At 42.2% G+C, this 72,089-nt stretch overlaps 2 long non-coding RNA genes across 2 annotated transcripts in view; both read left to right on the top strand.

Annotated features, from left to right (window-relative positions):
* Nucleotides 1–8,311, top strand: part of LOC123578336 — a 24,444-nt gene extending 16,133 nt beyond the window's left edge. Inside the window, exon 3 of the long non-coding RNA XR_006702323.1 lies at nucleotides 7,656–8,311. This is a non-coding gene — a long non-coding RNA (uncharacterized LOC123578336). The remainder of the gene's footprint in view (nucleotides 1–7,655) is intronic.
* A 40,571-nt stretch (nucleotides 8,312–48,882) lies between these two features.
* LOC123578335 lies at nucleotides 48,883–71,586 on the top strand. The gene is made up of 4 exons (XR_006702322.1): nucleotides 48,883–49,246; nucleotides 68,103–68,157; nucleotides 69,476–69,611; nucleotides 70,923–71,586. It is a non-coding gene; the product is annotated as an uncharacterized LOC123578335 (long non-coding RNA).
* Nucleotides 71,587–72,089: the final 503 nt, after the last annotated feature.

Below are 72,089 nucleotides of genomic sequence, written 5' to 3'. Positions count from 1 at the left end.
TTCATTAAACTCCCTTGGATGATGCTAACTCGAATGTATCTTTTGTTTCATGCTGCAACCAGGAAATACCCCAGGAAAGAGAGCTGGGGGCAGAGTATGGTGTGTGCCCAGGAAAGACAGACAGGACTTGGCATTTGGTGCCCTGGCATTTTCTCTGTCATCCTCTTCCAGCAGTGTTCCTTTTGTCTGGAGAAGCAAACACTAGTTAGATGTCACGATGGTTTTCTGAACCTCTTCTTCATATTTTACACTATAATTATACACGAAATTTTTATAGTGCTTTATTTTCTTATTTTCATTCAGCTCAAAATATAATTGTATTTCCCTTGAGACTTCCTCTTTGACCCATGGATTATTTAGAACTGCACTGTTTAGTTTCCACATGTTTGGAGTTTTTCCCATTATCCTTCTGTTACTGATTTCAATTTCGATTCCACATGGTCAGAGGATTCCTGTTGTGTGATTTCAAACCTTTTGAATTTCTTGAGGTTTGTTTTGTGGCCCTGGATGCTCTGTCTTGGTGATTGTGCCCTGGGTACTTGAAAAGCATCTGGATTCTGCTGTTGTTGGATAGAGTGTTCTAAGCTAACTAGACCCTGTCAGTTGACGGTACTGGGTTCTTCTGTATCCTCTGCTGATTTTCTCACTGTTCTATCAATTGTTAAAGACAGAGATGTTGAAATCTCCAACTACAATTGTGGATTTGTCTATTTCTCCTTTTAGTTTTATCAAGTTTTGTTTTCCATGTTTTGTGGCGCTGTTGTTAAATGCATACATATTTAAGATTACTACATCTTCTTTGTAGATTAACCCTTTTACATTATGCAAGGTCTCTCTCTGTCCTTGGTAATTTTCTTTGCTCTGAAGCCCCTTTGATCTGATGTTAAGATAGCCACTCCTGCTCTGGTTTGTTTTGATTACTGACATACCATTTTCTTATTTTCATCCTTTACTTTTCCTGTCTGTAGTGTTGCATTTGAAGTAGGTTCTTATGGGTGGCATGCAGTTGTATCATGTTTTTTTCTTTTTTACCCACTATCGATCTCTGGATTTTCTAATTAATGCATTTAGACGATGAAATTCAATGCATTTAGTGATATGTTAGGGCTTAAGTTCTGCCATTTAATTTTTTGTTTTCTATTTGTTCCTTCTGTTTTTCATTTCTGTTTCCTTTTTCCTGCCTTCACCTGGGTTACCTGAACATTTTTTTTCTTTTTTATTTATTTAAATTCAAGTTAGTTAACATATACTGTAGTATTGATTTCAGGAGTAGAATTTAGTGATTCATCACTTACATACAATACCTAGTGCTCATCACAAGTTCCTTCCTTAATGCCCCTTGCCCATTTAGCCCACCACCCCCCCATCTCCCCTCCAGCAACCCTCACTTTGCTCTCTGTATTTAGAGTCTCTTGTAGTTTGTCTCCTTCTGTTTTTATTTTATTTTATTTTTGCTTCTTTCCCCTATGTTCATCTGTTCTATTTCTTAAATTCCACATGAGTGAAACCACGTATTTGTCTTTCTCTGACTTATTCCTCTTAGCATAATACATTCTAATTCCAACCACCTTGTTGCAAATGGCAAGATTTCATTCTTTTTTGATCGTTAAGTAATATTTCATTGTGTGTGTGTGTCTGTGTGTGTACACACCACATCTTCTTTATCCATTCATCAGTCGATGGACATTTGGGATCTTTCTATAACTTGGCTATTGTTGATAGAAATGGAAGGAAAACTTCGAAAGTCATTCTATGAGGCCAGCGTTACCTTGATTCCCAAACCAGACAAAAACTCCACTAAAAAGGAGAATTACAGACCAATTTCCCTGATGAACATGAATGCAAAAAGCCTCAACAAGATACTAGCAAATTGAATACAATAATGCATTAAAAAAACTATTCACCATGATCAAGTGGGATTTATTCCTGGGCTGCAGGGGTGGTTCAATACCCACAAATCAATCAACATGATACAACACATTAATAAAAGAAAGGATAAGAACCATATGTTCTTCGCAATAGATGCAGCAAAAGCATTTGACAAAATACAGCATCCTTTCTTAATAAAAACCCTCAAGAAAGTAGGGATAGAAGGAACATACCTCAACATCATAAAGGCCATATATGAAAGACCCACAGCTATTATCATCTTCAATGGGGAAAAACTGAGAGCTTTCCCCCGAAAGTCAGGAACACAACAGGGATATCTACTCTCAACACTGGTTCAACAGAGTCCCGGAAGTCCCAGCCTCAGCAATCAGACAACAAAAAGAAATAAAAGGCATAAAAACTGGCAAGGAAGAAGTCAAACTTTCACTCTTCGCAGACAACATGATGCTCTACAGGGAAAACCTGAAGGACTCCACCAAAAAACTTCTAGAACTGATACATGAATTCAGCAAAGGCACAGGATATAAAATCAACATACAGAAATCGGTTGCATTTCTATACACCAATAATGAAACAACAGAAAGAGAAATTAAGGAATTGATACCATTTATAATTGTACCAAAACCCATAAGATACCTAGGAGTAAACCTAACCAAAGAGGTAAAATATCCATACGCTGAAAACCATAGCAAGCTTATGAAACAAATGGAAGAAGACACAACAACATGGAAAAACATTCCATGCTCATGTATTGGAAGAAAAAATACTGTTAAAATGTCTATACCACACAAAGCAATCTACACATTCAATGCAATCCCTATCAAAATAACACCAGAATTCTTCACAGAGCTAGAACAAACAATTCTAAAATTTGTGTGGAACTGGAAAAGACCCCGAATAGCCCAAGTAATGTTGAAAAAGAATACCTGAGCATTTTTGTACACAATTTCTTCTTTTATCATTTCTTCTCTGCTTAGGAAAATTCCATCTCACCATTCTTATAAGGTAGGTCAGCTGGTGACAGAAGGTCTCTTAGTTTTCCTTCATCTTAGAATGTCTTCATTGCTCCTTCATTCCTGAGGGATGTTTTCACTGGATATATATTTCTGGGTTGACATATCTTTTCTTTTCTTTTTTTTTTTAATTTTTTTTTCAATGTTTATTTATTTTTGGGACAGAGAGAGACAGAGCATGAACGGGGCAGGGGCAGAGAGAGAGGGAGACACAGAATCGGAAACAGGCTCCAGGCTCTGAGCCATCAGCCCAGAGCCCGACGCGGGGCTCGAACTCACGGACCGCGAGATCGTGACCTGGCTGAAGTCGGACACTTAACCGACTGCGCCACCCAGGTGCCCCTTGACATATCTTTTCTTTCAGCATTTGAAAAATATTGTGCCATTTCTTTCTGGCCTCCCTACTTCCTGATAAGAAGTCTACTGTCATCCAAATTGCCTTTCCCCTCTGGGTATGGTACGGTTTCTTCCTGGCTATTATCAAGAATGTTTCTTTGTCTTCAGTTTTCAGAAGTTTCACTATGACGTGTCTTCATGTGGATTTCTTGGGATTATTCTACTTGGAGTTTGCTCAGCTCCTTGAATCTGAGGTTTAGGTCTTTTACCAAATTTGGGAAATTTTTAGCCATTATTTTTACAAGTCCTTTTTCAGCTCCACCTTTCTCCTGGCCTTCTGTGACCAACATGACCTTTTATTATAATCTCCAGGATTTTGTTCATTTTTTTAAAGTCTATTTTCACTTTGTGTTCAGACTGAGTAATTTTTATTGTTCTATCTTCACATTCACTGATTTCTTTACTCTGTTCTCACCATTCTGCTGTCCAGCCTATCCACTGGGGGTGAGGGGGGGGCGGGTTGTTGTAAATTCAATTATACATTTCAGTTCTGGAAATTTCAATTTGATTCTCCCTTATAACTTCTTTTCTTTCTGAAACATTCTCTTTCTTTGCTGAACTTTCCTTTTTTTTTTTTTTTTTTCATTTGTTCCAAGGATGTTCATAATTGTTCACTGAGGCATTTTGATGTTAGCCGCTTTAAAATCCTTGTCAGATAATTCCAACATCTGTGTCATCCAGACATAGGCATCTGTCAATTGTCTTTTCTCATTCACATGGAGATTTTCCTGCTTCCAGGTAGGATGGGTGATTTCCACTTGTATCTTGAACATTTTTCTATTATATCAAGAGACTCTGGTTCTTCTTTACGTCTTGCTTTTTAGCAGCCCTCCTCTGACTCGTGCCACCTCAGTACTGCCAGGTGATGATGAAAGTCCAGTTCCCCATTGAGCCTCCATCTGGTGGGGAGGGATGCCTCGTTACAGCTGAAGGGTGGGACTCCAGGCTCCCCATTAGGCCTCCACTGACACCACATCACGGCTGGTAAGTGAGGGGTACCTCATCTCATTATTATTCATTCCCTTTGGTGAAAGCGGACATCTCAACTCTCTGCTTGGCCTTTGCTGATGGGGCTGGGGGTAAGTGTCATAGGTTTTTCTCATGGTGTTTGGATGGTCTGTCTTACTACACTGCCCCTTTCCTGGTCTTTGGAGAGAGAGGACTTTTCTCATAGACTTGTTTCTTTGTCTGAACCCATTAGCATTTCCAGGTTTACTACCTTCTCTAGAATCTAGTCCAGGATATATAAGGCAAAATGAAACCTCAAGGAACTTATTGCTGTGTCTTGGGTCTCAAAACTGGTCTTTCTCCTCTCCACTTTCCAGAATATACTTATGTTTCCTTTATGGATAATGTCCAAAGATTTGTGCTATACTTAGTGGGAGGAGTAAGAAGTGGTCCTTCATATAGATATACATATAGATATAGATATAGACATATATAGAGATACAGATATATATGACTGTGAATATATACAGTTATATATATATAGTTAATATAATAGAGTTATATTAACTCTAGAGTAATATGACATGCATATTATAAAATATATACACAACATAAAAAAGATGAAATTTTAAAAAAGTAATCTAAAACAAAATTCTGTAGATCACCTTGTGCATCATACCGGAAACCATTGCTTAGATTCCATTTGAAGGGCAGAGAGAAAAGGGCCTTCCTTCCACTACTAGCCCCTGGGTTCTGCTGTGTTCCACAGACACCCTTTGAGAGCCTGTCCCCATGCTGTTCAGACATGTGTTCCTTCTGTGTGGCTCGTGAGCAGATCATGAAGACAAACGGTGGGTATGACCCTCTGCTCTACAGGGCCCCCAAGGAGGGACAGATGAGCTGGCTCTGTTCAGCCTTAATGTACCCCCTACGAGGCAAGCCAGTTACATTAACAAACAAGATCCTGAAAGGGACACAAATCAATCAGAGAAGACTTATGTAGTGACTCTTTCTACACGGGTAGCTGTAGTTTAAAGCACTCAAAAGAAAATCAGAAAATCCATTCCCAAGCTCGAGTCCTGCTGAGTCTCTATGGCCTCCAGCAGCTCAGGCTGTTCTTCAAGGGTGGTGCTGATGACACTGCAACACTTCACATTTTTAAATGGCCTGAGGTGAAGGTAGGGGAGGCTATGACCCTTGGGGCAGGATTTCAAGCCAAACTGGAAGACTTAGTGACCTCAAACGACTGTACCAGCTCTCCCTCATAGGCTTGAAAAATTCCCCATCCTTCTCTCCATGCCCCTCCACACTCAAGGGTGTGTAAGCACTTACCTGCACTTAGCAACTGCTTACTTAGCGTCTACTCTATATGAGGCAACATGCTAAGCGCGGCATTGAGAAAGATCACCAATCCAGACCCAGTCCTATTCTGATCTAACGAGAGAGGTTCTTCTGCTGACACTCTACTGCTTTAACTTACAGAAGGCAAATTATAACACGTGTGCTACTGGCCTCCTCACCCACAGTGAACATGGCTAATTAATCACGTCACCACGATGTACCACTGAGCCTGGATTTGGCCCCAGATTCCTTCAGAACACATTTTCCCCTGTAATGACTACCAATCAATGACAGTTGCCCCACAAGATGAGAGTATGTGCCATCTTCAGAAAAAGTCTCTGGTCTCTACTCCAGCTCTGTTCTCATTTAGATCCTTTGTGGAGCATAAAAGGAGTCCATATTTCTGAGATTTCATACTTATCATCTGGAAATGCTCTGATTGGTGGAGGACTTGGCATACAGTAGATTATGCCTGGTGTGGCTCCTCCTTACAAAGTGATACAGGTCATCTGTAAGGCAGTGTTATTCCTTCTTCCTCCAAGATATTACCTTGAAGTAAACTACAAACTTAAGAACAAAGTTAACATTTAATGAAAAAAAATTTTTTTAAGTCTAACTGTATAGCTGTAGGCTCCTTTGGGAAAGCCTTACTTTTCTCCCAGGCTCCCAGATCTCATGGACATCTCAGCGAGTGAAAAATGAGCAACCCCACGTCTCACACACACACTCTCCTCTGCCCTGAGCTGGCTGGCTATGTCTGACGGTTGGGATATGGAACGGCACCAACCTTCCTAATGGCAATTCCAGCCACATCTTGTCAGCAGGAACTATGTGTTTGTGGTCTGCTAACATGCAATGGAACTGCAGGAAACACAAATTTGCAGCAAAAATATGAAATGCATTTCTGTAACTTTTTTTTTTAGGAGTACAGTTGATTCTCATTATCCACGGTACTTATGTTCAATAGCATCACAATAAATATCGAACTAGCAAATACTGAGCCATGCTCCTGGGGAAATACGAAATTAGGATCCTCTAAGCCCTGGCCATGATATTTTCACCAACCAATCAAACCAGAACCTTATTTTATGTGCATCTCTATTTAAAGACACATTATTTATCATACATTACTGATTCATTCACATCAAATGCATGACTAAAGGCACTATAACCCATGCCTGAAGGAAACTTATCTAGCACACATATTTTCTGCATATGGCACATCATAGCCTTCTCGCACTTATGAACACTAGACAGTAATTTAGCACTTGTGGGCCATTTTAAATAGCAAGATCACCTCCCAAAAAAGCACAAAAATGCACTAAAACATGGCAAGAAGGACAGTTGTTTGCAGGATGAGAGCTGAAACAATACAGACACTCCCTCCACCCCACCTCAGCTGGAAACGTGTATATCAGACAAAATTTTCTACTGCTTTGCCCATGTATGCAAATAACCACGAACGTGCCACAAGTATTGATTTGGAGATTACAAATAAATTTCAGCAAGTAGGCAGATTCAGAAATAGAGAATCTGCAAATAACAAGGATCAACTGTTTTTATTATGTTACTGCCATGATTCATTTTAAGCTGTGTACCATCTGTAACATTAGGAGGTCAAGAGAATCTCCAAAGACTCTAGTATAAAAAACTGTTTTCAAACATTTGCTGCAAATCCACAAGAAATGTAAAGTTCTAACTTAACCTGTTGTGGATTTTCGTGTCTCCCTGAACCACTCTGCTCCCTGCTCCCAATGTATTTCTAAGTTATAGCATATTCATAGCAAATGCCTACTTAGGATTTCTTCATAAATTGTTTAAATTTTTCTTTCTTTTTTTTCCCTTTCTTTCTTTTTTTCTTTCACTGCCATTTAAGCATTCCTGTGGCATGCATCACCATTTTAATTTATTTGCTTACTTCAGACAGTTTTGCTAGTTCTGAGTAGTTAAGCAGAGGCCCTGGTGAGGGTGAAAGAACCTCCACCCACCAGAGTGTCTAAGCCTGTGTGATCTAAGTTTTGTAGCCTCAGCAAGAAGCCTTGTTTCATCTTTCTCCTTTCTCTGTAGGAGCTTGAGCTTCTTGGAACCATCCTTGAGCTTCTCAGGAACCTGTGCCTGGGAAAAGGATCATATGATACTGCACTCTGGGGACCACTTCTCAGGATGGGGGCAGATGAGAGACTGGTAGGATGAGAAACTGAAACTGGGTTGGGTACTGCAAGAGTCCTAGCCCATATTCTTTCCCATTCATCTGTGAAGTATGTTTGGCCAAGAGAAATCAGCACCTGGAAGATGAAGCAACATCAGGCCAGGGTACCTTACAGTATACTCTTCAAGAAGGCATCTCAATTTAGAGGCTTTGTGCCAGCTGCAAATCCTATAGGGAATACCCAAGCACAACTTTTCCATTGAGAGGTGAGAATGGCCACGCCACCTCTCACTGGGAATGTGTCTGGTTCAGCTTCCTAGTACCTCAAGATCCATTCCCCGGATGCTAAGGACTGTGGGAATGGAGAGGATTTCATAAAAAAGAAACTCCAAAGGAAAAGTTACATTGAAATGCTGTGTGTCTGACACAGAGCCAGGCACATAGTGAGCCCTTGACTAATATGTATTTAATCAACTGAAAATACCCCCTGGTGGAGAAAGAAATAGAAAGGAAGAGAGAGAGAGAGAGAGAGAGAGAGAGAGAGAGAGAGAGAGAAAGAGAGAGAGAAATAGAGAAGGAAGGAAGGAAGGAAGGAAGGAAGGAAGGAAGGAAGGAAGGAAAAGAAAGACAGCCCCAGCAGCTTACTACACAGATTTCCACTACAGGCGAAGTGGTGGTGGGCTCGGCACGGTGACATCAGCATGTCAAGCTGTGCAGGTGTACGTGGGCAGATGTTTGGGGAGAAGCCCACGCATACAGATTCTCTTATCTTCATCAGCCCCCTTTGCCATCCGCTGCCTCTCACACATCCTGGACTTCGTACACAATATGGATGCCCAGCTCCAAGATGAAGTGTTGGGGTAGAAGAGGGAGCAGGACCTTTGTGTTAAGCGCCTCCTGGAAATGCACCGTGGGGTTGTTTTCTGTGCGGGAAACATTTACACCAAGCATTTCCCCATTTCCCATACTGATCTCATCTGGTTAGCAGCCTCCACTTCCAGCTTTGTGTAACTCTCTTTGCCAGCTGCAGAAAGCAGACTTTTTCCAAAATCTAACGAACAAATTTGCCTGGCTAGGCTAGTAACTGTTTTGTTTTTACTTTCTTACTATGTCTTTTGGTAACATAAAGCCATATTTATATTTTATATTTGAAAATGAAAGGAATACTAATACATCATAAAAGTGCCTTCATGCACACAATTTCTCCAGTAAAGGGCTTGACAAATGTCCATTAAGTAGATGCTCCATCCCACGTTCTACTTGATTTGTCATTTTATTTTCAGCATCTCAGCTGGTACACAAACGGAGTTACAGTAGCACAGGCGTGTTTCTCCCAGCATCGCGCATGCAGGTTTCCTGTACCGCTGACTTGCTACTATTACAGCTCAGGTATGAAATGGCCAGAAGTTACCAGTTGGGAATGATGACATTAACGAGTAAATGGCAACACGCAAGCAGTCCACCAGCATCAGGTTTGAGTTTATGTGGACACACTCTGTAGGGAGATGGATTTAACTGCATGGATTTAATTACATTTTCATTACATAACAACTTTCTATGAGAACAGCGATTAATTTGTAAACACTGCCAGAGTATCTTCTATCTGGTTTGTGATTTTTGAGAATGCATTTTGTGGTTGTGTTTTGTCGTGGTTCTTGTTTTCGTTTCTGTTTTAAGAGTAGATCTGTACATAAAATTGTAGTAGTTAAAGCTTTGCCTTTTTGGGAAAAGTAATAACCAAGCGTGTGCAGGGCAACTGGTGTTTATGGGAGGAGAAACCTGAGGGGAGATGCTTTAAAAGAGAAGTCAGGGGATATGAACGGACACTTTTTCAAAAAAGACATCCAGATGGCTAACAGACACAAGAAAAGATGCTCAACATCACTCATCATCAGGGAAATACAAATCAAAACCACAATGAGATATCATCTCACACCTGTCAGAATGACTAAAATTCACAGCTCGGGAAACAACAGATGTTGCCAAGGATGCAGAGAAAGGGGATCCCTTTTGCACTGCTGGTGGGAATACAAACTAGGGCAGCCACCCTGGAAAACAGTATGGCGGTTCGTCAAAAAATTAAAAATAGAACTACCCTAAGAACCAACAATTGCCCTACTAGGTATTTATCCAAATGTTACAAAAATGCTGATCCACAGGGACACAGGGACCCCAATATTTATAGCAGTGCTATCGACAAAAGCCAAAGTATGGAAACAGCCCAAATGTCCACCGACTGATGAATGAAGATGTGGTATATATATAATGGAATATTACTCAGTGATCAAAAAGAATGAAGTCCTGCCATTTGCAACAATGTGGATGGAACTAGAGTGATGCTAAGCGAAATAGGTCAGGCAGAGAAAGACAAATATGACTTAACTCATATGTGGAATCTAAGGAACAAAACAGATGAGCATAGGGGAAGGGAAGCAAAAATAAAATAAGATAGAAACAGAAAGGGAGACAAACCGTAAGAGACTCTTAAATACAGAGAACAAACTGAGAGTTGCTGGTGGGTTGTTGGGGGGGAGGAGGGGCTAAATGGGCAAGGGGCATTAAGGAGGGCACTTGTTGGGATGAGCACTGGGTATTAATGTAGAAATGATGAGTCACTAAATGCTATTCCTGAAATCTTTATTACCCTCTATATTAACTCAGTTTTAAATTACAAAATAATAAATTTTTTACATAAATAAATAAATTAATTTAAAAAGAGAGAAGTCAGGAGATAATTGTCAATTTGTGGGAACTTTTTTTTTCTTATCGGGTACAGGATTTTGAATTAGGAAGTATTTCTCCAAAATTGGGAGAAGACGAAGTATTGTTAAGTTTACCTTTTGTATGCCCTTTAAAAGAGAAAGTACATAATACAATATATAAAAGAGAAAACAGTGTTTATGAGTTTTATAAATGGATTTCTTACAGGATGGCTTATTCTGTAGCTGTGATCTTACCACTTCAAATACATATAATTTGAACAAATCTTATATGGGAAAGAATCAACAAAAATGATATTTTAAGGTAAAACAAAAGAAGCCTGAAATCAGGTAGTCCAGAGTTGGTATGGGGACTCTGATGGTTATCAGGAGTATAGCCTCCTTCTATCTTGATGTTCCGCCAAGCTACAGCTTTACCTCATGGTCTAACAGTGGCTGCTCAAGTTCCAGCCATCATCTCCACATCCCAAGCAATGAGAAGAAGGTCAAAAGTACCTTCGCTGATGATGTCACATTCCATCTGACAGTCTTCCCATGTGTTTCATACAATCCTTTATATCCATAACTTTCTCTCACCTGGCGGCATTTCAGTGCAAGAGAGGCTGAGAAACACGGTCTTTCAACTGAGCATGTTGCTGCTCTGAGAGAATTCAAGGCTCAGTTATTAGGGTAGGATAGACAAATGAATGTTGGGAAACAGCCGTAAGTCTAGAATTCTCTCCTAGCGGGGAGGAAAAATGAGACAAGAGCTCCCGACTCCGACTGTGCTCACAGGAGACACAGATATTAACGAAAGGGCCACACTAATACAGGTGAAATCACAGCTGGGGTAAATTCGATGTGAGCCTGTGGTAAAGGGATTCAGGAACTAAGCTGGGAACCAACTGCAGAGCTGAAAGAGTGAATGATGGGATGAACAAAGGAGAAGAAAGTGCTTCCCAGCAGAAGAGGGAGGTGTAAATCAGACCAGACTGAAGCAGGGCCAACCATGAGGCCCTGCAGGTGCAAGGTGCTGACCTCCTTGCTCCTTCTAGGAGCCCTGAGAAGCTTTTTGCCAGAGTGGAGACAGGGATTCCACGGCTAGATTCCCACTTTGGAAACATCTGGCTACTCATGGGCTACGGGGAGGGGGCTTTTACGTGAGGATTATGGCAAAAATCCACGCAAGTGGGTGGTTTCCAGAAAGAGTCAGCCTGCCCTAGAACAGAATGCAAAGCAAGAGTTTTCTCTTGGAGAAAAACACGCGGTGGGATGTTTCCTTGAGAGAGGAGAAACAATCATTTTCTGATCCGTAGTCCCACCTACCTAATCCCGGGTGGCTAGGCACACTTCTGAGGAAATTGGGCAGCATTTGAAGACACAGGCTCCCTGTGGCCCATAGTTTCATCTAATAATGGGTCTGAAGGGGGTCTTGGGAGGAAAACTGGCATGAGTCTACCTGCAGCTTGTGATTTTTTCCTTTGTGCATTTTCCTGGTCCCCAGCTGAGTTTCTGATGTGGAACTGGAGGCTCACCCAGGGAAGCACACGGAGACTGGCAGGGGTATGCTGGGGGCTCTCTGTGACCAAGGCACCTGCAGCTGGGGGGAGCTGAGGGGGTGGTGAGTACTGAAATGAGAGTGTTCTCACTGTCCTGCCTGTAGCAACTGCCTGGCCCAAAGCAGGCCCTCGATATATGTAATATCCCTTGGATGTTAGGATGAATACATCGACTGTTCTATCATCAGACTGGAGGAGGAGTGGGGCAGAAAGGAAGGGAGAATATGGAGGGCGGGGGGCGGGGAAAGCCCTCAGATAGGAGAGAATAAGCCAGGAAGGAAGGTGGAAATTCGCAGGGGAGGTTTTGCATACACTCCGCCAGCAGCGCATCCCCGGCAAGGTAGAGAGCCGCTAATGAAGCAGCCTCCTCTTCTGGCTCACACCCACCTCCCCCTCGGTGGGCACAGTTATGGACGCCTGCAATGTCCTTGCTGGCCTCCTGCTTGCTTGAGGTTACCACTCAAAACGCCTTCGACGGGAAGTCTGCCCACATCCATCCCAGCTCCTCACATCCTTCCTCCAGTTCAGCCCACGCCCCACCCTGAGTTCACCACACAATGCTGTTTAATTCAGGCCCTCGCAGCAATAACTCACCTTGGGTTCTGGAGTCAAGCAGACCTGTTAGGGTTTGGATTCTGGCTCATAAATCTACAAAATTGGAGATAATCATAGTGCCTGGCTTATGCGGTTGTGAAAATTTAATACGAAGTTCCAAGGAAAACACTTAGCCTTAGGCCCACCTCCCAGTGGTCACTCAGTAAGCTGACCATCACAGTCGCTCCACACCCCTTTACTGCATTGCACCCCCCCCCCAACTGCTGCATATACACTCCTGCTTAACTTCAGGGCTGGTGACTCTTTTAGCACAATGCACAGCACTTAAGTTAGGCTATCAAAACAGTAAATTCATCTCATACAAACAGCCTTGTGAAATAAGGTTCATTATTAATGCCCCCATTTTACCCATGGAGAAAATTAGGCACAAAGAGGTGAGGTCACTTGCCCAAGGGCACAGAGCTTCAAGGAGGCAGAGCCAAAGTTTAAACACAGGCAGTTTGGGTCAAGCCCACACAATTGACCCCTATACCCAGACAGGAAGAAACAAGCCTCCTCAGAGAGAGAGTGTGCTGTTCTGTTAATCCTTCACTGAAGGGTGGAAAAGCTAAGCCCCTCCGCTGCCCTGCCTCACCTGAGAAATGTAAAGTTCCATGACTGCCCTCCCTCCCAAGATGAGGCTTGGAATGTCTGTGTCCAAGCCTCCAAGTCCATGCAGCAATGGCAGGGACGGATCCCAGGCTGAGAGTCGACACGAAAACCCAGAAGGGAGGGAGATGGAGACAGAATGCTCAGGTACCACCCAAAGCAAATCTGAGCACACTGGAAGGCAACAAGCCGAGAAAAGGAAAGAAATGTTTGTGCTGTTGACTCATTCATTCGGTATTTGTTGTATTATTTACTACAAAGCACGTGAACAAAAGAAAGCTTTTGTTCCCACTGAGCTCATGACGTCATGGTGCAGGAAGACAACCAGTATTCAAATCCGAAAAGTAGAAAATGTACGCGTGAGAGGGTAAGCGCCTTGCAGAGAATCCAGACAGGGTGCTGTGATAGGTGAGGGATTCTCTACCTCAACTGCACGTTAGAATCATCTAGGGTGGTACGTAAAATCCAGGTGAGCCAGCCGACCACCAGATTAAATCAGAATCCATGGTGGGTAGGACCTGGACACTAGTATTTTTATAGCTCTCAGGTTGCTCCAATGTATCTCCAGGGCTGCAGACTTGCTTGGTAGAGAGCAAGAGGGTGGGTGGCTTGAGCAGGCTGGCTGTAGAAATCCTCTCTGAGATGGTGGCATTTAACAAGCACCCGAATGTCCAGGAAGAGCAAGGGAAGATCCCTCCTGGTGGAGGGAAACGCTGGTCCCTAAGCCCTAGTGTCCCGACTTCCTGCATGTTTACAGTCTGCAGCCACTAAGCTCATTTTCTCCCGGCTAACAAACAGTGTGATCCACCAGGGCTCGGAGTCACAAGCAACAAAAAAACAAATTTTGCGATGTTAAGCGGAGAAGCAATTTAGAGAAGAAAACTGGGTTCACACGATGAGAAGACAGAAAACCCAACTTGGAAAACAGGCGTGAGCCAAGTCAGTCTTAGAGGACCAAGAGGTAGCACCTTTTGGCAAAGCAGCCTGACTGGATGCCACCAGGGCGCTACCAGGCTCTGCTGCGGCTGTGGCCAGTGAGTTCCAACTATCCCTTCATCTGGCCCCATTCAGTCCTGACTGACCAGCCCGGGCACATCCTCTGCTGGCTCAGAATCACGCTGCCTCGTCTCTTGCAGTAGGAAGCAGGGCACTAAGCACCGCCAACACTACCCGGTCCGGAGACGGAGCTGAGTGCAGGAGGCACAGGAGATGGGTGCGAACCGCCCACCACAGACGACCTCAGCGTGCCCTTGCCACCTTGTGGTGCCTAGGGCGTGATTACGTCAGTATTAGCTCAGTGGCAGAAAAGGTACCGCCCTCTGTTTCTTTGTCTTATAATTTTCCTGCTTCACACCGATTGCATAATGTTTCTCTTGCAAAATGCACACACCCAAGGAAAGATGTGTTGAATGAATAAGACTGTTTTCATCTGTCATCCTGCAAATGTATTCATAGAAAAAAAAAGGAAAAAGAAAGTGTAGATTGCTTTGTGATTCCATTGCTTCCTTTTCTTTCCCTCCCGTTCACCTTCCAGGTTTATCTTTCTCAAGGTTTAAGCCAATTACAGCCCTGACACCCCTTCCTTCCATGTCACGGCGCGAGCCTTCACTCACAGGCTGAAGTGAAGGTCACAGGACGGAAGGACTTCCCTCCCGGTTTTCCTCGCGGCTCCAAGATGCAACTGCGCCACCCAGCAATTTATCCTCCTTGTGCACAAAGCCTGAATAACTTGCCTTTTGAATGGTTCTGATTAAAGGATGAAAGAATTGCATTCTGAGATTTGCAAATTCATAATATTCTCGAAAAACATGAGCTTCGTGGAGTTAACGTTCCATTTAAAAATACACTCTGAAAGACCTACAAGTTACAAGGCCGATTTTGACAGACAGCTTCCACTGCCTTTGGCATTTCAGTAATGACCCCAGAACTGCTATTGACCTGCCAGCATTGCCTGCTTGGTAAAGTGACAGTCTGCTCGACTTCTTCCCCTATTAAAATGTGGTAGGAGCAAGTGAGAGGCAAGGGAGAGAGAGCAAAGGAAGGCAAGGAGGGTAAAAAGTGAGAGGGAAGAATGAAACCAAGGTGCGCTAGGCAGGCTAATGGCTCCCACAGATGTCCACATGGGAATCCTTAGAGCCTGTGAATATGTTGCTACCTTCCAAAGGACAAGGAAGGTTGCAAATGGAATTAAGATTGTTAATCACTTGACCTTAAAATAAGAGATTATCCTTGACTGTCCAGAGGGGCCCAATGTAATCACAAGGATCCCTAAAAGTACACGCAGGAGGGGCACCTGGAAGGCTCAGTAGGTTGAGCATCTGACTCTTGATTTCGGCTCAGGTCATGATCCCAGGGTCGTGGGATTGAGCCCCACATTTGGTTCTGTGCTGAGCTGACTGTGGAGCTGACTGTTTAAGATTCTCTTTTTCTCTCTCTCCCACTGACCCTCCACAACTCATGCTCTCTCTCTCTAAAATAAAAAGAAAGAAAGAAAGGGTTAGTTCAGGAAAGAGGCAGGAGAGTCAGAGATGTGACAAAGCAGGTTCTGAGAAATGTAATGTTGCTGGCTTTGAACATGAAGGTAGTCACTAAGCATCAAGGAATGGGTGTCTTCTAGACAGAGGAAAAAGGAAAAAAACAAACAAACAAACAAATGGATTCTTTCCCTTAGACTCTTTCCCCCGAAAGGAACACAGCCCTGCTCACAACTTGATTTTAGCCCACTGAGACCTTTCTTGGATTTCTGACCTACACAACTCTCAAGAAATAAATCTGTGTTGTTTTAAGCCACCAGGTTTGTGGTAATTTGTGACAGCAGCCATAGGAAACTAATACATAAGGCAAGGAGAAGGAAGGAAGCATTTCTCAGAAGGAAGCACCTCTGGGCCAGATACTGGGCTGGGAGAACTAACATCAGCTACTTTATTGGGCATTTGTGGTGCATTCCAGGCATCTGAAGTAGATTCTCTCCTAAGAAACTGAGTTAGCATGAATTCCAAGGGAAAAATGGCCATCCTTGGACAGAAATGTAGAGCTAAGGGTTAGGGTGAGTATTCACATGGTAAAAGGAGATCATGGATAGAATACGAAAAGTCTTGTTTGTGGAGCAGGAGATGTGTGTCACTGTGAATAGCAAATATGGAAAATCCACATGGTGCCTGAGAATCTACCATGAGCTAGACACGGGGCAAGATGCAGGGAGATGGTACCAAAGGAGACATGAGCACCGCCAACATGGAAAAATCAACCTTCAAGAGATGTTGAATTCCAAGCAGGCCACAGTGAGATACCATTCGACACCCACTAGGATGGCTATACCCAAAAAGACAGACAACAAAAAGTGTTGACAAGGGTGTGGATGAACTGGAACTCTCCTACACTGCTGATGGGATTGCAAAATTCCACTTTGGTGCAGTCACTTTGGAAAACAGTCTTTCAGTTCCTTAGAAAAGTGAATATGGCTACCATATGACCCAGCAGGTCCACTGTCAGAGAAATGAAAACATGTGCCCACAGAAAAACACATACATAAATATTCATAGTAGCATTATCCATAATAACCAATAGGTAGAAACAACTCAAATTTCCATCAACGAATAAATGGACAAATAAAATCTGGTGTATCCATGAAATGGAATATTACTCAGCCATAAAAAGGAATGAAGTACTGAAAAATGCTGTAACGCGGATGAACCTTGAGAACATTATGCTAAGAAAAAGAAGTCAACAGAAAAGACCACATATTGTATGATTCCGTGTATATGAAATGTCTAAACAGGAAAATCCACAGAGACCAAAACTACATTAGTTGTTCCTTTGTGCTGAAGGGGAGGATAAGAGTATTAGGGGGTGATAGCTAAGGGTAGGGGATTCCTTTTAAGCGGGATAAAAATTTTCCAAAATTAATTGTGGGGATGGTTGTACCATTTTGTGAAGAAATCAAGAAAAAAGGATTGAACTGTACACTTGAAATTGGTAAATTGTATAGTATGTGAACTATATCTCAATAAAGCTGTTATAAAAAAAGTTGCAAGCAGGATCAGCATGAGACACCCAAGCCAGGAACAGGCCTGAGCAGAGGCAAAAACAGGCTGACAGTGGATGCCACAAAGGTTTGTCTGGGGCAACTCTTGCTGCCGGGGGTTGCTGACTTGAAGATCCTCATCAAGGCTGATAGCCAAACCCAGCAGGCAGACTGGCTTCTTCCCTAATCTGAAGCATCTGACAAAACCGAGTTAATGGCCCAAAGATGTTCATCTGCATGGTCTCTTTGGGGCCCTAGGATTTTGTCAGTTCTGAGACCACGGGAGGTCAGTTCCTGTTGTGGCTCCAAATGGAACTGCCCAAATGTATTCCATGGCAGGGTCGCCTTACACCTCCCTCATCTGCGATCAGCTTCTCAATCTGTCTGCTTTTCAGGAATTGGGGCTGTAGGGCCCTTGTTAAAATGGGGTTGGCCTTATAGTACCAATAGTAAAAGCATACTAGTGGCCCCTTTCCTGGCTACTTGTGAAAATCCCAATGCTTTTGGACCACAAAGGAAGAAGAAAAAGAAAGGGAAAAGGAGGGGAAGAGGGAGGGAAAGGGGGGCACTTGTGGTCACATTGCACCTGGGGGGGTCATTGTGTCACTGTCTGAAGTCACCTGGGACTGGAAGCACGCCCCATGCCCGCATGCTCATCACTCTGTGTCAGCTGTCCCAGCACCTGGTACATAGTATGCTCTCAATAAATACCGACTGATTAACACAAAGGAGTAAAGAGTGGCAGATAACATAAAATTCCAGTCTTTGTTTTTTCTCCTGCTGCCTCCAGTCTTTATATAGGAAATTATTTTTCAACCATATGAATCATGACCCCCCCACACAAAGGCAAAAGAGGCAACAGACAGCGGAGTTTAAGATTGTTTTGACTTTGGTGTCCTTATGAGCACTCTGTCCCAGGAAGGGCAGCTGAGAATGAGATACCCTGAGTGTCCTTAGGTTGGGGTATAACCCACTCAGCTCAGAGAGAGAGCAGGAAGGCCAGTGCAAGACTTCAGGTCACTTAGCAACTGAACTTTGGGGAAGAGAAAGGATGAGAAACTGGGGTATATGTTTGCTTGTGCCAGGATGTCTTAGTTGGGGTCATTCAAATTTGTGGTTTCAAAATATGTCTATAGTCTTCCCTTCAAAAAGAGGACCCTAATTCCCCTCCTTTGACTATGTGCTGGACCTAGTGACTCATTTCTAAGTCACTAGGAGGAGGAGGAGGTGACAGGAGATAACCCGAGGGTAGGTTGTGGTCAGCTGAGTAATGTCCACATCCTAACCCCTGGAACCTCTGAACATTACCTTAAATGTCAAAAGGGACTTTACAGATGTGATTAAGGATCTCCACATGGGGAGATTTTCCTGGACTATTCAGATAGGTCCTCAGTAACCGCTGGACCCTGTAAGAGCAGGGCAGCGAGGATCTGACCAACAAAGAGAAAGAAGGTGATATGATGCAGCTGTGATCTGAGGAATGAGGATGATCTCAAGAATCTGTAAACGAATCTCCGCTCGAGCCTCTGGAGGGAACACAGCCCAGCTGACACCTTGCTTTTAGCCCAGCGAAATTGATTTTGGACTTCTGACCTAGAGAGCTGTAAGAGAATAGATGTGTGTTGTTTAAATCACCAAATTTTTAGCCATTTGCTATGGCGGCCACAGGAAACACACAGGGCTGAGAAGACAATGCTTCTTCCACCTTGCTCTCTTGGATCTTCTGGATGCCAGCTACCCTGTCGTGAAGACGCTCAAGAAGCAATAAAGGGAATGTTTTCAAGCCAGCTACACTGCAGGCCACTGAAGCTATTCCCTTCAGGAAACTCTGGCATTCGTTGTAGAACACGTGCCTCACCACACTGAGAGCTAAGGAGGCTGGGGTGTGTAGACCAGGTCCCATCCGCCACTGGGGGAGAACTGTCCCTGGCATAGGAGGTGAGGAGGATGTGAGTTCCTCAAGATTGCCAGTCTGTGGAGTGGGTTCCGGTGGCCAGGGAAATCCAGGGAGGGAAGATGCGGTTTGGGGCAGTTAGAAGACAAAAGGGCTTCCACGGGGATGGTGAGGGCAAGGGGATGTGGGCAGAATTCTGGCACCTTCTGCAGTCTACACCAAGCAATCAAGAGTAGGGAGTGTTGCAGAAGAGGAATGCCCAGAGGCACAAGGGGAGCTCGGTGGGTTAAGCCTCCCACTCCTGATTTCAGCTCAGGTCACGATCTCACATTTCACGAGTTCTAGCCCTGCATCGGGCTCCACGCTGATGATGCACAGCCTGCCCGGGATTCTCTCTCTCTTCCTCTCCCTGCACTCCCCAGCTTGCTCTCTATCTCTCTCTCTCTTTCTCTCTCTCTCTCTCAAAATAAAGAAATAAACGTTTTCTTAAAAAAATTTTTTTTTAATTTTTTTTTCAACGTTTTTATTTATTTTTGGGACAGAGAGAGACAGAGCATGAATGGGGGAGGGGCAGAGAGAGAGGGAGACACAGAATCGGAAACAGGCTCCAGGCTCTGAGCCATCAGCCCAGAGCCTGACGCGGGGCTGGAACTCACGGACCGCGAGATCGTGACCTGGCTGAAGTCGGACGCTTAACCGGCTTAAGGCGCCCCTTAAAAAATTTTTAAAGAAGAATGCCCAAATCAGAGTTTCTACAGAAAGATGAGCAGGTGTCAAAAAACCCAAGTATGGAGGTTTTATACCATTATTGAATTCCAACTGTGGGGGCGCCTGGGTGGCGCAGTCGGTTAAGCGTCCGACTTCAGCCAGGTCACGATCTCGCGGTCCGTGAGTTCGAGCCCCGCGTCGGGCTCTGGGCTGATGGCTCAGAGCCTGGAGCCTGTTTCTGATTCTGTGTCTCCCTCTCTCTGCCCCTCCCCCATTCATGCTCTGTCTCTCTCTCTGTCCCAAAAATAAATAAACGTTGAAAAAAAAAAAAAAAAAAAAAAAAGAATTCCAACTGTGTGCAGCAGGGAATCTGCAGAATCCCTAATTCTTCAACAGCACATGGAGGCGGTAGGGTGTCACATCACTCCCATTTTGCAGATGGAAATGTTGAGGCTCAGAGAATTTGTCAGGGTTGTCCGAGATCACTCGAGGCTAGCGAGCACAAATGGGAGAGCAGGTCCTCTCTGACAACCCTCCCCTGCCTCTTGGGCAGCTGCAAACTGTCTTTAAAGCAGTAACAGCTCAAGTCTGTCTCCAGACAGCCAGTGCCCTTCTGGACATCATGCCCCATCCGTGGCAGCATCAGGCTACATTACTTCCAAATGTCATCCTCCACTCCACCTGCCTCTAATCGTGTGCACACACATGGGTGTGCACACACAAGTGCAAAAGCACACGCGGTCTGCTGTGTCACTGACATGACAGAGAGGCTGTCCCACCCAGCAGGCCACACACGGCGCTCCTCTTGAGAAGTTTAACCAGCTTATACGGGAGCAAATATTTGAAGTTTACCAAACATAAACTAGGTAAAACCTAAGTCAATCAAAAGTGACTAAACACTGCTTTAGTCCAAATACATGTTTCTAAAAGGTCACAGCTGGTGTAATTATCCATGCTAGACTTAGCACGCATTCAGCTGTGTGCTTAAGACTGCCAAGAACTGGAATGCATTCAGAATCCTTAAATAAGAGTCACCTTGTTTTCAGAAAATGCTTGGTTAAGTCAGTCTTGGGCGGGGGGAGTTCTGGGGGGAAGCCTATTAGAGTTTAATGACACTTTGAGAAAATGTATAAGGAAACTTCTCTGGAAAAGGAATAGAAATACACGTCAGAGCCAATTTCTCATAGTACGTGGGTTGAGCCTTTTTTCCTCAAAGTAAATAAGTCCTGACAAGTACAACAACAATAACAAAAGAACACAATGACAAAACCAGCAGCCCAGGATGTCGGTCAACGGGAGCAAAAATCAATTAAATGCAGGCTGAGACAGTGGCCTCGGAAAACTGGCCAGGGTCGCCGGGGTGGGGGTGGGGTGGTATACCTAGGATGTCAATTTCAGTGGGCAGGCGACTTGTGCAGGCGTGGTTGTTAAACTGTGTTTTGTGTCATGCCAGAGCCTTGGGCATCACCACAAAAAAAGATGAGCCAGGCAGAGAGCTCCCAGCTGTCCTGCCTGGCTTATACCCGAGCAGCTCAGACTTCCTACAGTTTTGCTTCAAGACAAGGTTGTCCTAAGTAGGTACCAAATTTGAAATCCTCAGGTTTATACAATGTCTGAAGTTCATGCCTGCCCTCATGCTCAAAGAGGAATTGATACCCTGAGTGTCTTTCTGGAGAAGTGGAAGCAGGATACAAGAACCAGGGTCTGATTCTGAAGCCGGTTGTGGGAGGACAACAGGCTAATGTTTAGACTGCAGAGCACAGATCTTGGGGAAAAAAACCTGATCAACAGCAGGGGAGAGAGAACCAAGGGGGAGTAGATTATAAGCACTCAGAAAGGCAGGGATTTGTGCATCTGGCCCCCACTGCTGCATCTCCAGGGGCCAATGAGAGTACCTGGCACACAGCAGGTGCTCAATAAATGTTAGTAAATGAATGAGCAAAGCACCGGGTGGAAAAGACCAGGGGAGAGGCCACGTGCAAGGATGAGGCAGTCGGGCAGCACACTCCGGCCAGAACGGTGGAATGGAACCAGCCAGTGGGGAGAAATGGATGACAGTGGCTGGGGTTTGCAGAGACCACCCGAGAGGAACGGAACCGAGACTTGGGCAGGAGGCTGGCCACATTCTCTAGGACACCTGAAAACGTCTCTGTGGGTGAGAAATGAGCTGTTAAAGGCTTAGAACCAAAGTTTGGCCATTTGCTCTGTGGCCGGAGGAAAAAATGACCAGACTCGCAGGCAATGGCAAGACAATTCCACAAAGGACCCAAATGAGACTCTAAAAACTTTCCCCCTGAATTCAACCAACTGTAGGAGAGTCAATGCCTGTATAAGTGGAACTGAGGTCAGGGATAGGGTACAGACAGGATTTGGACTGAATCTCTAATGTTTCACCTTTAAAAAAAATTTTAAAAAGAGAAAGAAAGCTCTTAAATCTCTGTGGGTAGATTACTGTGTTGGTGAAGGGCACGGATTCCCTGAAAACAGGTTCCCTGAGCTCAAATCGAGGATCCTGCTTGCTAGCTGTGGGCCCTCTGGCAAGCAGCTGTAAACCTCTATGGGCCTTAATCTCTTCCTCTGCAATAGGGGTCAGCAAGAAAACGTCTCTCCTACAGTTGTCTTAGAAGTAAGTAAGTAGTAAGTTATGCCATGCAAATCACCTACATAAGCAATAGCTTTAGTTAGGGATCAGGAAAACTGTTAACATTTGGTAAAAGGGGAGTTGGCACAGTGGTGTTCAGTAGAATTTTCTTAGGTTTTAAATAATTACAGTTAAGAAAAATAAAACTTCCAGGGCACCTGGGTGGTTCGGTTGAGCATCCGACTTCGGCTCAGGTCATGATTTGGAGGTCTGTGAGTTCAAGCCCCACATCAGGCTCTGTGCCGACAGCTCAGAACCCGAAGCCTGCTTCAGATTCTGTGTTTCCCTCTCTCTGCCCCTCCCCCACTCATGCTCTCGCGCTCTCTCTCTCTCTGTCAAAAATAAACATTAAAAAAAAAAGAAAAGAAAAAGAAAACTTCCCCAACCAAAGGCATACCCTTCTGGCTATCTCCCTAGCTCACAAGGAAATTAACCTTCTGGAGCCACCAAAGAAGGAAGAGGAGAACAGGGTAAATACATGCCAGCAATTCTCAAAGTCTGGTCCTGGAGCCAGCAGCCGCAGGACCAGGAATTTGTTAGGAGAGCAAACTCTCAAGCCACACCCCTGACCCACTGAATGGGGACTCTGGGGCTGAGGCCAGGCACTCTGTTTTGCACGCCCTCCAGGGGGTTCTGATGTGTGCCCAGGCTGTCACTTAGAACCAAGTGAAGAACCCAGTGGCCTGAGGTTCCAGTAACCTATGCAGCTGAGTGCGTCTGCGATATTGATGCTGCCACTGGCGGGGGTGTCTTTGTCAGCCTCAGGGGGGATAGCCACTCTCCCTAATAACCCTGTTAACTACGCACAGGGGAAGCTGGGAGCACTAGTTCAGCAGTATGCCCAGGAGAAACCACAATCTCACTTCTCCCAAACCTCCTTGGTGGGGTGGACTAGCCTCAACTAGGGTGATGAGTGCATCTCTTGTGAATTTCGCTTAGTAGGACAGTATCTGACCATAACTCCAGAATAATTCTTTGTTCGTTCACAGAGATCTTAATCTCCCAAATGCTCTCAGTGCCTCTGCACCCCCAAATCCACCACCACCACCGCCGCCACCAGGGTATGCTCCACAGATGCCAGCGATACCCCTTGAGCCCTAAACGTCTCTTAGAGCCACAATATTTGTCTTACCTGCCCCCACAACGATACTCTCAGGCGGGGAATTTCCAACAGTGGTGGTTGGAAATAGGACAGAACTATCAAAAAGCTATAAAGGCAACTTTGTAAATTGTAAAATAGACAAAACAAAAATGTTGGGGTTTGTTCCACAACAGTGTATACACTGCAAATTTATTATTGAGATAGAAGTTAAAAACAAAGACAGATTGTGAGCATATTCTCCTGGGAAAGGTTGTACAGGGTTAGGAGTAGTCAGAAATGATGATCTGGGATGATTTAGTGCCCTTATCAGTCAATATTGAAGAGATGCCCAATAATTATTTGTTGAACGAATCAATAAAATGGACTATTCACAGTCACACCTGTGTCTCATCTCGGTCTCTCCCTCTCCCTCCCTTCCCCCTTCTGTCTCTCTCTCTCCCTCTCTCTCTCTTTCTCACACACACACACACACACACACACACTTTAACAAGGCTCTTCCAATCTATCTATGACTGGCCATGAGGTCCCACTCTTTCCTATGAAAGTGGATTTTTAGACATCAGTCTTAGCCCTTCTGTTACCAAATGTTTAGAACAGTTCAAAAACAAATATGCAAAGAGAGAAGAGCCAACCTTCAGAAAAAGTACAGGGGGGAAAGGAGCATAAAAATAAGGCAGTGCTCATTCACCAATGATGAAACTTGACTTCCTTACAATAACATTCATGATAATAAACTTCTGATCTAGAAAACCAGGCTGCTTGTGCCCAGTGAAAAGGCTCAGGGGGTGAGGGAGGGTGGAATCGCAAAGGTCAGCAAAGTTAACTACAAAGAAGGACCTTAAGTGGATCCATCATGGTTGAACTACTAGATAGAAGGATTAAGTGGCTAATAAAAGGGATGTTCTACTGACCTCTAACACAGGAGGGAGGAGATAATGAGATAAGTAAAGCTGGAGAGGATAATAAGACTATAATTATGGCCAAGTTCAAACTACCAGATGAACACTGGAGAATCCTCTAGATAGTACGGAGAAAGGAAAATCTAGCCTCCGAAAGTTAATGCTGTTTCCAGCGCCTGCGATGTTCCCAGCTGCAGCTCCCTCAGACCAATGTGAAGATAAAACTGTCACCATGGAAGTTTCAAACATATTACGGTGGTGTTTGTGGTCCAGTATACTGAAAGGGGAAGGCAGAAAGGAGAGCCTCATCACCAGGAGAAACCACTGTGCTCGGAAGCCAGGCCACTGTGATTCTTTTAGACAGTAACTCTTGCAGCCACTGTTCACAAGCCCTTAGTGAGTTTCTGCCATGTACATGGTGGTGAGGTTGGCACTGTGCATTCTGGGATGTTGACAAAACACGCAGATACACACACACACACACACACACACACACACACTGTAAGTTCCCTGGCTGGAAGATAAAGTGCAGCAAATTTGTATGTTGATTCCTTTTGAGTGTGGGAATTCAGGGTCTGGTAACAAAGCAGCAAAAAATAAATGTATTAAAGGAAGAGCATTTGGTTAGGGACAAGCACACAGTCTCCCTTTGCATCTGGGGTGTTTAGTTTTTTTCCTAAAGAATGTTTATATAATTGTTCCCTTAATCTCTTGGGTGAAATAAATGTATGGCAGCTTTACTACACTATTGATTCAAATTATTACTATAATGACACAGCTATCCAGGGAGCTGTCACTGAGTTTCTTGAAATTTCCTGATGGCTGTCATGTGCATTATTAAGGAGCACTACAGAAGGAAAGCCCCTCCCAGCATGTCCTGAGCCAGAATCACTGATGGCCCTGCAGGCCTAATGCTCGGGACCCAGGGCACAGGCCTGGCTGTCATGAGCCACAAGAGTTGCTGGGTTTGCAACTGCAGGGTCAGTGTGCCAGTGGAGTGGCCTTGAGGTACTGGGCTTCCGTATTTTAGACCAGCACTCCTGACCACATGATTGGACATTCACGAAGACAGGAAGGAACACGGTTTACAGCACAAGGTCCCTCAGGAAAGAGAAGACACATCTAGATCCTGAAAAGAATTTAAAGAAGGGCCTGTTTACAGGTAAGGGCAGGGTTATGGGGACTGGGAAGGGATGATCAGGTACCAGAGAGCAGCATTAGCAGCATCAGCACTGGAGGGACACAGGCAGGAAATCCTGCTACAAGAGCCTACTAGGAGCCAGAGCACAGAGGGTGCAGGTGAAGAAATACCCCCCTCTCTCTCCTCCATCCCTCTGACCCCTGCCATTGCCCCAGTGGCTGAACCCCAGTGGAAGCCAGAGGAAGCCCACAGGAGTCAGACTCCTGGGACTGGCACAGAGTAGAAGAAGGCAGAGAGCGGGTCTGGGGGTGCAGCAAAGATTGATAACCAGCCCCTACAGCTCAAGGGCTCAGAGTGTAAGAGGAGAGGGTGAGGGAAGTGTGAAGGGCTGACAGATGAATATGAGTGCTCCCGGGTCAATCACAGCACCACAGTGATGTCCCACTGACATCCTGAAGCCAACCTGAAGGACAGTGAAGACTCTTCTCATCAAAGGGGACAGAAGCAGTCAGGAGTCTGGGATTTACAGTCATACAGACCTGGGATTGAGTCCCAGTTCAGCCTTGTTCCTGTTGTGTAACCTTGAGCAAGCTATTTAACCTTCCCAAGGCCCCGTTTGCACTTCTGGAAAAGAAGCATCATATAGAATTGTTTGAAATCAGATAATGTTTATAAAGAACTTAGCCTGGGGCGCCAAAGAGCCTCAGTTGGTTGAGCATCCCTCTCTTGATCTCAGCAGCTCAGGTCTCGATCTCAGGGTCATGAGTTTGAGCCCCTACTAAATAAATAAATAAATAAATAAATAAATAAATAAATAAATAAATAAATAACTTAGCCTATTTCCTGGTTCATAGTAAATGCTCCAAGATCATGGTTATTTATTTTAATCAGGAAATCAGAATCCCACTAAAGCCGCTTAGGCAAAAGGGGACAGTTATGCGTAGACAGTCTTCAGAAAGACACCACAAGCAGGATCCCGGGTGGTATCCATTCTCCATCTCTTGGTTGTGCCTCTTTCTGCACACTTCCATCCTCCTTCCCTCTCTGAGCACTGGCTGTCTCTGTTTTGCTGTCCACACAATAGACTGTGGATCACCCAATATAGTTCCTGAATATACTACAATCATAGTAATTCCCAGTCACCCAACCTCACTTGCCAGCTGACCCTCAGCCCTGGCTCTAAATTCCTGCGGAAGAGACCTGATTGAGCTGATTCTGGTGAGGAGTCCATGCTGGCCCAGTCACCCTCAGCTTTCTGGTTCTTTTCCACTGGCCCCTGCAGATCCGCTGTCAAGCCCTGGCTGCCTTTCCTCTGCCCTGTGAGGATTGCATTCATGTCCTTCCTTGACTTTGGCTTCTGCCTAGGGGCGACCAATGGGGAGCCACAGCAGGACACTAGGGGAAGGGAGTGGATGGGGCCAGGACTCCCTCCCTTCATAGTCAGCTGGGGCTGGCTTCATCCCTCTACCAAAGGTCAACAGCTTCATTCAGAGAGATCCTCTTTGCAGGATTCTCAGGTTTTAGTAACAATTCCCTCTTCTTGTCCCTTCAGGACCAACGGTTTTAATAGCCTGGCTGTTGCTAACCCTTGAACATTAGCACTATCCCTCTGGCGTCCCTATACCCCACCCACATATTTTCCCCTCACTAAATACTCCTCAAATTAATTTGAATACATTATCTGTATCCTTCTGGAATCCTAACCAACTTACATGGCCAGGGAATGGAGCTAAAGACTCTTAATAAATGAGGCACCTTGGTCCTATACCTACTGGGGGCCCTGTGGAGGTAAAGGGACTACCGAAAGGTGGGAAGCTCAACATGATTTTTGATGCTGTTACTGCCTTTGTGCTTACTACCACTAGTATTATAAACTTCATTAATTGATTCAAACATCTACCCATTCTCAATAGAGTCAACCTCCATTTCCCACACAATTCAAATGCAAAGACCTCCAAGAATACAACCACATGCGTCCTTGAGCCCTGTAGCTGTGCTTCTCCTGGCTTCTTGCAGGAACCTCCACAGTCCTTAACTTGGGTTCCTTCCTTTGAAAAAAAACCAATACCTTGGGACTCCTGGGTGGCTGTCTGTTAAACAACTGACTTTGGCTCAGGTCATGATTTCAAGGTTTGTGAGTTCGAGTTCCATGTTGGGCTCTGTGCTGATGGCTTAGAGCCTGGAGCCTGCTTCAGAGTCTGTGTCTCCCCCTCTCTCTGTCCCTTCCCTGCTCATTCTCTGTCTCTCTCTGTCCCTCAAAAATAAATAAACATTAAAAATTTTTTAAAAAGGAAAAGAAAGAAAACAATACTTTGAAAAGCCTTGGTGATCCCCAGTTTCTTAAGCCAAGTGGTGACACTCGCAGAACTTGGGGGGACCCAGGACTGACCCAGCTTCTGAAAAATCACAGACTTGTTTATGTGCAAGAGAACATCTCTGATCACTGGCAAGAGAGGGTATGTGGCTCTCCCCTTTAAAGTGTGATTTTCAGGATCATTGTCAAGCCATGGAGAAGCCCAGAGCCTCAATCCCGGGCCTCTGCCATTCTAGCTGATCACACACCTCTGTCTGTTCTCCCTTCCACCTAGATAATACACTCTTTTGTCAGTGATTAAATAAACCCATTAACCTGCTTCCAAGATTAGGAAGAGGTTATTCCTATTTAACTGTTTACAATGCACCAGAAATTGCTGAGGGCACCGAGTACAAAATGCAATCCAGTCTCCCCATTCTCTCCTTCCACTCTGAGATAACATGCCTGCTGTAAGAAGTAGTATGACCTGCCATACTGGGGTTAAACATGCACATTCTTGATGGCAAAATACATCCTTCCACATAGCAGAGGTCATTTTTGTAAAATTAAAAGCAAACATCAAGTGGAATCATTTTTCCTGGCCAGGAGGAGGCTTATAGGATGAAAATAAAAAATGAAGAAAATAAGGATGAATTTACTAAGCCAGGCAACTGATTTTTTTCTAGCTTGTTTAAATATCTGTGATTCCAGCATGGGGTCCCACTCTCTAAGCTCAATGTTCCCATCCAGGTGATTTTCAGCTGAGTTATCTGCATGATCTGTTTCCATGGAAACAATGGTGAGGTCACATACCCAGTAGAGTGACTTCTTGGTGACTTTAGGAGAGTTAGATCTAGGTGAAAAGTCGAATTCTGTCCTTTAAGAGCCATGTGACCTCGGGCACATCAGTAGACCTCCCTGAGCCTCAGTTTCCTCTTCTGAAAATTGTGGAAAATAAAACAGCCCTAGGAGTTTTTACAAGAATCAAATGACACTATCTGGGTAAAGTGCATGGCATGTTTTCCGGCATTGAATATGCTCAGTAAATGTTAGGTGCTTCTGTTTTTACTATGTATTAGGAAGTTAGAGCATTCACTCATTCATTCATTCATTCTCTCATTCATTTATCTCACAAACAATTATTGAGCTTCACTATGTTACAAATACTGTTCTAGATGCTAAAGATAAAATAGTGATCAAAGTTGACGAAGTCCTGTCCTCATGGACCTTACATTCTTATTCTAGTGATGGAGATAGACAATGTACAATAAACCATACGTATATTTCACATTCTATCTGGAGTGATAAATGCTATGAAGAAGCTTACAAGAGGATTACAGGAGAGAGGCATCAGGTTGCTGCAGAGGGAAGGGGAGCTATTTCAGATAGTATCCTCCCTGGGGAGGAGACATTTGAGGAGAAACCAGAAAAGCACACGACAGAATATGCCTTGTGGATGTGTGGGGAAGGGGAGGGGCAGGAGGTGAGCAGAAGAGCAAATAGGCTACTGAGACAGGGGTATAGACAGGAAGGGAGAACTCATGGGTCTTAACGTGTTAAAGAGCTGCAAGAGGAAACAAGAGAGCATGGTGATGAAGAGACAAAGCCCCAGAGTCCTGCTGCCTATAAGAGAATCTCAACTCCACCATTTACCAGCTCTCAGTGCTGTCCCCTAACCAGCAGCCTAGGCATCACCTGGGAGCTTATTTGAAACGCAGAATCTCAGGCCCTAACCCGCCCCACGAGATCAAAATCTGCATTTCAACCAGATCCCCTGGTGATTCATAAACCCGTAAAATTCTGAGAAGCACTCGCCTAGGGACTCATTAGTTAACCTGTCTGGGTCTCAGAAACCCAATCTGCAAAATGGACATCATAAAAGTAACTCTTTCATAAGGTTATTGTGAGTTGTAAATAAGCTTGTGGCAACAAAGTGCTCAGCCCAGTGCTTGAGACTTTGTAATTGCTCAATAAACCTTATTTTTGCATTTAATCCCTGGTGGGTTATCATACCAGAGGGCTAGGTCCTGAAGGTTTAATTTAAAGAGGATGAAATCCCTGCATCCTTTATGAAGCCCCATAAGAACCCAGGATGCTAAGGGAAAGTTCCCCTGGGACTCCCAGGAACTGTCACATTGCTTGTTGACTGCTTTGAGCCCCATTTTGAACCTATACAGAAGGAATGGTACCCAATTCTACTGCACCTATTGTTGAGACTGCTGGCTCTAGAAATACTCATCTCCGTGGTTATATACAGAAGGCCATCTTCACATGTGAAGAGAGCACTGGAGCCCTATTATCAGCAGTGCCTACAGTATGAGTCAGGTCTCTGATAGTGGAGATGGTTTTCAGGGATGCATGCACACTCCTTGACCTAGTTCCCCTGTGATTCATTGCTGTCATCAATGGTTTTCCTCCATGGGAAACTAGCTGACTCTGGAGAGGCTCAAACCTGAATATTGGCCTGGATACCACTGTATTTTCAAGTGTAAGAGAGTGCCTCTCGAGCCAAGATGGCAGCTGTCAGAACTCCCTCAATCCCAGTTACATTACTGTAAATCCCCAAACTATAATTGTGCAGAAAAGCAAAATCTGTTTATTAAATAGGAGCTTGTAACTTTCGATTAAACATTGTTGGCAACTATAATAGAGTAGCTAAGCAGTCTGCTGTACAGACAGACTCTCTGGTTTCCAACCCCAGCTCAACCCTGTCATGCCCTCACTCCAGTTACCTAACCTCTGTAAGTTTGTTTCCCTCATCTGAAACTGGGGGGAGGGAGGGGGAAGGGTAGCAAGAGGACACAGGGATATTGTAACAAGTAAACCAGAACCTTTAAAAGTCCTGCGAGACACTGAACATTCTAAAAATGTTAGCAGTTGGGGCACCTGGGTGGCTCAGTCAGTTAAGTGTCCGACTTTGGCTCAAGTCATGATCTCGTGGTTTGTGGGTTCGAGCCCGGCATCAGGCTCTGTGCTGAGAGCTCAGAGCCTGGAGCCTACTTCAGATTCTGTGTCTCCCTCTTTCTCTCTGCCCCTCCCCTGCTCACACTTTGTCTCTCCCTCTCTCTCAAAAATAAATAAACATAAATAAATAAATAACTATTTAAAAAAAATAAAAATGTTAGCAGTCACCATTGCTGTTATTATTGTCTATGATTCCAGGTGTGTTACATGCTAAGTCAAAGAGGACACTTTCTCAGATAGACGGGGCCCATTCTTCAGCTAAGAGAATAATAAGGGCAATGTTCTGCTAGTAGGGACCAAAAAAATGACAAAACTGAGCTGGGATGATCACAACAGGAATGAAAAGAAGCAAACAATTCAGGGCATATTTTTAGAAATAGGGGCGTTAGGACTTAGCGATCGTATGTGTACAGGTAGTAAAGGAGAAAGAGAGTCAAGGTTTCCAGTCTACATTCTTACATAGATGGTGATGATACTGCATTCCAGGGGAGACAGAGAAAAGTTCATGGAAAAGGTCAAAAGAGTTTAAAGGCAGTTTGTAAACTCTGGGAGTGTGCAAGCTCTGGACAAGGAATGTGTAGTTGTTCAGAATGCAGGGGTAAGAAAACAATGAAATATGCCACGAGGGAAATGCATGATGCAATCACGCTGAGGTACCAGATGGTTAAATTCAAAAGCATGAACAATACCAAGAGTTGGCAGAGGTATATGAGAACTGGAACTCTCCTTCACTGTGGATGGCAGGGTCAATGGGTATGATCCCTTCGGGAAAATGTCTGGTAATATTTATTAAAACTAAATACGTTAGCAATTCCTCTCCTGGGCATAGACACAGTCTACGTGAGTGCTTAGTCCGTGAAAATACGTGTATGAAAATGTTCTGAGTGGTATTATTCATAATTGACAAAAACTGAAAGCAAGCTAAGTGTCCTAAATGTAGAATGAATAAGGAAACTGCAATGTGTTCATACTATGTAACAGTGCACAGCAATGGAGAAAAATAAACTATTCAATGGCATAGTCAAAATATTGACTGAAAATATCCAGCTATTAAAAAATAGCACTGAATAGTGATATTTATATAAAAATGCAAGAAAAGGCAAAACTAATCTATGAAATTATGAGAGTGGAAATGGTGGTTACATTTGGTGGTGCGGGGGCCGGGGTGGGGGGAGCATATCATCTGTGAGAGAGTACACACAAGCCTGCCCTCTGGGGTGGAAATGTCTGTATCTGGGGTGGAAATGTCTGGATCAGAGTGGTGGTTCTCTAAATGCACACATATGAAAAAAAAAAAAAATAGTGAGCTGCACATTTTAAATGTCTGCCATCTATTTTGTGAAGGTTATATCTCAATTTAAACAAAATACATTTAAAAAAAGAATACAGGGCTAAAATATCTGAGCAGCTCTTGAAACAGCACACACAAGAGCAGTGAGCAAAATACAGGATGAGGTGATTTAGTACTCAAAATTCGTTTTTGGCTCTAAAAGGACTATTGATCACTGTTGATGGTCATTTTTGGAATTAATTGTGGTTTTGGTGTTTGCCAACCATGGCCCCGGTGGAATCTGTAACAAGCCCCCAGAAGGAGCCAACTGAGTGAGTCTGAAGGAGAAGGGTGTGTCCCATCAACTCTCCTCATGGACTCCGGGGAGCTTGGGACAGCTGAGTGTCTATCACAGAGCTGCCACTAGAGGGCACCCCTGGGAGCCTCTGCCGGGACCAGCCCAGGAGCTGTGGCTCCGGAAGGCTTTGGAGACACAACCCTTGTCAGCAGCCTTCTCAGTAGAGACCCACAGGCTTATAGTACAGGGTGTCAGCCTGTATTCTTCTTCTGGGGTTGCTTGAGTGGAGCTGCTTCCTTTCCTGGGCCTCGCCCTTCTCAGGAGCAAACAAACAAACAAGCAAAAAAAACAAACAGTACTGGCTCCTTTTAGTCCTATAAATTTCAAGATTTCATGATGCTGTAGCTGAAGTGTTCCGCTATCAACTGTTTGTCCAGTATTTATGGAGCACCTACCATGTGTATGGGGGACACAGCCACAAACAGGACAGAAATGGCTCCTGTCCATAGAGAACTTGACTTTCTCATAAGGGAGACAGACAGAAAACAGGATGTGTTCAAACGGTAGCTAGTGATCTGAAGAAAATGTATTCGGAGGACCAGGAAGGTGACAATGTTAGATGGGGTGGTCAGGGGCTGCCTTTCTGAGGAGGTGGCATTTAAATTTTTTTTTGTTTTTTGGTTATTTATTTTTGAGCGAGCAAGAGAGACAGCGTGAGTGGGGAAGGGACAGAAAGAGAGAGGGGAAACACAGAATCCGAAGCAGCCTCCAGGCTCTGTCAGCACAGAGCCCGATGTGGGGCTTGAACTCACTAACTGTGACATCACGACCTGAGCTGAAGTCGGCCACTTGACTGACTGAGCCACCCAGGCACCCCCACCCCCACTCCAGGCAGGAGGTGGCATTTAAATTGAGGCTTGAATAACAGGAAGAGGGTGACTAGGGGGAGAACAAGGGTGGAGATCAGAGGCGGAAGCTGGAATGTGGCGTCCCTGCCCCACCTGAGCCAATCACCTGTGCTGGACTGGCGGTTAGAAGTGCCTCCGGCATCTCTCTGCTCCTGTTCCTTGGAATCAAGAGGCAGCAGTGGTCTCCAGTTTTCCTTCTCTCCTCATCACAGAGAGGAAACCGCAATCTTCCACCAGCAAACCCAGTTAAGTGGAGACTAAATGGCACAGGAGTTAACACTGAACATGGGAGCCGGGAAACGTGCTGGATTTGGAATGCATTCATTCATAACAGAGGCACACACACCTGGAGGCAGTTCCAACAGGAAATAAACACGAACTAGCAATTAATTACATGTTGGGTCTGCAGATGGGATCACATGTGCGGAAACAGGAAGGACCCTCAGCCCCCCTGGCTGGTCTCCCCTCTCCCCAGGCTCCCTTCGCACCCGGGGTTTACACAACCTCGTGGTAATTACCACACTGCATTGCTATTGTTGGCTTGCCTGCTCTTCTCACTAGGGTATGAGCTACTGGAGGCCCAGACCATGTGGAGCTTGTCTTGCTCACAGCAGCTCCTCTTCACTAGCTGGCACTTTGTGCACATTCTAAATGTTGCAGAAATGAATGCATGCACACGTTCACGAGTTAATGCACCAACTCAATTCAGACGATAGTTACTGAGTACCTACTATGCGTAGATATTTCTCCAGGGGCAGCAAGTAGAACAGGAAAAATGGTCCTGAGCTTATGAAGCTGGCCACATGGTGGGGGCCAGGGCAGACAGACAATAAAATCAGTAAGCGAGGAGGCCTGGTGGCTGCTGTGGAGTGAGTGAGGGCAAGAGTAGAAAGTGAGAAAGCCAGAGAGTCAAGGGCAGCTGGTGAGGGGGGACAGAATAAGACCAAGCATGAGCCTTGTTAGGGCTTGGCTTGACTGTGAGAAAGATAAAAGGCCATCAGATAGCTCTGAACAAAGAACGACATGATCTGGCTTGTGTTTTTAAAGAATCAGGAAAACTCACCTAGATATGAAAGCTAAGGGCTTTAGTGTCCATCCTGTCCAGTTACATAAGCACCAAAAGAGATGAACCCTTACCCAGGGCAAGAATGAAAGAAACAGGTATCTGAGGCTCTCCCTGGGAGTCATGTAGAGAAAAAGCAGTTTGAACCGTACTCTCAATCAACTGACTTCAGAGTTTAGCTGTCATAGCACCAATGATATCACCTGTCTCCTGGCTCATTTCTACCCCAGTTTTATGGAGGTGTAGTTGACATACAACACTGAATTAGTTTAAGGTGTACAGCCTAACAATTCAGTATGTGTACATATTGCAAAATGATCACTGCAATACGGTGAGTTAACATCAATCTCACCACCCCACGTAGTTACAAACTTTTTCTTATGATGGGAACCAACTTTTAAATGTGCGGTATTGGGGCGCCTGGGTGGCGCAGTCGGTTGAGCGTCCGACTTCAGCCAGGTCACGATCTCGCTGTCCGTGAGTTCGAGCCCCGCGTCGGGCTCTGGGCTGATGGCTCAGAGCCTGGAGCCTGTTTCCGATTCTGTGTCTCCCTCTCTCTCTGATCCTCCCCCGTTCATGCTCTGTCTCTCTCTGTCCCAAAAATAAATAAAAAAGGTTGAAAAAAAAATTAAAAAAAAAAAGAGTTATTAAATGTGCGGTATTGTTAATTACAGTCATGGTCATTTTCAAAGATAAATGCGAGGGTAAGGAGTGGCCGCCTAGAAGGTGAGCACTGCCAATCTTAGCCCCAATCTGACAGTCGTCTCAGAGACCAGAGCTCTCTGTCAGGGTCTCTTGGTGTGTGTAAAGACTTACAAGGCAGACAGAGCTTGTCAGGGTGTGAAGATTTGCTCTGAAAAGTCCCTTTTCAGCAACCAGGGCCCAGCCATGCAGGAGCTAGAGACAAGGGGGGGCCATCAGCTAGAAGGTAACCAAAGACATCCCCCTCACAGCCGTCTTTCTCTCGTCCAACAAGCAAGTGGTCCTCCCTCCTCAGGACCATATACTGACACGGAAATCCCAGAACCTTCTTCCTCCTTTGCTAGCTATCTCTCGACTTCCTCTTCTTGTCACACCTGCCTGTCGTCAATCTCAGCTAAGTCCCTGGATTCACCCCATAACTGTGATCTGTAATTGATTTCCTTTAGGAGCTTTGTGTGTGTGTGTGTTTTAACTGTCTCTGCAGGTCAGAGACAAACCTCCATTTCTACTACGAGTTTTCCTTAAAAACAGCAAAAGCCCATGTCCCAGTGCACCTGCCGCATCCTGTCCTAGGCACTTACTTACAGCACTTTGGAAAGCACCCTCCACCTGGTGAGTCCCTGACTTTGATCTCTCCCCGCCCCCTCCACCCCACACCATGCCCCCTCCCCTCCCCGGCTTCCCTCACCAAGGGAGGGTCAGTGACCCAAGCCTAGCCAATCAGAATCAAGGTGTTGGATTCAGATTAAAGCCAGGCCCCTACATGTCACTCTAGGAACATTTGCTGATATTATTTGGAAAAGAGTGTTCTTTGGCCTACCAGGATTGCTAAAGAGGCAAAGTGGAAGCCTGTAAGCTACTGAAGGGCCCCAACTCAGGGAAAGTCTGCCTGTGAACAAGTCTATCACAGAAGAAAATACAGCTAAAGTATGATGAGGAACAGCTTGATGGCCACTTTGTTAGAGCACCTGGACCTAGCCATGCCTGAAGCCAGCATTGCCCTGGACTTTTTTAGGTATAGGAGTTGAGTTATTGTCCTATGGCTGCTGTCATAGATCACCACAAATTTGGTGACTGAAAGCAACACATACGTATTTACTCTTTTACAGTTCTGGAGATCAGAAGTCAAATCAAGGTGTTGGCAGCACTGTGTTCCTTCCAGAAGCTTCAGGGGAGAATCCATTTTCTTGCCTTTTCTAGCTTCTGGAGGCCACCTGAATTCCTAGGTTTGTGGCAAGTTTCTCACATGCCTCTACCCTTCTGCTTCCATCCTCACATTTCCTACTTCTGCAGTGAAATCTCCGTATTTCCCTTAGAAGGACCCTGGTGATTACACTGGGATCACGCAGATGATCGAAAATAATCTCTCATCTCAAAATCCTTAGTTTAATCAGAACTGCAAAGCTCCTTTTGCCATTGGAGGTGACATCTACATAGGTTCTGGGGAATCAGATGTGGACACTTTGGAGATGCCACTGTGCAGCCTATCCCAGGAGTCAATGCATTCTTTTTTTTTTTTTTTTTTGGTTGAGCCAGTTTAAGCTGCAATCTGTCACTAAATCCACATCATTTTACTTCTGGGGAACACACAAACCCTTGTATTCAGTTCATCCAATCAGAGTTCTAACTTCTTTGTGTCACTTCAGTATTTTTAATTTCAGCTGACAGTACAGAGCAGAGGTTAGGAACACAGATTTTTGGATTCAGTTTGTGTCTACATCCTGACCTTTCCACTCACCATTTAAGACTTTGAAACTACAACCCTTTTGACCTGACAAATGGAGATAATAAAAGCACCTGCTTCAGATGGTGATTGTAAAAATTAAATGAGATAATGAATGTACCATGCTCGCAGTACAATGTCGATGCTCCCTAAACAATGCTCTTTCCACCAGGCTGCAGACGTGACTCCTTCCTTCTGGCATTACACTAATTTTACATACAATGTGTCTCAATTAATTGCTACATTTTATTCAGCTCCTTTAGAAATGGCTCCAGACTCAGAGAAGGAACCTCTCAGCAGATTCTCACACCAACACCTCCGTTTTAAAGATGTTGTCAAGCACTTCCACGGAATAGACGACTGAACCAAATTTCTGTACATTGGCCATGCCTCCCTTTCTTCATCATCTGCCTTTATTGCTAACATCACTCTGCCTCCAGAGTAACCCTATCCCATCTACGAGGTCTGTATTTTTCAGCCACTTGAGGCAAACACTCCTCTTCATACCTACGTAATTTCATTTTTTCCCTGGCTTATCCGATAACTATGGCTTTTCATGTTCTTTCAGAAAATGTGATTGTTTCTCCCTTCTGCCAAATTCCACTCAGCACTTAATGTTCTAGTTTAACTCGACAGAAATTGTTTCAGCCTCGTACTCCCTGGACATCGCATTTGTCTGCAGGGTGCCTCCCTGGATGGAGTCATGGGGATTTTCGAAGTTGGTGTTCCATGCTTCCACAACATCTCATAGAACAACAGGCAGTAGCTTTACTGGGTGGTTCAGCTTTGGACTGCAAGCCGGCAAGGGGCAGTCATCTGTGACAAGTGACAGTTACACTATGTGGCTCATAGTGGCTGAAGTTTCCATGTATTTTATACCGCAGATGCAGGCTACCTGGAGGAAACACAACAGGGTTTCCTAGAGACAGGACAATTTGTGCTGAACTTTTACCTGGATACCTGCCCATCCCAGCATCCACCCCACCCACTGTCTCCTCTTCCCTCCTCCCCTACGAAGAATTTCTTTGACATTTATTCCTACACATTTAAGGATAATTTTTTTAATTCATTCATACAATTAATCAAAATATACTTATGGAATACATTTTCATTTCCACCCACTCAGCTAGTAACCCCTTTATTATTGAAAACAGTAGAAACTTCATCTCATGAAAGGAATCAGGCCCCTTCTGAGTTTCAGGTTGGTCTAAACTACCATGGTAATTCCTTCCCTCTTTGCCAGCCATTGGCTTACGTTTGGGCATGTAACCAAGTTCTGTCCAATGAGACATCAGAATAAGTCTGCTGGGAAGCTTCTCTTTGCTGACAAAACAATAGAACCTCAGGGGAAAAAGTCTTTGCTTCCCTTCCTTTCTGCTTGGAATGGAGAGATTGATGCTTGGAGCAGTGGCAACCATTTTTTCCCCATGAAGTAAAGGCCAAAAATAATCTTAGAAACACTGAACCCCACTCTGACCTCATTGAGCTGCTAAACTTATTATGTGATATTTTTAGCTACCTTTATTATTTAAGCTGCTAATCATTAGGCATTTTGTTACTTGCAGCTGAATGCATTTGAAATGATACACCATTTAACTCTTTGCTTTCTAGGTGGACTATTAAATAAAACTTAACCCTCCCTATGCCTGCCTTAAAAATTGTGTGGGGGCACCTGGGTGTCTCAGTCGGTTAAGCATCTGACTTGGGCTCAGGTCATGATCTCATGGCTCATGGGATCAGGCCTCACATCAGGCTCTGTGCTGATAGCTCAGAGCCTGGAGCCTGCTTCAGATTCTGTGTCTCCCTCTCGCTCTGCCCCTCCCCTGCTCACACTCTGTCTCTCTCTCTCTCTCAAAAATAAACAAACATTAAAAAAAATTTCTTAATTGTGTGTATAGATATGGTAGGTGCACCTTCTTATTGAACAACCTTTAAAATGACATCAAGGGGCGCCTGGGTGGCTTGGTCGGTTAGGCGTCCGACTTCGGCTCAAGTCATGATCTCACGGCCTGTGAGTTCGAGCCCCGCGTCGGGCTCTGTGCTGACCGCTCAGAGCCTGCAGCCTGTTTCAGATTCTGTGTCTCCCTCTCTCTCTGCCCCTCCCCTGTTCATGCTCTGTCTCTCTCTGTCTCAAAAATAAATAAACGTTAAAAAAAAAAATTAAAATGACATCAAGTGTTAGACTCCAGGATGGTTCAGTCATTAAGCATCTGACTTCAGCTCAGGTCATGATCTCACAGTCGGTGAGTTCAAGTCCCACGTTGGGTAAGCACAAGCCCTGCTTCAGGTGAGGTTGTGCACCACTGCAGGTGAGCTCCAGCCCTGCATCAGGTAAAAACAGGAGCCCCAAGCAAGCCCCACGTCTCCACGTCTCTCTCTCTCTCTCTCTCTCTCTCTCTCTCTCTCTCTCTCTCTCCCTCTCTCTCTCTCTCTCTCTGCCCCTCACTCACTTTTGCCCTCTCTCCCTATCTAAAAAACAAATAAATAAAATGACTTCAAGTGTTAACAGTCCCCAAATGGTAGTTATGTATCTTGGGAGGCTGAGTTCCCCCACTGAGCCTACTTACTGAACAAGATTTCTACCTTCCCTAAGCAGTCTATTAAGGGCATTTCTGGGCTCTTAACACCCAAATATTGTAGCACTTGATGGTTCTTATCACCCAATATTGTAGAATTTGATTATCTCTCTCCCTTTTCCCTATCTGGGCCATGCAGCAAGGTATCAGGACCAGATCTTATTATATAGAAAATATGCAGAAAGAAAAGAAAAAGAAAAAAAAATCCTAGAATTCCCAGCTGTGAAATAAGAAGAAATCTCCAGTATAAAGCTGATTTGAAGAAAAAGTGAGAACAGAATGAGGAGCCATACTTTCCATGGGCATTGATAATTAAAAATGGCAGCTTAATCACACAGTTTCCAGTTTAGACTATAACTAACATAAGACTTTTTTTTTTTACTATAGCTTTGCATCTGATAAGTAAATTAGAAATCTAAATATAAAGTGGTCAAAGGACAAATTAAAAATATTACATAAGGATCACTGAGTCAGGAGAAGCAGTCAACCCAAGGCCTAAGCATCTTAGAGCTTCCCAAAGGCACATCTACAAAGAGTGTTACATGCCTGATGATCCCTAAGACTAAGACCTAAAACACTCAAATGAGCATTAGCTCACAAGCAAGGGCATCTGGTAAGACTACAGATGGAAGTCAGATGGTCCACACAGAAGAAACTTCTAGAAACATTAACACAGTCTCTCAAATGCAGATGTGGGTCAACCACCAAAAAAACAGGCCAGTAGTCTAAGCCTCAAAAGGCCTCACAAAGTGGAATTTATTCCCTTGGTAAATTTACTAGTCTCCAAGGGCTGATCCCTCAGTCTTAGGGGCTCAGAAAGCTGACTTTTCTAACACAGAAGGATCAGTTCCTTCTTCAGATATGGAATCATATTACTGAAGCTCATGGGACTTGTTATAAAACTGAAATGTCAACTTATTAATGCAAAATGATAAATGACTGGCATAAGAACTTTTAAAAGTTCTCCCAATTAATCCAGTCTCTTCATAGAGCCGAATGTGTGAGGAGGAGGCAAATCTATTTTATCTGAAAGTTTAATGGAATCAAAAGGCACTGGATCTGTAAGAGCATCACATGAGATAACCTGATAGAGCCCATGCACTCTGAAGATGGCCTTGCCAATGGAACAAAGTCAACTGAGTACTTCCTCATCATCTCCATAAGGGATGCCCTTGCCAATGGGAGTAGAATTCTTCTAGGTGGCTGGGAATGCCCTTTTCCCCCAGGGCAGAGTCTATATGTGCAGTACCAAAAACTGCCTCCAAGACCATCCTTTCTCGCTGCTCTTGTGAACACATTAAAATCCCTTCGACCAACATGTTTTTGTTTTTTGTTTTTTTGGTTTTTTGGGTTTTTTTTTTACTAAATGTGCTTATTCATTCAATCAGATTGCTGAGAAATCTTGTAGCCTAGAAGCCATCTCTTCTTTTCCAGTTGTTCAGAAACATTATATGTTGACATTAGGGCTTCAATCTCAGAATATAATCCTGATTAATGTCCTACAAGAGCTTCCAAGTGATATCCATAAACCCCACATCAGATCTTGAGTTCCACATTAGATCAGTAACACATGACCAGTATGGTTGCATCCCTTCCTTCCTTCCTTCCTTCCTCCCTTCCTTCCTTCCTTCCTTCATTCCTTCCTTCTTTCCTTCCTTCCTTTAATCAACAGAGAGATATTCACTGGGTAGCTGGTATACAGTAGGAAACAAAACAAATAAAAACTCCCATCCTCATGGAATTCATGTTCTATTAGGAGGAGATAGACAGTACACATACACATATTATGTCTGACGGTAAGGATTGGAATGGAGAAAAATAACGGTGGATAGAGATTTCTGGGGGTGAAGTATGCAGTTTCTAAAATATGGCATTGGGAGTCCTCATTAAAAAATTACATTTAGACAATGACCTGGGAGGTGTGCATGCCATGAGGATATCTAAGGAAAGATAATTCGAGGAAAAGGAAGTAGTGTATGTAGCTAGAGCAGGGTGGATCTGGGTAGAGAAGCAGGAGATGAGGTCAGGGAGTTAATGGTGAGCAGGATCAGGTAGGACCTATGTCTGTGCCTACCCAAAACTGGGTATATAGACAAAGTTAAAACATACCATTGATAAAAATGTTCTCATCCCTCTGGCCCATGTAAACAAGTGGGCATTCTGGTTCTTCAAATATTGTATTAAACAAATTTAAGGCACTGTCTCAACATTCATTCAACCACTATTGCTGAGCTCCTACCATGAGTCAGTTCTTGGGCTAGGCCTGGATGATACCATAATGGAGAAGAGCCTATAGTCTAATGGGGGAAGATAGACCTCACACAAATAACTACTTGATCTCAATTGAAATGAGAGCTTTGCCAAAAAGGAGACTACTGGATACCTCAAGATGTAGTCTAGTCTGGGAAGCCAAGAGAAGATTTTTTAGGAAGACAGGCATTTAAGTGAAGACCCAAAGATGAGACATTAATTAGGGAAAGGAAGAAAGGCAACAAGGAAAGGGAACTCTTCCAAAAAGATGGGAGTAACGTAAGGAAAGGCAACACAGTCAGTGAGTCAGAAAGAGCAATATGGATAGAGGGAGATAAGCAAGAGAAAGCATGATGGTGGATTGGGTTACAGGAGTCGGGGGCCAGACATGCAGGTGAGAACGTTGAGTTTGGATTTTATGTCAGCACAATGAGAAGGCAAGAAAAGTTGGGGATCACCTGTTTATTCCTTCAACAGATAGTTAAGGCCCAACTAGGTACCAGATGTTGTCCTCAGCACAGAATGTTGCTCTGTGTAGCTCACAGACCAGCGAGGAAAGCAGGAGGTAGCATAAACCAAGCAACTAGGGAATATCCACAGCCTTGCAGCTCTAGAGACTATAGGTCAGTAGTATCTACCACATTTACCTGTTTATAAAGTCCTTGAAGAAGCTATTTATTTTCTCCATCTTATAGCTGATAAAACTAAGATACAGAAAGGCTTAAGGAATTTCCAGAAACACACAGACGTATGTGATGGCTTTAGGATTTGTGGCAGATTAGGTTTTCCAAACCTAACCACGACAACTCATCCTATCCCACACACCCTTTTTGTTAAATGACCTTGACATCCCTCCAACTGAGTGGCAGAGACTAAATCCCCTTCCCTTGAACCTCAATAGGCCTGTAACTGTGGTGGAAAAGATGGTGTGTGATCACAATTGTGTAGCTAAAAACACACCTCCCGTGTTTCTCCTTTACTATTGACACATACTCCTTCACTTCTGACACTTCTGGCCACCAAATGTGTGTGGGGTTTTCCCCATCAAGCAAATCTCTGGGACATCAGCTGCGTGTCCTACAATTCAATTCAGTTCTGACACTATCTACCCGGACTTGCCATCAGATTCCACAAGTTAAGGGCTCAATTCCACAGGACTGCCCCACCACACACACACACACACACACTCTCTTTCTCTCTCCCTCTCTCTCTCTCTCTCTCTCTCTCTCTCTCTCTCACACACACACACACACACACACACACACACACACACACTTTAGATGACATTTCTCTCACATTGTCACCTACACTTCTGACTGGCTATAAATCAAGGTTCCCACAACCCTTTCATTGGGTTCCACAATTTACTAGAATGGTTCACAGAACTCGGGGAAATATGTTCACCAGTTTATTATAAAAGAAAATGATAAAAGATACAGATGAACATCCAGATGGAAGAGATACATAGGGCAAAGCATGTGGGAAGGGGCACAGAGCTTCTACGCTCTCTCCAAGAGCACCACTCTCCCAGCATCTCCACCTGTTTGGTGACCCAAAGCTCCCCACATCCCTATGCTTTGGGAATTTTTATGGAGCCTTCATCACATAGGCATGGTTGATCATTAACTCAATTTCCAGACCTTCTCCCCTTCCAAGGAATAGAGGCTGAAATTTCCAAACTTCTAATATGACTTGGTCTTTCTGCTGACAGCACCCACCCAGGAGCCCATCAAGCATTGCCTCATTAGAACAAAAGACACTCCTATCACCCAGGAAATTTCAAGAAATTTAGGAGCTACGTGTTAGGAACCTGTTTGAAAAACCAAACATTAGAACCAAAAATATTCCTAGTGCTCTTATTACCTAGGAAATTACAAGGGTTTTAGAAGTTCTGTGTCGGGAACCAGGACAGAGACCTGTATGTATATTCTATTATTTCCACAAGGATCAGTCACAAAGGTAAAATGGTTTCCAACTGCTTCTGAGAGGCGTGTTTCTGGAACCAGCCATCATGCTGTGAGGAATCTCCCCTGGGTCATGTGGAATGACCACATGGAGAGGTCATGCAAGATGTCCCAAGTGAAAGCCCCAGACCCAGCCAGCAGCCAGCATCAACCTGCAGACATGTGTGCGAGCAAGCCTGCAGATGACCCTAGCCACGGAGTCACCTCTGGTTTTCAAGCCTTCCCTGATGAGGCCCCAGATACAGTGGAGCGGAGAAGGACTAGCCCTGCTGAGCCTACTTCAGATTCCTGCTCCACAGAATTTGTGCGCATAATAAAGCAGTGATGTTTTCACACCCCTTAGACTGGGGGGGTCTGGTGTGCAGCCACGGCAGCCAGAACAAGTTCCAAGTTCCTATGTCCTCACTCCTCTTGAAACAGGACTTTGGCTGCCTCCATTTTGACCTCCATCTCGCTAGTTGGAGCTCTTGTTTCCAGCTTGTCTCTTGGCTCTGGTGAAAGACCCTGTGGGCAAACCATCCCCTGATGGGAACAGAAGCTGCCTCCTTAAGCGATAAAGACTTCCCAGAGCCCACAAGACCCCAGTGGAGACTGATTCCAAGACAATGATGGATTTGACCTTTAATGTCCACCTGCATGTATCCACCCACCTTTGCCCCACATTTTCCTTACCTAAACCTGGAAGTATTTTTGACACTTTGGAGACAGTCTTTGAGCCGCTAGTCTACTGTCTTCCCATTGTTGGTCTTACTGAAATAAATCCCTTTCTTACCTATCCACCACTTGTCTCTCTGCCTTTGGATTTTGTCAGCTTTGAGTGGCCACACCACATTTGGGACCCCTGGAGACAGGTGCTCTTGTACCCTGACTACAACACTTGTTTCCTGAGACATTCATAACCCCTAGGGTGTACCTTCTCCCATTTGTTGCAACAAATCCGTGAACCTAATTTTGTTTGCCTACAGGGGTATTCCTGGTGGTCCTCTGCTGTCTACTGACAATAAAAATTGGTATAACTACTTTGAAAGCTGTCTGGCAGGATCTACTGAAAGCTGAAAATATGCATGCCCAGCGACCCCAAAATTTTAATCCTAGGTATAAGCCCAGCATACATGAGTGCCTATGTGCACAAAAAATAAATGTACAAAAATGTTCATAGTGGCATTATGCATAATAGGGGAAAAAAAACTGGAAACCACCCAAAGTCCATCAATAGCAGAATATAGAAGTAAATTATGGTATATACTTAAAAGAGAATTCTGTATAATAAAAGGGAATGAATTCTTGCTACACTGAACTATATAGATAAATTTCCCAAAAAGAATGATAATGGGAAAAAGGAAAAGCCAAACATGAAAAAATATACCAAATTATTTCAATTATATTAGGTTCAAAAACAGACAAAATTGATTCATGAAGTAAAAGTCAAAACAGTGGTCATCTGGAGGAGATAAGTAAGGGGCTGTTAGGAAGCTAGTAATGAGTTAATTTTTTGTCTCAGTGATGGTTCTATCAGTGTGTTTGTGATAATCCATCAAACTGCATATTTTTTTTAAAAAAATTTTAATGTTTATTCACTTTTGAGAGACAGAGCCAGAGCAGGGCTGGGGCAGAGAAAAGAGGGAAACACAGAATCTAAAGCAGGCTCTAGGCCTGAGCTGTCAGCACAGAGCCCAATGTGGGGCTCGAACTCACCAATGGAGAGATCATGACCTGAGCTGAAGTCAGATGCTTAACCGACTGAGCTACCCAGACGCCTCATCAACCTGCATATTTATAAATTATACAATTGTCTGGATAGATGCTAACTTCAATTAGTAAGGTTAGTTTAAAGATTACCTAGCCATACTTTGTTACTACTTACAACTGAAATAAACTGAACTATTATATAATGTATTCACTTAACTAACTTTATTGAATGCCTTCTATATGCCACACACCATGGATATACAAGAGCTAATGTTCAGTCATGCCCTTCCCTTCATGGACCTTTCCTTTACAGTCAAATGGAGGAGACTATATAAGAATAAATGCACAGTAAATGAAGCATGAAGCACTGTGGAGAGGTGGGGAGGAAAACAAAAGGAAAAAAGAAATATTAGAAATTCTTAGAGGCAGCCTCAACATCCTGTAGGTTCATGTATATTGCATGTGAAAAGAAATATTAAAATGATATATTTGACTATCACAAACAGATATGCCGAAACACACTGCACTGATAACAAATAAATTGCAATGTGCTTCATAAAATGTTGATGTGGTTATATGTAATATATTCTCATTTCAAAATTTATTGCTAAATTATTTAACAATTCAAAACTGTGTGTATAGATCACAATTTTGTCAAAGTTGCAAAAAATGGTTTCTATTTTTAAAAAAAATTAATTTCTTTGGATATATTTTTTTTCCTTCTTTTTCCTTCTTGGTCTTTAGAATGTTAAAATAGAACTACCTGAATGTGAGGGGGTGGAGCATGAGGGGGGTAATTATTTTCCACGCTTTTATTTTAACCCTATCACTCACCCCCTGAGAGACCTTCTCCATCTACTTATCTCCTGTAACTCACTTGCTCATGTGCTGGAGTCCAGCCAGCCTAGACTCACTTTAAAACTCCACCACGGTTTAGTGCTAAGCTAGGCAGAGAATTAGGAAAGAAAAATTGCTCGGGGAATTTTTGTTCAGTAGTCAAGAGCTCAAGCTCTAGAGACCAAGAATTTATACTTCAACTCTGCCACCTGCTGTATGACCTCAGGCAAGTCCTTGATCTGAACTGCAGTTTCCTCTTCTGCAAAATGGGGATAATAAAAATAGCACCATCTACATAGAGTTATGAAATGAAATGGAAAAAAATGAAAAGCATAACATAGCACAGTGCTTGGCATATTGTGAGTTCTTTCCCTCTTGCAGACAACACTCTGGGATCTGAAATCACACCCCCCACTTCTCTTCACTCCCAAGCCTCAGTCCACTGCCATTTGGAGACAATCAACAGAATCCTAACTCAAAATGATTTAAGCAAAAAGACTATTTAGTGGCTCTTGTAACTGTAAAGTCTAGGGGAAAGGGGCGCAGGATCAAGGGATTCAACATGTCAGCAGGATACTAACTCTGTATCTCTGTGTGTTTCTGTCTTTCTGTCTCTGTATTTGTGTGCACCTCTGGTCAGCATCATTTTCCTGCAAGGTATCTCTATGTTATGTCAAAGATGGCCACCACCACCTACAGGCTTAACCATTTATTAGTATCAGAGAAAAGAGAGCATCTCTTTTCTAACTGCCCCATCAAAATTTCCAGGAGTGTCTCTCATTGGATCATAGTGGTCACATGCCTATGCATGAACAAATCATTGTGGTAAGAGGCTTGGAATAAACCTTGCAGCTGAGTGGTGAACTGAGCCTCACCCAATTACATAAACAAAAATCAGAGCAGGAGTGGTTCCCCAAGGGAAACTGAAACTACCATGCTGCCTACAGTGAGTGACTTTTCCCAAGAAACAATTAACATTCTCTGGTCCATTCCCCAAAGTCTTTTCTATCATAGGGAGGCTTCAAAGAATAGCTAATACTAATTAAGTGGAGTCACAGAATATAGGACAGTAGAGCTGGGAAGTCATCATGTGCAACTCCCTCATCTCACAGGTGAGAAAACTGTGTCTCAGGAAGGAAAAAGGACTCACCAGAGACAACATGGTGAATTAATGACCAAGGCAGGAGAAACCAAAAATCTCTGGGTGCCTGATCCAGTGGATTGTTATCTCAGTTTTTATTTTTCCCTCCATTCAAGTGTATGTGGCTAATATTTGCCTACATCAACCCCTTTAGAAGAGTCTATTTTTGGGGCACCTGGGTAGCTCAGTTGGTCAAGCGTCTGACTCGGTTTTGGCTCATGAGTTCAAGCCCCACATAGGGTGCTGATAGCATGGAGCCTGCTTAGGTTTCCTCTCTCTCTCTCTCTGCCTGCCTGCTTCTCTCTCTCTCCCTCTCTCTCTATCTCTCTCTCTCTGCCTGCCTGCCTCTCACTCTCTCTCTTTCTCAAAATAAATACATATTTTAAAAAAAGAAGAGTCTACCCTGATACGAGCAGAAATTACAGGTTAGGCTCAACAGTAACATACAGTTGTATAACCCTTGTACACTCTCTACCAACGATGAAGAACATACCATAGTGAAGCTTAATACACACCACTTCATGCCTAGTGTAAACCACCCAAAGATTTCACTAAATATTGTGACAAGGGAGAGATGAGGCCCCAGTGAAGATTCCAATGGAGGAGCAAATCACCTGCCTTTGAGCATCATGAGGGTATTGAAGGATGACTCTTTGAACTTCTCATTTCTGCCCTGCCTGGCAAATGTTATCATGACCGCCCCTGAAATAGAAAGGGACTTCAGCTTCTTACCTGTCTGTGCTTAGGACAGGATGGACGTCAGGCAGCCTTGGATTTAGAGTTTATTGGTGTTTAACTTATGTGAATTCAACCATATGCACTCAGCACAGAGAAAGAGGGCAAAATTAAGCAGTGTAGATTATCCTACCATTTTTCAATAAATGAATGCCTGCTCCAGATTGACTGTGAGAGGGAAGTATAAATCTGTAAGCAATGCGTTTATCTGGAGCTCAACCCACAAAAACACAATTGGATTTAGTGCTAGCAGGAAAACCGGCTGGGTTGACTTATCAGAAAATATGAGGGCTAGTCTCCAGGGGAATTTGGAGGTAATTTGGGCTATACAAGGTATTCACCTTAAGTGCTGACTTTGAATAAAATGTGATGGCTTGCAGAAAATGGACAGCACAGAAAATCTCACAAGCAGTATAATTAGCAAATAGTAACAATGGCTAACACTTTACAGCACTGCCCTACACATTTATACCTCCATTAATTAAATTCTCAAAAACAACCCTAAGAAGTAGGAAGGCAGAGTTTTTATAATCCCAAGTTTATAGATAAAGAAAATCAGACCTGCCCAAGGTCATGTAGCTAACAAGTAACAGGAACCAGAATATAAAGATATAAATGTGTGTTTTGTCTTCCCTACTGTAGGTTAGTTTTCTCTTGCAGACTCAGAAAGGTAGTCCCTTCTTTGTATAATGTTGCCTTGGTTGTGCTTTAGTGGGCCAGAGCTTAAAAAAAACAAAAAAACAAAAAACAGCAGGTCTGCCAGGCAGAGAAGAAAATGTCCTTCCTAGCTATTTTTTTCCAAAAGCCTTGCCTCTCTGAGAAATGTTACAGTAGGTTATACTATACAGACAGAAGGGAAAGTTAGATGCTTGGGCTTTTTCAGGAAACTTGATTTGAAGACAGGTAAATATTTATTCAGCAAGACAACAAGCACAAAGTCCTTTGCAGTTCCCACATGAGCTGGTCCACACCTGGTGGCTGTTGGTGGCTGGGGTCGTGACTGAACAGTGGAAGCTTTAGCCCCAAGAACCGCAGAGCCATGCCCAAGCTTGGCATGGAAACCTCAGGGTTTTCCCTTCAAGTGAACTTCAAGGCTGGAAAAATGAGCCTGTAAGTGGTGACCCGTGTAGGCCAAGGCAAGTGGACCCTTCCTTGGAAATGCTGCCCTGCAAAGACTTCCTGAGCCTCTGCTGGACTGTATGAGGTAGGAAGTAGAAGAATCTCAGGTAAGGACAAAGATTGAATTTTCTGCTACTGCAGATTAAACTTGATTTACACAACTACGGGAATGTGCCATGTCTTGCCCCATGGTGTTGGGGAATAAAATGCATCCTTGCTACATAGATAAGGAGCAAATTCCTGAGAGAGGGGACTAGAGTTGACCTTTGTAAGAAAGCAGTGGAGTGAAGGTCTTGGGGAGGTGAAGGAGGTGATGAAACAAATTAGGCCTCCACACAGATAACATTCCTGAACAAGGCAAGATAAGGGAACAAAGGCATATCCTTGGCCGACTAGAGATAGGGAAACAAAGAAGAGACCACTGTGGGTGGCCTCCAGAGACAGTGATGGGCAGGGAGAGAGGAGGAGAGCTGAATGATGGGAAGGAGGGAAGGGGAAACTTGGAGGAAAAGTGCTTAAACTTGTATAATCAGTGTGCTGCTTTAAATCGGCCTGCTTGATGTGGCTTTTTCCCCCCAGCTGGTGGACTGATGGAAGAGACAGGACTGAATGCAAATGGGGAGTTTAGTTTCATGAGTGTGTTCAATGCTAAGGTGGCCTTATCTCTCAGGGGACTACTATAGTAGTCTGTCTATGAGATATAATTGGTGTCATAATATGTATGATGCATGAGGGGACAGGAGGACAACAGAGAGATTGATAGAGAGGGTGAGTGAGGCAGAGCTGGTTGGCCAGGTAGCCAATAGGTTCAAGGGAACCAGCACCCCAAGGACAGATACAAAACTCAATAAGCACAGCACATCCTGCCGTGGTTTGATCAGGATTCAGCAGGAGATGCCAGTTTTGAGGTCAGAGGAGCATGGAGACACTAGGCTGAGTCCCAGTCCTCAGGTTAACTGGCAGGAGAAATAAGCAAACCACACTGGATGGAAGAGGTGAGAGGGGAACAGAGCTCAGAGATTCCATGAAATCAATAAAGAAGGAAACAAAAAAAGATCTGGACCTCAGAAGGCTCCCAGGGCCCAGCGCTGATGCAGGGTCTACTGGAAACTGGGTCTTGTAGGTAACATCATCTAATTCTAACCTTCCCAAGGTGTGTTGACAGTAGTGATGGTGACAAGTGCCAATCAGCCTGGGCTCAGGAGCAGTGTTCTTGGGTTCAAATCCCTGCTACACCACTTACAACTTGCCTGTGGAATCTGAGTTAACATCTACCCACCTCACGTTATCTCATGGGTGGATGAAGCTAACTGCTATCACCTATTCCAAAGAGTTACTATTTAAACTAATTGAATTAATTCAGGTTAGGTACTTTATACATACAGAGTAACCACACATCCCAGTTTGTCTGAGACAGTCTAGTTTATGCATACTACCAGATATATTTGTTAGTATAGCTTCCTTTAACTGAATAGTATCTTGGTTTGATTTCTGTTTCTGGCCACGATGGAGTACCATGGGAGGCACATGGGTGGCTCAGCCGGTTAAGCATCTGACTCTTGATATTGGCTCAGGTGTGGGGCTCAGCATTGATGGTGGGGAGCATGCTTGGGATTCTGATTCACCCTGTCTCTGCCCCTCCCCCCACTTGTGCTCTCTCTTTCTCAAAATAAATAAATAATCTTAAAAAAATGAATGGGCTCACGACATTTGAGAAAACATGGATGGGCCTAGAGGGTATTACACTAAGTGAAATGAATCAGTGTGGGAAAGACAAATACTATATTATATCACCTATAAAAGGAATCTAAAAAAAAAAATGAATAGACAAATAAAAATCAGAATCACATCTGTAAATACAGAGAACAAACTGATAACTGCCAGAGGGAAGGGGGTTACGAGGATGGGCAAAATGAGTAAAGAGGAGAGGGAGATACAGGCTTCTAGCTATGGGATGAATCAGTCACAGATATAAAAGGCACAGCATAAGAAATATTGTCAATGATATGATAATAGCATTGTATGGTAACAGATGGTGGCTACACTTGTGGTGAGCATAGCATCATGTATAAACCTGATGAATCACTATGTTGTACGTCTGAAACTAATGTAACATTGTGTGACAACCACAATCAAATAAAAAAAAAATTTAAGCCAAATACTTTTTCAGACACACGACAACGTGAAAGAATTTATAACGGCAGACTCGTAACTCAAAAATTATTAAAAGGTCATTTATGAAGAAAAAAATTATTCCAGATATAAACCTGGATTCAGAAATTTTAACTGCCTGTATAAATACAATAATTTTTTTCTCACCACTTAATTTTATCACTTAAATATTTATTAAAACAACTGCTTAAAGTATTCACACACATACACATACATACATATATAAGCACATATATGTAAAGTTTTAAACCCTGAAGCAACCACTAAAATAACACAATGAAAAGTTATAGCTAATAAACCAACAAAGGACAAAAAATGGAATCAGGAAAATTAATCCAAAAACAAAGTGGAAAAATAGTAAAAAAGGATTTAAAAGGAGACAACAGAAAACAAAGAAAAGGATGTAGCCCAAATATATGTATGTAAGCCCAAGCACAATACTCAAATTATATGTAAATAACCTAAATCCCTCAATTAAAAATCAAATTGTCAAGTTAGATACAAAAAAAGTAATACCCTTACATGCTGCCTGCAAGAAACTCATATTAAATATAAAAATTAAAGGTAAATTGATGAAAAGATATATATCATGCTAATACTATTTGAGATTAAAAGGAAGAGGCTAGGGACACCTGGCTCTCAGTCAGAAAAGCATGTGACTCTTGATTTCAAGGTTTTGAATCTAAGCTCCATGTTGGGTGTAGAGATTACTTAAAAATAAAATCTTTTTTAAAAATGAGGAGGCTATATTAATATCAGACAAAGTTTAAAAAAAAACTTCACCAAAATTAAATATAGCCACTTCAGATGATAGAAGTCAATTCATCAGGAATATCACATACCTAAACCAAGTAAATCCAGAAGTGATGGAAACTTCCATGAGAAATATATAAAGTGTCATTTTTGTCAAAGATTTCAATACTCCTCTTTTAATTATCGATAAACCACAGAAAATCAGTAAAAAGAAAAAAGAAAAAAAGCTTAGACAACACTCAACCAACTTAATCTAAGTAACATTACTGTAACACTTATCAACAGTAAACATTCTTTTCAGATGTACATGTAATATATATAAAAACAGCTCATATTAAAGGCCAAAAAATAAGTCTCAACAAATTTACAAGGATTCAAGTCATATAATGTGTGTTCTCTGCCCACAGTGGGATTAAATTACAAATTAAGAACGGAAAGAGATGTCGAAAATCTTCTAGATATTTGGAAACTAAGTAACACACTGCTAAATAATCCAAGAGTCAGGGCGCCAGGGTGGGTCCGTCAGTTAAGGGTCCATCTCTTGATTTCAGCTCTAGTCATGATCTCACAGTTCATGGGTTTTAGCCCCACGTTGCTTGGGATTTTCTCTCTCCCGTTCTGCCCCTCCCCACCTCAAAATAAAAAAAACTAAAAAAAATCTAAATAATGAGTCAAGAAGAAACCAACAGTATTTTCAATTCAATGAAAATGAAAACACAATTTATTCAAAATTTGCTAAATGTAGCTAGAGCAGTACTTATAGGAAAATTTATAACACTAAAATGCTTATATGAGAAAAACACAAAGGTCTCAAATCAACGACTTCAACTTCCACCACAAAAACTAGAAAAAGAGGAGCAAATAAAACCCAAAGTAAGCAAAAGGAAGGAAATAAACATCAGCATGGAAATCAGTGAATTAGAAAACAACACAGAAAAACAATAAGACCAAAACTTGGTTCCTTGAGAAGCTCAGTAACATTGAAAAAAAAAAAAAAATCTAGCCATCAGGAAAAAAAGAAAGACACAAATTTCCAATATTAGAAATAAAACAGGTGACATCACTAAAGATTCTACATATAGCCAAAGGATAATAAGAAAATATTGTAAACAATTTATGCCAATAGATTTGACAACTTAGACAAAATGGACCAATGACTCAAAAGGCACAAACTTTCCAAGTTTACTCAAGAAGAGCTAGATTACCTAAATAGCAAAACAACAAACAGATTAGTTGTTAAAAACTCCCACAAAGAAAACTCCAGGTTCAGGTGGTTGCAAAGGAACTGCTACCAAACATTTAAGGGAATAATAATCCCAATTCTAGGCAAACTTTTCCAGAGAATTGAAGAGAAGGGAATACTTCTGAACTAATTCTATGAGGCCCTTTACTCTGCTTCAAAAGAGAAAGAGAAGCACTGCAAAAGAAAAAGGAAAAAAAAAAAAGAAAACCACAGGCCAGTGTCTCTCATGAATATAGATGAAAAAAATAGTAACAACATATGAGCACATTGAATCCAACAATGTATAAAATAATAATACATCATGACCAAGTGAGATTATCCCAGGAACAGAAGTTTGATTTAACATTTGAAAATCAGGGGCGCCTGGGTGGCGCAGTTGGTTAAGCATCCGACTTCAGCCAGGTCACGATCTCGCTCTCCGTGAGTTTGAGCCCCGTGTCAGGCTCTGGGCTGATGGCTCAGAGCCTGGAGCCTGTTTCTGATTCTGTGTCTCCCTCTCTCTCTGCCCCTCCCCTGTTCATGCTCTGTCTCTCTCTGTCCCAAAAATAAATAAATGTTGAAAAAAAAAAATGAAAAGAAAAAAGAAAATCAAAGTAATTAATGATAGAAAATTTTAAAACTTAGCCATTTAATAATTTCAATTGATTCACAAAAAGCGTTCAACAAAATCCACCATTTAATTCTGATTTTTTAAAAAAAATCTCAACAAACTAAGAACAGAACTCCTCAATCAGATAAGGATATCTACAAAAATAATGTAGCTAACATAACTCTTAATGGTGAAGAGCTAAATATTTTACCTCTAAAATCAGGAATAAGCAAGAATATACAATCTCACCATTTCTATTAAACATTGTCCTGGGGTTACAGCCAGTGAAATAAGGCCAAAAAATAATAATAATAAATAAATAAAAACATTGAGACTGAAGTAATGCTACCCCTATTCACCAGTGACACGATCAACTATGTAAAAAGAAAAATTCTCATATGATATACAAAAAAATTTCTGAAACTAATCCAAGAGTTTGGGAATGATTAAGGATATAAGATCAATATATTTAAAAACTGTATTACATACTAGTAACAAATAATCAGAATTTAAAATTAAACAACAATACTATTTACAATACCATCAAAATTATGAAATACATAGAGATAAACTGACCAAAACGTGCAGGACATGTATGCTGAAAACTACAAAACATTGTTCAGAAATATTAAAAGCCTACGTAAATGGAGAGATACCATGCTTATGTATCAAAAGACTCAACACTGTTAATATGTAAAATTTTCTTCGCAAATGGATATGTAGATTCAAACCATTCTTAATAAAAATCCCAGCAGATATTTTTTTTTAGAAATTCACCATCTGGTTCTAAAATTTATTTAGAAATGCAGAAGACTCAGAATAACCAAAATAACTGTGAATGGGAAGAAACACTTGGGAAGATTCACACTACAACTGTGAGACTACTTGTAGAAAACAATCAAGACAGTATGGTACCAGTGAACAGGTAGACAAAAAGACAAATGTAAAAGAATAGAGAGCCCAGAAATACACATGTGTGGACAATTGAGTTTTTACAAAGATTCAAAGGTGATTTAATGGAGAATAGTCTTCGTGTTTGTTTGTTTGTTGAGAAAGAATAGTCTTTTCAACAAACTGATGCTAGAAAAATCATACAAATATACATGTATTTGTATATACATACACATGTACATATATATACACACACATTGTACACACACACACACACACACACCTCAACCCCTACCTAGCTCTACACACAAAAATTAAAGCAAAATGAAAAGAAAGCATCAAGCCCAAATGGGTTTACTAGTGACTTCTAACAAAATCTAAAGAAGAAATTATACAAAGTGTCTATAATCTCTTTCAGAATATATATGCAGAAGGATTATCTCCTAACACATTCTATGAGGCCAGCTTTACCTTGATACTAAAACCAGGCAAAGGAATAAATTATAAGAAAAAATAAACAGACCATTATGTCTCATAAACACAGATGCAAAAATCCTCAACAAAATGTGAGTAAATCAAATCCAACAATGTATAAAAAGGAGAATGCATCATGACCAAGTGGTATTTATCTCAGGTAAGCAAGGCTGATTCAACATTTGGAAGTCAATTAATGTAATCCATTACACCAAGAGACTAAAAAAGAAAAATCACATCATCATATCAATACACAGAAAAAAGCATTTAACTAAATTTGATACTCTTTCATGATAAAAACTGTCCACACACTAGAAAGAGAGGAACTTCCTCAACTTGATAAAGGATAGTTATAAAAATATAACTAATGTCATATCCAATGGTGAGAAACTCAAAGCTTTGCCACTAAGATCAGTTACAAAGCAAGTATGTCCTCTCTCAACATTCCTTTTCAACATTATTCTGGAAGTTCTACCTAGTCCAATAGGACAAGAAAAAGAAATTAAAAGTATATGGATTGAGAAGGAAGAAATAAAACTGTCTTTGTTCTCAGATGACATGATCACCTTTATAGGAAACCCAAAATAATTCACAAGAAAAGTTAAAACTAATCAGTGATTACAGCGAGGTTGTGTGACACAAGGTTAATATACAAATGTCAGCTCCTTTCCTATACACTAACAATGAACAAGTAGAATCTGAAACTAAAAACAGTATCATTTACATTAGCACCCAGAAATGAAACACTTAGGTATAAATTGAATGAAATATGTATAAAGTCTATATGAGGAAAACTACAAACCCCTGATGAAAGAAGTCAAAAAAGAACTAAATAAATAAGGAGATATCCCATATAAATGGATAGGAAGCATCAAAATTGGCAAGATGACCGTTCCTCCCAACTTGATCTATATTCAATGCAATCCAAATTGAAATCTTAGCAGGTAATTTTGCAGATGTTTATATGCAGAGGCAAGAGACTCAGAATAGCCAACATGATATTGTAGAAGAACATGTTGCAGGACTGACACTATCTGGCTTCAAGACTTAATTTAAAGCTACAGTCATCAAGACAGTGTGGCACTGGTAAAAGAACAGACAAATAGATCAGTGGAACAGAATATAGGAGCCAAGGAGCAAAAGCAATTCAATGGAAAAAAGATAGTCTCTTCAACAAATCATGCTGGAACAACTGAGCATCCACAGGTAGAAAAATGAATCTAGACACAGACCTTATACCCTTCACAAACATTGGCCCAAAATGGACCACAGACCTAAATGTAATTGGAAAAAATAAACTCCTATTAGATAACATAGGAGAAAATATAGAGGACTTTAGTATAGTGATGACTTTTTATGTATAACATCAAATGCTCAATCCATAAAATAAATAATAAGGTGGACTTCACTAAAATTAAAAACTTCTGCTCTGTAAAAAAAACAAAACCAAAAACCAGTGTCAAGGGAATGAGAAGATAAGATACAGACTGGGGAAAAAAATATTTTAAAAATACACATCTGGGGCCATCTGGGTGGCTCAATCAGTTAAGTGTCCAACTGTTTCATGGGATGGAGCCCTTCATCGAACTCTGCACTGGCAGCATGGAGCTGCTTGGGATTCTCTCTCTCCCTCTCCCTCTGCCCCTCACTTCTCAAAGTAAATAAATAAATAAACATTTTAAAAATATAAATAAATAAAAAGAAAAACACCTATCTGGTAAATGACTCATCCAAAGTATACAAAGAACTCTGAAAATTACACAGTAAAAAAAACAAACAACCCAAACTAAAAATGGACGAAGGACCTTAACAGACACCACTCCAAAGAAGATATGTAGATGCTAATAATTACATGAAAAGATGCTCCATGTGATATGCCACCAGGGAAACACAAGTTAAAACAACAATGAGATATCCCTATAGACCTATTAGGATGGCTCAAATCCAGAACACTGACAACACCAAATGCTGGCAAGATGGGAAGCAACAGGAATTCTCATTCACTGCTGGTGGGAACGTAACATGGCACAGCCACTTCAGAAGACAGTCTGGTGGATTCTTACAAAACTAAACACACTCTTACCGTGCAATCCAGCCAGTGTAGTCCTTGGTATTTACCCAAAGAAGTTGAAAACTTATGCCCACACAAAAACCTGCACACGGGTATTTGCAGTAGCTGTCTTCCTATTTCCCAAAATTTGGAAGCAAGCAAAATGTCCTTTAGTAGGTGAATGGATAAATAAACTGTGGTCTGTGGTACATCCAAACAATGGAATATTATTCATCACTAAAAAGAAATTCAGGGCCATCTGTCTGGCTCAGTTGGAAGAGTGTGCACTCCTGATCTCAGAGTCGTGGGTCCAAGCCCCACATGGGGTGCAGACATTACTTCCATAAACAAAACATAAAAACAAAAAAAAGAAATGTATTATTAAGCCATAAGAAGACAGAGAAGAACCTTAAATACATATTACTAAGTGAAAGAAGCCAATCTGATAAGGCTACATGCTTATGATTCCAACTGTATCACATTATGAAAAAGATAAAATTGTGGAGACAGTAAAAAAATCAGTAGTTTCCAGAGATTAGAGGAGAGGGAGGGATGATTAGGGCAGTAAAACTACTCTAGTATGATATCATAATGATAGATACATGTCATTATACATTTGTCCAGACCCACAGAATGTACAACACTGAGAGTGAACTATGATGTAACTATGGACTTTGGGTGATTATGATGGATCACTGTAGGTTCATCAACTGTAATCAGTCCAATCTGGTGGGTGATATTGATAATAGGAAATGCTATGCATGTTTGGGGGCAAGGAGTATATGAAAAACCTCTGTAATTTTCCTTTGATTTTGCTGTGAACCTAAAACTATAAAAAAAAAAAAACAACTAAAGTATTGATTTTTAAAAAAGAAAAAGAAGAAATAAATTTTAGTATTAGCATAATCTTATCTGTCATCATCATAAAGGCCCAAGAATGAAACTAGGTCTGATCTGAGGACATGCCCAGGCAGCTGATCTAGGAGAGGGAAGTTGGGGAGACCATACAATACAGACTAAGGGCTTGAGTTTTGGGGGTAGACAGAACTAGATCAAAACCCTAGCTCTACCATTTACTGGCCATGTGACCTTGAGCAAGTTACTAGCCTTTTTTGAATTCTCAGATCTCTCTCAGTGGTAGACAGCAGCAGGTGGAAGGTAGTGGTTATAACACAAACAGTGGTAGCCTCATAGGGTAGCTGGGACGGCCGTGGCAGGGGGGAATCAAATGAGATGCTGCAGGGAAAGAGTGGAGAATCACATCCTGTATTCAGTAACCACAAAACAGCTTATTAAAAAGGGAAAAAAAAAACATGGCAAAGCTCTGGGCAAGAAGGGGATGTTGAGCATAGATGCTTGGTCACTGGAGGTGACAGTGAACCCCTAAGGCAGTATGCTGCAGTGTGACCCTTGAATACAAGGCTCTCTGCCAAACCCTAAGGGTATTAACAGGCTTGGTTCTGTTTTCAGGATGAAATTGGAACAGGAAAAAGTGTGAAGACTTTTTTTTTAATAATCTAGCTAAATGTGTTACTCTTCCTAAGCGAGTTGCTAATGGAACTATCCCACCAGCCACAGCATGTACTTAGCAGAACTGTCACAAATGTTTAGAAACAAGACTATCCCTCTGTCGATGAGGATGACCTGTCCTCAAAAAGTGGAGCTTCTTAGGGACAAAAGGTGAGGCCACAGGGACAGTAAGTAATCTGGTCACAGCAAGGGAGAGACAAACAGAAAGCCAGACAGATCTGTTGGCAGAAAACAGCAGATGCAAGGTTGAGCTGACCTTTGAAGGTCGTGCTGCTTACAAAGTTCTTTTTCTTGAGGGCTGTCAGGCTGTCGAAGTACAATTTTCAAAAAGTTAATAACATGATTCCCATATAAACAATGGGCATATGCCAAAGTTTTATTTAACTTATCAGTGAGAGAACCAGCAGGATGACAAAGCTGGATACAGAAATCGATACACAGAGGAGGGGGACTGCTGGGTGAAGTTTGCTAAATCAGATTCTAAACTAGCTAGTGTCCTACAAGGCAATAAAAGCATAACCACTGGGGTTATTTCTTTCTATTGCACATAAATCGTTTGCATCTCTATCAGACAAAAACAGTTTGTACCTTGTCAGTTATTAGTAAATAGTAAGTCAAACAAAATTACATTCCCCAGGAGCAGGGACACATCAAACTAAGGCATATGGGCCATTCTGGTCTGTCTCATGTTTTTGTAAATAAAGTTTTATTGAAATATAGTCACATTTGTTTATGCACTGTCTGTGGCTGCTTCCAATACAACAGCAAAATTGATTAATTGTGACAAAGACCATATGGCTTGCAGAGCCTAAAATATTTGTCACCTGGTTTTCTATAGAAAAAATTTGCTGACCCCTGCCTTAAATAGTCAAATAAACTTTAGGTGGGCTTGCTACTGAGTATTCTAGCATGACATTGAAAGGATATGCAAATGTAAAATCATCACAGTGATTTAAATATCTTACAGTATGAGGGCGCCTGGGTGGCTCAGTCAATTAAGCCTCAGACCTCGGCTCAGGTCATGATCTCCTGGTTCCTGAGTTTGAGCCCCACATCAGGCTCTGTGCTGACAGCTGAGAGCCTGGAGCCTGCTTCAGATTCTAACTCCCTCCCTCTCTGCCCCTCCCCTACTCACGCTCTGTCTCTCTCAGTCTCAAAAATAAAAATAAACATGTAAAATAAATAAATAAACATCTTATAATTTTATATGTCAATTATTTCTCAATAAAGCTGAAAAAAATAAAATTCTGCACCAAGAAAAAGAAGAAAGGACATGGTGGGTTCTTTTGGCTTTATTTACAAATTTCAGCTAGACAGACATACAGATAGATGGATAAAATAGGTGATAGATAGTTGGATGACAGATAGATAGATAGATAGACAGACAGATAGTTTTGTTTTTTAAGAAGGTCAACTGCCCTTCAGGGTAAATGTAATGTCCACTCCAATAACTATGGCTGAGGAAATCCATGACTTTCTTAGGGAAAGGATTATGTAGATGGCCACCATTATTAATACAGAATTAACAGAAGGAGAAGATGTTCAGCAGAAAGAGTAAAATATGATGAAGACTCTCCTTGGCCCACAGCTTCATCCTTCTGGTTCACTTTTTCCTTTGGTCAGACCCTGCCCACACAGCACTAAGAATTGGATTTGACTCTATTTCTGTCTGGGATGGCAGTTACTCCCTGACAGACCTGGATGTCTGAGAGTGTCTTAAATGAATGCAGAGGCAGGAATGGGGAGAACTATAAGGATGTCCATCGCAGAATTCTTTAATGGCAACAGAGTAGAAATTATCTGAATTTCCAATGATAGGGCATGCTTAAAGAACAATGGCTTAAATTAAGTAGTCATTAGAAACAGAGATAAAGTTGCGTGTTTGTCAATAAGGGAAGACATCCATTATACAGTGTTGAAAGAACAAAGCTGGTCCCAAAGAGCCTGTACAATATGATTCACTGTTTTAAAAGATATAAGTGCATGAAAAAATTTTAGAAGGCCAAACACAACTTGATAATAGTTATTACCACTGGATAGTGAATTTTCATTTTCTTCTTTGTGATCATCTGGTTTTCTTTATCCTAACTGTTCTATGGTGAGTATGAATGACCTGTATCATAAGCAAACATTAAAGAGTATTTTTAAAGGCTTTCCTCATAGGGAGCTGTGTTATATCAGTTGTTAAAGAGGGTAACATGGGGTGCCTGGGTGGCTCAGTTGGTTAAGCGTCCAACTTCAGCTCAGGTCATGATCTTACAGTTTGTGGGTTCGAGCCCCGTGATGGGCTCTGGGACAGCTCAGAACCTGGAGCCTGCTTTGCATTCTGTGTCTCCCTCTCTCTGCCCCTCCCCTGCTCGTGCTCTCTCTCTGTCTCAAAAATAAATAAAACATTAAAAAAAATTTTTTAAAGAGGGTAACATAATTTTTATCTCAAAATATATGCATCTATACAATGGAGTATTACTCAGCAATCAAAAAGAATGAAATCTTGCCATCTGCAACTACATGGATGGAACTGGAGGGTATTATGCTAAGCGAAATCAGTCAGTCAGAGAAAGACAAATATCATATGACTTCACTCATATGAGGACTTTAGGATACAAAACTGATGAACAGAAGGGAAGAGAAGCAAAAATAATATAAAAACAGGGAGGGGGACAAAACATAAGAGGCTCTTAAATATGCAGAACAGAGGGTTGCTGGAGGGGTTGTGGGAGGGGGGGTGGGCTAAATGGGTAAGGGGCATTAAGGAATCTACTCCCGAAATCTTTGTTGCACTATATGCTAACTAATTTGGATGTAAATTAAAAAAATATATGTGTATATGCATCTCTGTCAATACAGGACTTTTTATAAAAAGGCTGTAGTATAAAGTCTTATCCCCAAGTAATCTAATGCATCCACATCATTATAAACCATTGTATGAAAAGTAACTTTCCCAAAGAGTACAGGTTATCATGGAAGAGACAAAGGGAACAGATAAGAATAAGAGCATATGTGCAGGTTATGGTACACACTGAGGAGTCAAATTAGCTCTCTTTTTCAAAAGAATATTAACCCAATTAAGCTTCTAATAATTTGATACAAATAAAACTAATCTAAACCAGTATTTCACAAGATAGCATGTAAACTAACCCATATGACCTTCTACCTAAAGAATATGTCCTGGGGCGCCTGGGTGGCTCAGCCGGTTGAGTGTCTGACTTCAGCTCAGGTCATGATCTCACGGTCTGTGGGTTCAAGCCTTGCGTCGGGCTCTGTGCTGACAGCCCAGAGCCTGGAGCCTGCTTCTGATTCTGTGTCTCCCTCTCTCTCTGCCCCTCTCCTGTTCATGCTCTCTCTCTCTCTCAAAAATAAATTAACATTAAAAAAAATTTTTTTAAAGAATATGTCCTATAAAATGGTGACTTTTTGAGCCAACAAATATTAAGAATGCAGTCGTATTCTTTCTTTTCTCCCTCCCTCATTTTCCATGTGACATCCTTGGCCGTTTCCTGACATTTGTTGTCTCCTGGCAATATGCCAGGTACTCTAAGGGTAAAAAGATCATGGACATCAATGCAACAACTCATTCCAATATGTTTGGATCTGTTGGCCACATGCACTCTGTTCCTGAGGTCAAACTGCTCCACTGATATCCTAACAACTATTTTTACTAAGAGTTTTCTGTTTTTACAAAACAACAAAACATAAAGTGACATGACTACCACAAGATATGTGTCTTAGCGTCTAGGTTCTAAGTGAATGGTACTCAAATTCCCTTCTATGTCTAGAATAATAAAGAAGCACAGAGTGACAGTGTCCACTCTGTCTTTTTTCTTCTCAGGGTAAATGTACATGCCATGAAGAAGAAAGGATTGTAGAAAGAAGAGGTGTGGAAGAGGACTTATAAATTTTATTAAGAAATTAATACTAACACCCTTCTCGTTTTTCATATGAGATGTGGCAATGGATAGGACAGATAGAACAAAAAAGGCTTGGGTTGGACAAAAGTTCACAGGGAAGAATTTTACTAGATTCTGATATCTTAGATTTGTATGGAGTTGCATCTAAATCAAGAGATTGTAGTATTTAGATAGACAAAGAAGAAAAAGCTAAATGCGTGCACAATTAAAGGAAGTTTAGACAATTTATATTTTTAAATGCTAGTTGATTTATTCATGTTGCTATGTTAATGCATTTAAAATGAGCCTTGACAAGGAAATTGGGAATATGCCCTAAGGAATCATTCCACAGTGGAAATTTGTGACCAAAGAGGCCTTTTTTTCAAACTGACATTAGTTTTTCAATGAATTAATTGCAAATTTCAAGAATTATGAGATTTCCTAAGTTATTTGTATTAGGAAATGAACAGGAAAATGTAATTATTTTTCCCCTCAAATAATATTTGAGGTCTGAAAAGAAGCTATGAACTATGTCATATTTCTTGTATCTTTCTGACAGTTTGTAATTACTTTTAATGCTGCTGTTCTCTAAATTATTAATGCTAATCTGTCATGACAGGGGCTGAAGAGAACCAGTGATTATATGCCTTTTTACTAGCAAGCCTGGTTTTAAATAAATGTCTTAATCACAAGAAAATAGAAGAGTAGTTACTTTAAAGGAAATAGACTTGTACCTTCTACCAGGTTCCTCCCATCCCTTAAAATAAAGTAAATGCACAGTGACAACAGTTCAAGCAGGATGACAATCTATGCAATAACTTCTGAAAGTGACATCGTGCGATGACACCCAGTGATTCACAGACTCACAGAGTTGTAAGGTGTCTTAAAAGCTCATCAACTGCAACTTGCCTTCTAACACTCAAACCATCTCTATTAATCATGGCCAATGGCTACCTGTTCTCTGTTTGAATATCTTCAGAATGACAGGCGACTCCCTCCCTCCAACGGCACCCATTTCTCACTTATTTTGAGTCAAGATCTTGCTTCCTATAAATTGTACCTACTGGTCTTAGATCTGTTTTGGTACACATAGAACAGGCAGGACTTCTTCCCAATACATGCTTGGCACCTCTTCAAATATATGGATATATCTTTGGCATTCTCTCTGGTCTTTGCATTTTCAGGCTAAACATACCAGCTTCCTTTAACAGGCTCCATGAGATCAGGGACCCTCTGTTTTATTCACGGCTTTATCTCTAGCTCCCAGCATAACATAAATAATAAATAATAGTTAGAAGAATAAATTTAAGACTCTATTCATCATCTCTAGTTTCCCACATTTTTGTTTCTTTGTTTGTTTCCAATGACTAACAAACTTGACTGCCCTTTTCCAATCCTTGGCCAATCACATCCAAATTCTCACCTCAATTCATCCAGGAATGGGACGTCCATTCCCCAATTTCCTCCTTCTGCACGTTTACACCATCCTTACTTTCTCTACTTTTGTTTCAAAGAAGAAAAGCCTCTAATTTCTCTTCAAGGCTAATGCCACCATCTCACCTGTTCTCGCTTCCACTCTTCCATCAATCATATTTCTAGCCTCTCCTTAACCTCTTTCTTGAGAGACACTCCTTCAGGTGTCCGCATGCTTGGTTGCCACCCTCCTAAAAACTAAGCTTTCTCTCTTCAAAAACTGCCACCTTTTTCAGCACTGCCAACATCTGTAATCATTTCCTACAGACATATTTTAGTCTCCATTCTAAAACTATCAATACTTCATTGCTAATATAAAAACATACACGGGTGGGAAGTGGTTAAGTGCCACCCAAAGCCTGCAGATTCTTTATGTGGTGAAAATGATTTCTGACAGTGGATTACTAATAATGAGGTGTCAATCAACTGAATTCAGAGACAAACTGAAGGACAGGACTAAGTTCTGTTGTTTAATAAACAAATGTTAGCCCTTTGTAGAAACCTTTTATTGTTCAACATCAACTCATATTTATGCAGACATTGGAATAAAGCTTATCTATCCATAAATATATTTTTTACAAAGGCACACACAGGCAGAATTTTGATAGTCTAAATTCCGTTTCAACAACAATTTGAAAGTATGCCTTTGAAACGTCTCCCTATTTTAAAATCCACTGTCAAAATCAAATAATGTCACATCCATATCTACCTTTAATTTCCAGAGTGGGTTAATAAGATCAAAAATTAAACCTCTAAAATACACTCTTCTGTTTGCTTATTATTAACTTCTCTTAACACCACTTTATGCATCACATTTTTCCACAGCTCACTATTTCTTCATGGTCAATAAATCAAGATCATGGTGTGTGTGTGTGTGTGTGTGTGTGTGTGTGTGTGTGTGTGTGTGTTTAAAGCAAGTGGCTGTATTAGGGAATCAGAGCCATGTAAAACATTTGACAATAATTAAAACCGAGAGGCTTTTAGCAAGCACTAGGCTAATTACTTGATGTGCATTGTTCCTCTGAGTGCTAGAAAGCGTAATATTGCCTCCATTTTATACATGAGGAAACTGAGGTTCACAAGGGTTATGTAACATGCCTAAGGCTACACAGCCAGTCAGGGGTGAGGCTGTGATTCAAATACTGTAAAATTGATGCTCTGACCCAGGGCGACATGCCACCCCTTGATTCCACTCTTTTCCTTGAGTTAAGAATTAGGGCACGGAAGTGCAGAGAGGCGAGGGGCTTATACAAGCTCACACACTGTTAATTCCAAGAACCTGTATCACCCATCAGGTCACACAACACTGGGAGGGGGAAGATGATTTCCCATGATCTCAGCTCCTTTCTCAGGATCCACTTTTCCCTGGACACCACTGGAGTTCTGACTGGAATGTTGTGGTCAGGTAGGCGACGATCAGAAACCAGAGTTTGACGGGCAGGACAGAGAAGGAATGAGAGCTTGAATCCCCAGTTCTTTATTTGCTAGACCCTTCAGCTCTATCCCCCACAGTGTGACCCCATATTTAAGGAGCAGAGAAGAACTAAACAAAAACCTCTGTGGCCTCAGCATTTTTTTCTACAAATAGAGCTTTAAAGAGCAGCCTCTGTACTTGGGGAATACAGCAATGGCACACAGAGCCCAAAACCCTCTTAGTAATGGGAAAGAATTATCCAGGCAGCCCCTAGTCTGACAAACACTGAATTCTTTCCCCACTTGGAGCAAAAAATAAAATTAAATTAAAAATAAAATCCTCAAAACCCACACCACCACCAAAGTCACAGAGAACTTTTGCTGAGTTGTACAAGCAAAGGACATTTTTGTAGAACACATTTGCATTTGAAAGTACCAACACATTCTAAATGTGCAGTGTATGCACAGATCTGTGCAGTAGCAATTAGGAACAGAAATAACCAGCGCAACTGAATTAGAGTTGATGAGATTCTGGTGTTCAAGGCAGCCGCTTCCTTTATATGACTAATCCCTATGCATTCTTGGGGTTTCAGATTAGATGTTGCTTTTTCTACAAAGTTTCCCAGACTCCCAAAGTCTAGGCTATGTGCCCATCTGATGAGTTTCACCTTGTATTTCTCCTTCTGGTCGGACCTGTTGCCTGAGATCAGTATTGCCAGTTTACTTCTCAGTTTCTCCCCCTAGACTATAGGCTTTGTGAGAGCTGCCTTATATATTGTATCACTAGTATGTCTCACAGTGCCTGGCACAAAGTAGTTGCTCAGTAAATGTTTTTGAGTGGATCAAGAATAAATAAGCAGTGGGGCGCCTGGGTGGCTCAGTCGGTTAAGCATCCAACTCTTGATTTTGGCTCAGGTTATGATCTCACAGTTGTGAGTTCGAGTCCCACACTGGGCTCTATGCTGACAGTGTGGAACCTGCTTGGGATTCTCTGTCTCCCTCTCTCTCTCTGTCCCTCCCAAACTCATGCTCTCTTTCTGTGTTTGTCTCAAAAGATAAGTAAACAAACATTTTTTAAAAAAGAATAAATAAGCAGAGATGGAAAATAGGATAATTACTTACAAACACTAAAAAATCTATCCAACTCTGATATCAGCTTCAATTATAAAGTGTCACAAGACCAGGATGTGGTAAGTGGTGGCCATATAAGTAAGTCATAAATATAGGATCATGAAAAAGGAAATATCAGATCCAGACCTTGATGGCATCATCATGCTCACTCCTGGATAAGAACTCTACCCAAACTCTATTCGTGGAAGCATTGGTAATTATATAACAGACATGAACTGGTATTCACCTAACTTATCAATGTTATACTTCCATCTGTTCACATATCTACCTATCCATTTTCTAGCTAGCTACCCATCCATTTATTACCTATCAATAGCCTGCTTATCTAGCTATCTATTTATCCATGCATTCACGCATCCATCCAACTGTCATAGGCAAAATTATAAAGATGTCCCCCAAGATTCCTACAGCCTAGTTATAGGACAAACACAAACCTAGTTACTGCTATAAAGGGAATTTGAAGATATAATTAAGGTTCTAATCAGCTGCCTTTAAAATAGGGAGGTTATTCTGGATCATCCTGGTGGGCCTGACATAATCAGGTGTGCCTTTAAAGCAGAAGAGGAAGTAGAAGAAATGAGACAGAAGTGGGAAGCAGGAGACATTCCAAGAGTAAGAGAGACTTACTCCCTTACTTGTTCCCTTGCTCCCTGGGAACCTTGGTCTTATAACTAGGAGGAACTGAATTCGAGCAACAATCTGAATGAGCTTGGAAGGAGATTCATCTCAGAGCCTCCAGAAAGGGACAACAGGCCTGGCTGATGCCTTGACTTTGGACACATGAAACTGAGATCAGAGAAACCAATCTAGCTGCTCAGATTTCTGACCTATAGAACTATGAGATGAAAATCTGTGCTGTTTTAAGCCACTAGGTTTGTGGTAACATGTTACAGCAACAACAGAAAACCAATGCACCAACCATCACTCTATTAACTATTTAGCTAGTCTCTATTACCACTTATCTGTTATCCATCTATCCAATCTATCACTTGTATGTTGTCTATACCTGTCACTTATATATCATTGCTTATTGTATCACCTTACCTATTTTACTTCCCTATTGCCTAAATAGTATATATTTATTATGTGTATTTCCATCTATTCATCTGTCTTTGTTGCCTGAACTGACTCAGTTCCCTTAACAGCAGCCTTCTCTCCCTGACTTCCCACCTCTACCCCCAAACACACATGCTTTCCTCCTGGGAAAGGCCAACAACAACAACCAAACAGTGACAACTTGGATAGCAACCCCACAGGCCATGGGAAGCTCTGTGACCTGCACCTTCCCTGGAATCCCTGTCTCTTCCCAAAGCCTCACATCTGGCTTCTGCTTTCTCCTTGACCCTCATTCAAATAGCCTGCTCAGCTCTGGATCCTGACTCCACCCTGGGATGCTCAGCTCCTCCCAACAGGTAAGTAATTACCTAACTGCCCCATCCTTAACAAGCCTAGGCTCAGTCACTCCCACCACTAGGACCAATATGGCCATGGCTGTCCAAGAAAGACCCCAGATAGTCATCAGGACATAGTTCATTTTCTTCTATGAATAGTATCTGTTTTGTTCCATTTTTGTTTAACATTTATTTATTATTGAGAGACAGAGAGAGAGACAGAGCATGAGCATGGGAGGGGCCAAGAGACAGGACACAGAATCGGAAGCAGGCTCCAGGCTCCGAGCTGTCAGCACAGAGCCCGACGCGGGGCTCAAACTCAAATTGCAAGATCATGACCCGAGCAGAAGTCAGACACTTAACCAACTGAGCCACCCAGGCACCCCATATCTGTTTTGTTCTAAATGAAGCTTTCTTTTCTCTTTATAAAGACCTGATTTCAAATAACTTTCAACTATTATTAAAAGATGCCCAATGCAGGAAAACTGTCACTTATATTCGCCATTCTGATACTAAGAAGCATTATGTCTTAGCCAACGGTGCCAGCACAGGGCCAAGGGGCCTCTCACAGCAACACGTACACAATATTTCCTTATAAAAGATACAGTGCTGTCCTTCTACGATCACATGCCAGAACTGAAATGGCCATATAAATCCAACCTCATAAAGTAAGAGTCAATTTTAACTATTGAAGCCCTTAGAAATACAGGTCTTACAGCATATTACCTGCCAGAATATTAGATGTGAGGGTTTTATGTAAATATATAAATGTGTATACATGTGTATATCCTTTGATATCCTTTGAGTCCTTGCTTCACACCAGGCATCAGACATACATACTTTCACCTGCATTTCTTCCTATAATCCCTACAGCTCTATAAAATATGTCCTGCTATTATGTGCATCTTATAGACGACAGGTTAAGAAACCAAAGTCACACAGCTAGAACGTAACAGAGTCAGGATGTAAACTCAAGACTAGTTCTCTTAACGACTGCCCTCCATTTTGTTCTTATCATGGCGAGAGTGGCCAGGCGTGAAGGAAAGAGCATCCTTGCTCCTTGGATGAATCACATTACACCCCTGGCCCTCATTTGTGAAATGAGGGTGGTGGGCCATGTGTTCCCTCAGGCTCCACCAGAACCCAGTGGTCTGCAGTTTCTCGGAGCAGGCCCTGTGGTTGGGTCCGTCTCTAACCAGGATACAGGAGATGGATGTATCATTATCACCTTTCTCCTTTCCGCACTAACCTGATGTCACGTACATCATTGTCCTTCCCTTTTTCTAAAGATCATTTAACACCCCATTTAGTCACCTTTGATAATGCTCTTCTTTCAAAGTACAGTGAGAGGAGCAGCTTTCAAGGTGATTTCTCTGCACTGAGGACATGTCAGTCTCTGGAGAGCCCATAGCCAGCATCCTGGTTCTGGAGCAGATGCGACGGGACCAATGTCAACAGCAGGAAAAATAATCCAGGTCTGTGAGAGAGCAACAGGTTGACCAGTTCTTTATTGAAGAACCAGGCTGTAACAGACATTACTTGAGCTAACAGCACCATTTAGGAACTGTCCATCCTGACCCTGAATCACAGGAGAAGTAGTCCGTGACGTCAGAAGAGTAAATGCATCTCATCTAAGTCACCAAGTCCAATCAATTATGAATGGGTTCCTGGAGTGCTGGGGTGAAGCACACAGGAGACGGGTCTCCACATAGCAGGAAAGAGCACTGATGCATTAATGATGTCTGCCAGAGCAGAGGGCTAGAAAAGAGGCACCAGGTTTGCGGCCTACTCACAGCCCCCGCAAAATCAGTAAAAGGCACAGGCTGTGCCATCAAATCAGCCTAGGTTCAAATATTGGCCCTCCCACTTACTAGCTGTCTAATACTGTGAAAAATTCTTAAACTCTCTGAATGCCAGCTAAAATAGAATAGTTGCAAGTAGAAAGACTGACATGTTTGGGAAGTGCTTAGTTAGGACCCACTACTGCCTTAGCAATTATCATAAAGTTCCTCAGAAAAAAATCAGTGCAAACAAAGCTGATAAATACAGCCAGATAAAAATATTCTCCTTCCCTCCATCTTTGACTTTTGAGACAAAAGTCATAACCTGGCAGTCATGGGCTCAGTCTTGCCTTTAGACCTATTTTATCTGGTCCACATTGTCGGCTTACACGATGTCTAAATAATTTTGGAATTAGTTACAAGTTTATTTCACATTTTTTAAAAAAATTCATGTATCTTACTTCTTTGAAAAGTTTGATCTGACACCACTGACCCCATTGTCACATGGCCGTGCGTTGGAACTAACCAGCGGCTGCTGCCTTTGGAGGGTTCCTGAACTCTTTTTTCTTTCCTTTTTTCATTGTAGAATACGTCATATATTCAGGAAAGTGCATAAAATGCACCACAGTTTAAACAGCAATTAGAAAGCCAACATCTATGTAATCAAGTCCCAGGTCAAGGAGTGGAACATAGCACCCCAGAAGACCTATCTGTCCTTCCAATCACAATCTCGACCTCCCTCCAAGGTCACCCCCATGCTGACCTTTGGGATAATCATATTCTTACTTTTCACTTTATTTTTACTGTGTATGTATGTACCTCTAAGCACATAGTTTGGACAGCTGTATAGACATGAACTCTTACCGAATTTCTTCTTTTGGGTCCAGCTAACTTTACTCAACATCATGGTTGGGAGACTCACTGAGGTTGACAAATTACATTTATTTTCATTGCTGCATGGGTCAAACATTCTTTCTGTCATCTCTCCACCTGGCCCTATTATAGGCATTTGGATTTGCGCTTTTACATCTGGACACAGATGACATCTGACACAGAGACATAATCATCATCATAATCATGGTCCACACTCTGACCACTCCAGCCAAGATCCCCAGCTTCTTCAGCAGCCCCACCGTAAGCGCGGCTTGCTGACATTCCCCATGAAGCTTCAACCTAAGTAGGCTCAGTCTGTCCAATTCCTCCTCCACGTCACTCAATTCCTAGTGACCTTCCCTGCCCATCCAGTAAGTGACCCCATCAGCTAAGGCTGACCATTCTGTATTTACACCTTCTTCTCAAAAGATCCCTTCTTCTCAATAGGGAATTAAGAGATTCAGTGAAGCCAGAGCCAGATCACCCTTCCAGGAGCACATCAGGCAGCTCATAGTATCTCCATCCATGACTGTTTGTCATAACCTCGCTTTCTGAATCTTCGTCCAGCTCTCAATCTGTGCAGACAGCTCCCCGCCAACCCAATTTGAATTAATTTGTCAAGCAAAATTTTGTGAAATAATATATCAGCTGCATTACTGAAGTAAGATCTATGACTTCTACTGCAACCCTTTCATCTTCTACTCTAGCCATTCCATCAATAAAACCAATCAAATTTTCTCGGCAAATTTTTCTTAATAAATCAGCTTTATGGGTCATGGATCCATATTCTTCTTGATGTTTATGGATTTTCATTCCTAATACCAGTTCCATTATTTTACTACAATGGAAGTGAAACATCTAAGACAATGAGAATGGGGGGGCTTTCCAATACCTTCTGGCTATAAAAGCCAAACTCAGAGTTTCAGGAATGCTGAATGGCTTTATTCTACCAACCCTCTGCGGTGTTGGTTCCAATCTCTCAGGATGGCATACAAGGCCCTTTGACCACCTGACCCCAACCAGCCTCCCATGCATGAAGGACATGACAAGGCCCTGTTGTGTCTTAATTATTAATCCTTTTCACTCTCTCTGCAATGCCCCTTGTGTCAAGTAGGACTCTTTAGGTATGAGTGACAGAAAGCCAAAGTAATGGCATAAATTGGCTTAAGTTTTATATACATATATATATATATATACACACATACATACATATATATACATACATACATATATATTATATATAATATAATCTAGTAATAATCTAATAATAAACTGATATAATATAATATAATCTTATAT

The sequence above is a fragment of the Leopardus geoffroyi genome, chromosome E2 (assembly GCF_018350155.1).
Source record: "Leopardus geoffroyi isolate Oge1 chromosome E2, O.geoffroyi_Oge1_pat1.0, whole genome shotgun sequence".
Taxonomy (NCBI): domain Eukaryota; kingdom Metazoa; phylum Chordata; class Mammalia; order Carnivora; family Felidae; genus Leopardus; species Leopardus geoffroyi.
Note: the sequence above shows the minus strand (reverse complement) of the source record. Positions and strands in the feature narration are given on the sequence as shown.